The sequence below is a fragment of the Cuculus canorus genome, chromosome 5 (assembly GCF_017976375.1).
Source record: "Cuculus canorus isolate bCucCan1 chromosome 5, bCucCan1.pri, whole genome shotgun sequence".
NCBI classification, from domain to species: Eukaryota; Metazoa; Chordata; class Aves; order Cuculiformes; family Cuculidae; genus Cuculus; species Cuculus canorus.
Genome location: NC_071405.1, coordinates 49,073,425 through 49,144,244, shown reverse-complemented (window position 1 = coordinate 49,144,244; position 70,820 = coordinate 49,073,425). Strand labels below are relative to the sequence as shown.

The window sequence follows — 70,820 nt, the reverse complement described above, 5'->3', positions numbered from 1 at the left end:
GCGTCTTGGGTGGACTAGAGGAAGGAAGTTAGATCATGCAGAGGAAAAATCAGGAGGACTAAAGACCAACTAGAGCTCAGATTGGTCAGGTCGGTGAAAGATAATAAAAAATCTTTCTATAAATACATTAATAGTAAAGGGAGGACAAGAGAGAATATTCATTCCTTATTGGATGCAAAGGGAACAATTATGACAAAGGATGAGGACAAGGCTGAGGTACTTAATGCCTTCTTTGCCTCAGTCTTTAACAGTAAGGGAAGTTGTTCCCTGTGTGTACATACCCAGAAGGAGCAGAATAAAGCTCCCATGATCCAAGGGGAAGTGGTTAGAGACTTGCTTGGCCAATTAGACACTCAAAAATCTATGGGGCTGAATGGGATCCACCCAAGAGTATTGAGGGAGCTGGTGGACGTGCTTGCCAAACCCATCATCTTCCAGCAGTCCTGGCTGACTGGGGAAGTTCCACTTGACCGGAGGCTGGCTGATGTTATACCCATCTACAAGAAGGGTCAGAGGGAGGATCCAGAAAACTACAGGCCTGTCAGTCTGACCTCAGTGCTGGGGAAAGTCATGGAACAGGTGATCTTGAGTGCTATCATAAAGCACATACAAGAGAAACGGGTGATCAGGCCCAGTCAACACGGGTTCATGAAAGGCAGGTCTTGCCAAACTAACCTGATCACCTTCTATGACAAAGTGACCCATGTACTGGATGAGGAACAGGCTGTGGATGTAGTCTTCTTGGACTTCAGTAAAGCCTTTGACACAATTTCTCATAGCATTCTGCTTAGGAAACTGTCTGCTCTGGACTGGACAGGCACACACTCTCCTGAGTGGAAAATTGGTTGGATGGCCAGGCCCAAAGAGTGGCGGTAAATGTAATTAACTCCAGCTGGAGGCCAGTCACAAGTGCTGTCCTCCAGGGCTCAATGCTGGGTCCAGTCCTGTTCAATGTCTTTATCAATGACCTGGATGAGGGGATCAAATGCAAAAGTTTGGGGATGACACTAAGCTGGGAGGAAGGGTCAATCTGCTGGAGTATAGGGAGGCTCTTCAAAGGGATCTGAACAGGCCGGACCACTGGGCTGAGACCAATGGCATGAGGTTTAACAAGACTGAATGCTGGGTCCTGCACTTGGGGCACAACAACCCTGTGCAGTGCTACAGACTGGGGGAAGAGTGGCTAGAAAGCAGCCCAGAGGAGAAGAACTTGGGGGTGTTGATTGGCAGCTGACTGAACATGAGCCAGCAGTGTGCCCAGGTGGCCAAGAAGGCCAATGGCATCTTGGCTTGTATCAGAAATGGTGTGACCAGTAGGTCCAGGAAGGTTATTCTGCCCCTGTACTCGGCACTGGTGAGGCCGCACCTCTCAGTTGTGGGCCCCTCACTACAAGAAGGGTGTTGAGGCTCTGGAGCATGTCCAGAGAAGAGCAACGAAGCTGGTGAATGGGCTGGAGAATAAGTCTTATGAGGAGCAGCTGAGGGAAATGGAGTTGTTTAGCCTTGAGAAGAGGAGGCTGGGGGGAGACCTTATTGTTCTCTAGTACCAATAAGGAACTACCTGAAAGGAACTCCCTCTCTTCCTGAAAGGAGGTTGTGGAGAAGAGGGAGCTGGCCTCTTCTCCCAAATGACAGGGGACAGGACAAGGGGGAATGGTCTCAAACTGTGCCAGGGGAGGTTCAGGCTGGACATCAGAAAAAAATTTTTCACTGACAGGGTCATCAGGCACTGGCAGAGACTGCCCAGGGAGGTGGTTGAGTCACCATCCCTGGAGGTATTTAAAAGACGGGTAGACAAGGTGTCCAGGGACATGGTTCAGTGCTTGATAGGAGTGGTTGATAGTAATGATTAGACTCGATGATCCTAGAGGTCTTTTCCAACCTAGTGATTCTGTGATTCTGTAAAAAAAAAAAAAAAAGTTTTTTTTAAAAAAGTCGTATTTTGTGAGATTTTTCCATCCAGCTTTTTCAGTTGAAATTATTTTGGCCCCTATAGAACTTCCTCTTCTCTATAATCTATCATTTGAAGAGGCAGGCCAGGTTCCGTCCACCAAAAACAATGCGTGCCATTTGTCAGAGACAACAACAGACAATTTCAGTCTGTCAGACGGTTTCTTGCCTGGCAACAGAGACTATCAAAGGCTGGTTTAGAAGATGCCCTTCCACAGAAAGCCATGTCTGACCTGGTATCTCCACGAGATCATTGTGCCAGGAGAGCTTCAAAGCAAGCAGCAGCCTCCTCAGGAGTAAGCAGACGATGAAAAGAAGCCAACCCATTGCATCAGTTTAATTCATCACTGCCTGCAAGGATGGACACAAGGCAACTGGGAAGAGAGGGGGCAAGATAAAGATCATGTTCAAACCACTACTTAGACCCACTGGAAATAATCAGGGTTTTTTCTCTTGTGGATTATACCTGCTATGTGTCTCTGTTTGCCCCAGACTTTTCCAGAGCTGAAGTCGAGGCGTTTTTCCATGTCCCCAAGGAATGTCTTAGAAAAGCAATGTTTATGTTAAGGGACTTCATTAACATTACGAGTCAGGCTGTACTACCCAGAGACAATCGCAGGCTGAGCAGGACAGCATAAACAAGCCCTTGTTCCTTTCCGTCATTGGCCCAAGCAGTCACCAGGTAGAAACCTAACCTTGGCTGCTTGCCTTCAGGGGAAAAAATAAGAAGGGTAAAGTAAACAAGGCCCTTGTTCAGCTTTCCTTAACCTAGGTGGGAATTGCATGCAATTATACATCAAAACTCAGAGCTGATTCTGAGCAATCTCAGCTCTGCTCCACTTCTACTGTGACCATGTGGAGAAAACCCATGCCCATACCTTGCAACCCCTCTGGTTAACCACCTCCATCCTAGCCCACAAATATAGGAAACACTTAAGTACCTGCTTAAATCTACCATTCCTTAGGGCAGCACTGATTTTACACCAGGAAAAAAACCTACCTGGCATGAAGTTACAGGCTTTCCTGATCACGCTTGCTTTACCAAGCACAAGACTTAGCCGTTCATTATTTTATCCTAGTGACAAGCTGAGGTTTCAGGGACTTTGCCTGCAAAGTTCCTTCCTGCCTCACATTCCCAATCCCCCCATGCCCCTCTCCATCACAACAAGCTCAACAGTATTGTTCCCTCTACGTGCTTGCTCCTGCTGATTCAATCAACACAGCAAGCTCCACCACATCTGCTCCTGCAGCCACCCTAACCCCACTCCTGCTGTGCCAGCTGCTCAGCCGCCTTCTCTCCAGTGAGAATGCCAAGGATGCTTAGGGGTGTCAAATGGCCACTCACCTGCAGCTAAAGCCCACCAAGCACCCAGCTGGGGCTGCATCCTTTCCTCCGCATCTCCTGGCCACAGACAGCAATGGGGTGAGGAGCCACAGGCAAGAGCAACGGTTCTTTACGTGTTTGGCCATAATTTGAAGGGTGGTGAACATGTACAGAGTTACATATAGAACTGTTTATACAAGCAGAAGTGTCACGGGGGCTCTCCTGACTGGTGCCTGGATGTGTACTAGGTTTCTAAGAGATTCACAGCCTCCTGCCAATCCTCATTCCTTGCCTGGCCCAGCCTGCCAGGGCATACTGCCCTTCCCCAAGCAGCACACTTCATCCGCACAACCAACCACAGATCAGCTGCAGCCTCCCACCCGTTACAGTGGCACATTCATCAACACCACGAGTCCCCCACAAAGTTGAAGGCCCTGCTGGGGGACAGAGGTAGCAAAAGGCACTGCAGGGTGCATGTGCATTGGGGTTCCCTGCACCACCCTGTCCCCTCTTGTCCTGCAGGCAGAGAATCATGTCTCCTGCTGCCTCGCTGGTCTTCCCCACTTGCCATGTATAGGGCCCCATATGCACATATCTGGGACCCTCAAGCCCTTGCTACCCTAAAGCAGCCTCTTTTCTAGACCGTCCCTCATTCCTGGGGATGGATAACTGATTTCTTCCTGCCCTATGAGTTTTAAAATTTCCCTGCCTCTCAACAAATCAGCTGCATGAAACAAAGGGAAGTGTGACAAGCGAAAGCACTCCTGTCCTTGTCTTGTAGTCTTTGATGTGATTTTATGTGAGTATAAAGACGTTCTTCACACATAGACTTGCAGAATAAGAGATTCTTGCGCTGGCTAGATTTTGTTTAGATAACAGCAAAACTTAAGCTTTCGTTGAAGCAATACAGCCTTATTTCACCAATCATTTTCTCTCCTTCCCAATATCGTGAAAGCCAGCTAGGAAAGCACTTTCGACCAGTAAGGGGTCCACATGTGTTCTCTTCTCTTCTCTTCTCTTCTCTTCTCTTCTCTTCTCTTCTCTTCTCTTCTCTTCTCTTCTCTTCTCTTCTCTTCTCTTCTCTTCTCTTCTTCTCTTCTCTTCTCTTCTCTTCTCTTCTCTCCTCTTCTCTCCTCTTCTCTTCTCTTCTCTTCTCTCTCTTTTCACAATTCATAATGATTATGAAATATAATTAATAATAAATGTGCACAGAAGTTTGCTGGGCAGCCATATGATGGCCACATTAACACCAGATGAGCCCAGAATTGGTAATTGTTATTACACTGAATAGCAAAGTGAATTAAGAATGATTGATTGGACTCTTATTGTGACTTGAACAAATATATATGTATTTAGTATGAGGATGTTTCAACTGAAGAAAGAGAAATGCTGTCAGAAAAGAAATTCAAATATATTTGCCTCTTTTTTTTTTATTATTTAAAAAAAGAACTAACTAGACCAATTACGTGGCCAGAATTCAAAAGAAACAAAAGTACTCGGTATGTTTAATACTGCTGCGCTAACCCAAGGTGACACCTACAGAAATAACTTGGAAGTGTCATTTGAAAATCAATCAATTCCTTATGGTCACAAACTAGTTTAAAAGAACCCATAGCACCAAAGGTATTAATAAAATTAATAGGACATTTAAAATCCTGCTGAAAGACAGAACCCTACAGGGCTGGGAGGGAAGCAGGAGCAGGAATCCCCTGCCCGGTATCCCCCGCATTGCCTGTCACGAAGGACAGGGAGATTCCATGTATCCCCCGACCGGGAGTGCCCCTGTACCGCACTTGCCTGGGAAAACAAAAAACGCAGGAGCCCTTATTGAAAAGATTATCTTTCCCATCAATAATCCCTCTCTAAGAGCTCTTTATTAGTAAACCCCATGGCAAAACCTGACATATTTACAGCTTGCAGTAAACTTTATGTATCTGCAACAATATTAATAATAAAGAGCCGGTGACCACAGCAAATCATTCCAGCCTTCAAAATGATCAAGTGAAAGCTTAATTGTACTGAAAAGAGAGAGACCTGACAAGCTGGAAATCCTTCCCACACACCCTTTCCAGAAAAGAGAACTTTACTGAGATGAAAAAAAGTGTGTTGGGGGATTGGAAACATAAGAATACATATTTTTTTTTTAAAAAAAAAAAAAAAGCCCAAGTCTGATATCACAGGCTGGGCTGAGACAGAAACCTGATCTTTTACATGGAATGGGCAACATTTGGGTCTGTTTTATGTGAATTGCTCCAAGCTGTTTTGGTTAGAAATGTATAGATTTTAAGGTAAGGCGTACCGTATAGGCAGTGCAGGTCATTTCTGCTTTTGGAAGACGTTCCTCATTACTTTTCAGCTGACGAAGGTAGGGTCCGAACTTTTCTTTCTTTGCTGAGTTACTTACTTTCTTTTACACTAAGCTGGATTTGGCAAATGACGAACTTGCATTTTGCTGTCTGTGCTTTTCAACACCCTCTCGTTCCCTTTCTACCTCCTTCTTAAGAATCATCTCACTTTAGTCACCAACCTGCAGAAATTTTTGTTTTCCTTGTTTCTTGTTGTTACAAAAAAAAAATCAAACTCAAAAATTCTACAAACTTGTCTCTGCTGGGGAAAATGGGAAAAATTATGCTGTTCAGAATGGTATTCTGGAGAGGATAAATCTGAAGAGCTCCAAGTGGTTTTATTTGCCTTTCATTTTAACAAGAATAAGAGTCAAGTAGGCTTTGTTTCTTATGAGACAGCATTCACATTTAAGCATTCTTATTATTATTTCTTCTGTAAAAACATATAGAACATACCTTCACATTTTGCCAGTCAAAAAATATTTCATTGTCTTTATTTTACCTGGCGTAATAGTTTGTGAACATCCTTATATTAACTGAAAAAAAGCAAAATATTTGTTCTTGGGAAAAGGCAACTGGAAATGTGAAACACAGTATAAATTTTTTTGTTAGAATTGTAACATCTTCCATTTTCTAAAGAGGCTGTTTCTGCTATGAAAAATATAAAACTTAACTCCACTTTTCTTGTTTTTATTATTAATAACTATATTTAGACAGCATCATATTTCTTATACACGCATGTTAAAACAAGAGGGACAAATATTGCAATTTATTTTTGAGTGGCTGATATGCCCCTTTTGTTGATTCAAAAATTACCACTGAAAAACATAACAAGAAAGCTATAAAATTCTGTTTAATAGGTTATGTATTTATGCTGTGCTTGCTTGTCCCATTTTGGCTAGTAATTATGTAGCTTTTTGCAATGAAAACAAATTGTCTTGACCATGATGTTGTAATTACACACAAAGCATTCGTTCCCATTCCAGAATGACTCCTTGCTTTATTCTGCTCCGATAATCGCATAACGATGCCTTTGCTGTGTAGTAATTTATTTTTTGTTTTCAGAGTACTTCTGTTCTAACAAGAGTTTCTGTTTGTAAGAAAGCATGTGCAGAGACAAAGAGATACAAATGCAGGTCGCTCTTTATATATAGAAAGATCAATGGGCAGCAGGTATAGCTCAGTTTTACAACAAGAAAATCCTTCAGGAACACATTCCAGTAAACCCCTGCCTTCGCGCTGTACAGTTTTATCATCAGGGCTTGTGCATTCGGCACATGAGTTCCTCTAAGTTTGTCCCTATAGGTTTTCATCTATCTGGTTTAAATGTGAGGCTTTTTTTTTCTCCAAGGACAGGGTCAGATCTTATTTGTTTGCTTGTTTTGTGTCAGCATTTGTCACAAGCCAAATTTTCACTAAACCCATCCTTCTGATCTATAGCATAGTTTTAAATGGGGTGGGGCTGACAGGTCCCTTCACTGTTTTCAAAAAATAGGCAGATCTCATAAAAAAAAAAAGAGGAGGGAATCTTTTTGTTTTAAACAAAAATAATGCAAGTAGCAGAGATCTGATGCATAGTGCCGCTGAGAAATTACTAGAAGAGACCTGAGAAAATGCATCAGCTATTTTTGCCTTGTGATTCTCTTTTATTTATTTTTAATATCTATTATTATGGAGAGATACATCTGCCCATAAATAGATTGCATTAGTTACTTTCCTAATATAGCTGTGCTAATTGAATCAACCTCAAAAAAAATATTTTCTTATCGCATCTTCAGCTTAATTGCCTCAGACTTAGATTTAAAACCTGTTTTAATTTCAACACACTGGGAAAACCCATAATTTAAAAAGTAAAATAACATCCTCTAAACTTACCATGATTTTCCTTTAGCCCGTTAACCTTTCTAATAATCCTGAATTGCCAATTTGGCAATTTTTATAGATGACACCAGTATAAACACAGCTATTTCTTTATATACATGAGCATATATACATACATTTTTTCTAAAGGGAGGTTATAAACTGCGCTAAGTTGGCAGCAGTCAGGAAGGTTATTTGTGGAGCGAGCGCTTTAGCCTAAGGAGGTAGTGGACCCTTAATAATAAGAGAGTGGGGTGGAAATCAATGTTTTCTTTAAATTAAGACTCAAACAGAATTGTTTTAATGAATATCTAGAACTAGCAGAAGAACTCACAGGCTTCGGTTTGCTCCTACTCTAACAAAATTTCCTTTGTGGTTTTCACTGTAAGATCAAAAGGAGCCAATTAACTTTTCTATAAGGTAAACAAATGGAGAACTAGAAATATCTCCACAAATGATCCAGCCAGCAGGGTCCAGCCTTTTGTTTTTCTCCCTTTTTTTTTTTTTGGTGCCATTTCCCCCACTGCCAGAGAAGGGAGGTGGAGGTGCCCCCCGTGCTGGGGTCTCAGGAACCCAAGCAGAGGCCACCCGGCTGCGTGGCTGGGGAGGGCAGCCCAGCCTTGTCTCGCCAGCAGCAGCCCAGTGGGGTGGGGATGGGTGCCAACTTACCATCCCTTGCTCCTCACAGGCGAGGGACAGGGCAGGCACCTCTGTGAAGGAGCCCAGGGGAGGATCACCTTTGGGTTCCCCAGCTTTTTAGATGCAAGATGCTCCTTAGCCCTCCAAAGAGGATACACCGTATAAGAGGGGTATAGGAATATTTCTTCATCCTCACATCCTCATTTCTCCCCTCCCCGTTGGCTTCAACAGGGCCCACAGAAGTCCGTGAAGCCCCATGCAGGCATAGGAAGACCCCAGGCACATGGGGGTGCTCCAAGGAAACCCCACGGGATGTGGGAAGTGCCAAAGTCATGGGCAGACTTGGGAACACAGGAGAAGGGGCAAGTGAAGGAGGAAAAGCGAGCACAAGAAAAGCTTTCAGTCAAACACTCTTCAGTTTCCTTTACACATCTTTATAAAAAAAAAAACCCACAAAACCACAAAAATACACAGATCTTCACACCACCTTGCAGATGACGAGTAAACCTGCTCTTTTTACTTATTTTCTTGCAGAGTTTTTGCATTGCTCCCTAATGCTGCCTTGTTTGGTCAGTTAGATATGGAACAGCTGCACTGCTCTCCCGAGCAGGGGAACAGAACCGTCGGGAGCGTGCCTCTCCATAGTGAGCACCACAGCAATCCCCACACTATCCCTGGCTCTGGGGAGCAGCCACTGCTCCCTGCCACCCCCTGGGGCAGGAAAGCACAGCCAGTTCCCTGTTCCTCAGCAAGTTCACTCTGATTCTTGGGAGCACCAGCTGCACTAATAAATAAAAATAATGAATAGAATCACCTATCCAAGAAAAAAGAGCAGGCTTTCTTGAGCCCGACAGTTATGTTTAACTGAAATGGCCATTTTATCTGTGAAAGAGCCACTGAAACTGAGTGTCCCACAGGTAGGATAGAAAGCTGCTCATTTTTGACGGGACCACAGAAAAGCAGATACTTCAGGAAGACAGTCAGCTGTGCTGATGCTGACACTTTGCTCTTGAGGTAACTGTGTCAGAGTTAGCAGAGATACCTCTGATCCCCACCACCTCATGATCTTAAGCTCAGGGTGCTGGTTTGAAAAAGATGAGTCTATGCCTCCAGCCCTACCAGTATTCCTGCATGGGAGAGCAGCTCACTGGGCAGTCATGAAAATACCAGAGTGCAGAAGCCCCCAAAAGTTCCAGCAGGCACAATGTGTTGCTTTCAGCCACAGGGTCAGAGAGGTTGGTTTTGCAAGTCCAAGCAGGTCTCGGGCAACCCTGCAACGTGATGTTCATCAGAATTGATTGGCTTGCAGTGTCAGAGCTAGAGGTAGGAACACACTCCATATTAGCAACACAGAACTCCTTAGCTCTTGGATCAGATGCTGCAGTCACCAGCACCACAGAAATACTGCAGATAGACAGGCTGAAAAATGCCAGGATGTAGATGTGAGTCACATATTTTATCGCTGTATAAGTATCTCAAAATACTTCCAAATCTCTGAATAATGCAGAAATGCAGCCAACTCTGGTCCAGAGGGCAGTACACAGCAAACTGGAGCATTACAGAGTAACGGCAGGAAGGAAGGATTTGACAGGCTCCTACTCACACCAAAGGGCATCCGTGGCGTACTTTGTATATGCAAAACTATCTTCTCCCTCCCAGTAGCACCAGGAAACTGCAGAGCCATCCCCATCTGTGTACCCTCCTTCCGTGGTGCCAGCCTTGTGTACTCTTCCCCAAGTGCCACCATCGGAGCAGAGAGGCATGCCTTCCACCCTGGGAGCCACAAGGCTTTAATTCCATGTGCTGCAGCCTCGCTGAACAAAAACAGAGAGGAAGGTGATTTTCTAAAGGGTCTCCTTGTGCTGCCACAGGCTTGCTCCTGTGTGTGTGTGATTCAGGAGCACATAGAAGGCTGAGCCCAGCAAATTGCTTCTGCCCCTGGAGAACACGCAAGGGTGCCCAGAGCATAGTGCTCGGGGTCCACAAGGCAAAGCAACCCACTGTCCTCATGCACCAAGTGCTTTAAGGGAGAAGGGGAAGCAGGGTGTTGACTGCATCTGAGTGAACAGATTGCTATTTCAACCCCCCAGTGGGTTTCATTACTAACTTTTTTTATTCCCCTATTCTAAGAGGCAGCTAATGGTTTCTTTTTTTTTTTAGAACAGGCTTTCCTGATCGTGTCACCAGTAAGTGAAATTAAGAGCCTCTCTCCCCACACTCCCAACCCCCACATCTTCCTGCCAGATCCCTTTGGTAGGAAAGGAGAGTTAGCAATATTCACAGATCGCAGTCATTAGGCCTTTCCTGCATAATTTCTAAAATGCACTAAGAGAAAGAGGTAAGAGGGGGATAAAGAAAAACCCCTTTATTGTGCTGAAGCTCATAAATTCACTGTGGGATGATTTATAACAGCAGAGTGTAGCACCTAACTCAAGTCAATGCAAGAGGTTAATATGAAAGGTTAAGGAACTCGGTTCTAGCTGATTTATGGTTGGTCTGTCGGCTTTTATCCTGACCACAGCCCTGCAACTGTAGCTTGGAACTCTACAAAGCACAAGAGGGGGTGGCGGTGTTAAAAAAATAACGTGTATTTAGGCATTATCCCTGCCTATAAAATAAAGACCCCAAAATGCTTAAATGGCCAAGAAGCTTTCATACCACCATATGCCACTGCAAAAGCAAAGTGCCTCCACTCTTTTATTCCCAGGCTTCCAGACCAGAGGGAACTGCTGTGACTGTCTTGTTTGCTTCCCATATTACACAGACAATAGATCTTTCCCAGAAGCTGAGTTAAAGCATGTCTTCCTGAAAGCTGCCCAAGCTTGAAGCCTCCAAGTGCCAGCAAGCCTCTCTGTCCCCAGAACAGAAATGCTTCTGGCAGCAGTGAAATGATACCTTGCTCCAGAGATTAACTTGTTTGAATCTAGAATCCAGCCATTGCATCTTATGATGCATTTCCACTTGCAGAGTAGAAAAGCCTCATGTACACAGACATTTCTGCTTGCAAATGTACACAGATGGTGATCTCCTAAAGTTTTCTCTCCGATAGGCTGACTGGATCGCGCTCTACAGAGCTTCCTGCTATTTTCCTATGCAGGGACAGGAGTTGGACTACATGATCGCTGTAAATCCCTTCCAGCTCAGATAATTCTATGATTCTATGATATATTTTTGCTTGACTTGCCAAAAATCTTTTCAACTTTCTTCAGTGCTTGTGCAACCAGAGGAGAGCTGAACTGGGTGCAACATTTGAGTAGCAATCTTAGCAAGTATTGTACACTTCTGCTCCCAGAAATGTGCAGCATTACTACTGGTGTCACACTGGTAGTATTTCCATGAAAATCCATGCACAAATTTGCTTTTACTTCAAAAATTTCCATCTTAATTCCACGTACTACAAGTTTTTAATCTGGCAGTATTAAGACAGGCATCATAGAGAAATATGAGTAGACAGATTTAATGCAAGTTGTCTTGACCAAGCAGGCTGAATTCTTGTCTGAGAAAGACAAGCAGTTCCTCTTACAAGACCCTTTCTTGTGAAGCTGTGTATTGGCAAAAGACTTTTGTCCATGCTGTTTATCATAACCATTGCACTATTTAATCCAAGACCAGTAACAGACTACTCCATCTATAGCTCGCTGAATCTTCTCTTTCAGTCCCAGACTTCGTATTGTTTATTCTTGGAGTCTTGTGGATTTGCCCTAGATTTACCTCAGTGTAACTGAGAGCCCAGTCTCGGCAACTGGGAGCAGTTCTGTCTAACTGTACGTGCTGGAGAAGGGACATAGTGAGGATACTTTTGCAGTAATATTTTGCAGCAATGATCCAAACCCACAAGAAATTCCTGTGCCTGTAAGTCTGTGACTTTGTTAGAGAAAATTAGGTTTGTTCTTCAATTTTTTTTTTTTTTATAAGAGCATCTGTCTGTCAATGATTTGGGAAGCTGGGCTGTGTTAAGGCTACAGCCCCATACCAGCCATGAGGTTTTCCTGCTTAGGAGGGAAGAAGGACAGGGAGCCCCCAAGTGCTTAGTTTTCTGTTCTCTGCTGTGCAGGTCAGGAGGTAACTCAGCTGCTCCTGTTGGGGCATGGTGTCCCACAGTGACTGCCAGAGCACCTGCCCACCCTAGTCTTTCAGGAGGACATGCAGGAACCCTGCTCCCATGGCTGCCATTCCCAAACCGGTTTTCCAGCCACTGTCTCACAGTGCAACACAGAAAGGATGTCCATTTACTAGCTGGGCAGCAACACAGAGGAGACAGTGTCACCGTCTGTTTGCAAAAGCTCTCTGCAACAAGGATATGCTCCCGGTCAAAAATGTCCTTTGGGTTTACATGCGTTGACTAAACAAATCATAAAGCTTTTTAACCGTCCTTTTCCTGAGGTTTCCTAATATGAGAGAGAGAAAGGTACACTGATATGTTTGGAAAAGACAAGATGTGTTTCTTAGCTGTGTAACTAAGTTTTTTGTTTTCACTTAATTTTCTTTTTAGTCAGTTACGGTTGAATGAGCTCAAATTCTAATATCTGTGTGTTCATGCTACTAGCCAATGTTCCTGCCACTTCTGGAGAACAGAGAATATTGGCTTATGGTCCATGTGAGGCACAGAGAGAGAGGAAAAAAGTTAGCTTTAACTTTAGACTATTCGTTACCCAGTTTTTGAAGACCAACTCACGGGCATGTTCCTGCTCTTGGCTCTTAAATGATCTGCATAATAGTCAGAGGGCTTAAGATGTACAAATGTCTTCAAGAGCTCTTGTGTGAAGGTGAAGCACAGAGTAACTTTGTCGAGTTATTCTAATCTGGGAAGGTATGCATTTGCGTAAAGAACTTGTACACAACTAGTAAAATGCTTAAATGCTCCATATATAGTATTTCAAGTATAAATAATTGCTTTTCCCTCTCCTCTCCACTTCCCTATCACCAGCTGACATCAATGGTAAAGGGACTTGGCAGAAAATCTAAATCACAGGTTAAAAAAGTAATACAAGCAGAAAACTTAATCCTGCTGCCAAGGACCTGAACAACAAAACTTTTATTGACTTTAGTACAGGCCAAATTAGGCCCAGGCACACAGAAATTAGGACAAGTCACTATCTAGAGTGTATGAGCTAACAAAATGTGGTCTTAGGAGACTATGGAGAAGATTTTCCTTTGGAAACATGTCCACCCAAATGTCTGAAACACTGGAATTCCATATGACTAGGGCACAGTACCCAAAACTCAACTTCCCTCACAGATCTAGACACATGTTTCCTGGACAGCTCCAAAAAATATATATTCTTCTCTTCTTAGCAGGTCAAAAAACAAACTTTAAAGTCTACATGTCTGTAGAGTTGCACATACGTGCATGGAAAGATGGACTGGAGAAATGAGGTTTTTGAAAACTTGTCAGAACTGTTGCATGTTTTTGCACCCTTCGGGTCAGAAGGTCTAGTGCCATGAGCATGCATTGCACTAGGGAGGCCACATTGCTCTGTGGTCCTTTGCACTCTTATCAGCAAAACCTCTCAAGAGTTTTAAAATCAGTAAAAAAACCTTGAATTTGCATCTGGCTCTGTAAAGAAACAACACAAGAGGTTTATCCTCAATAGAACTGAATAGCAACATCACTATATTTAGCTTTATGTGAGGTTTTTTTTCCTTCTGTGGATTAATTTAATTTCCAGATAAATTCAGTTCCCCGTTACCATTTTTGCAACTCAAAGGACAGGGACGCAATTTTGCAGCCGCTGTTGAAATCGCATCTTTTTTTTTACTGCTATAGCTGTTTAGCAATTTCAAAGAAGGACAGCTTAACAAGAAGAGCAGCTTAGCAAACTCAGGCTATCATCTTCTGATAACAAACCAAGAGAGTGCCTGGCAGCCTGTCATATGCAGGTATGAAACAAAGATCAGGGCCAAGCATCCAAGAGGACAGCACCAAATTCTCCTTGCTGCTGCTGGCAGCAGATTTCCTGGGCAGTCCCCAAAGCCAGAGCACAGACTCAGCCTGCCAGACTTGCACTCAGGGTAAGTCAGAAATGGTGTCCCTGGGGAGGGGCAGCTGGACACGAGGCAACAGATAGAGTTTCATTTCATCTTTGACCATGGAAGTAACCAGACTCTTATTTCCACAGTATCTGTGAGGTCTCTGTTCATCCATGCAGTTCAGTGATCTCATCCTCACTGCTCGTCCCAAGGTGAAATAAATTTATGGATTTAATGCAACTGAAGGTTTTTAAAACAAATCTCTTCTTGTCCCTCAAGAAATATTTAAAAAATCATATTTCAGCTTTCTGTTTAGGTTAAATGGCATCACACATCTCCATTGCCTTCCCAGAAATATCACCCAAGAACTGACTCAAACATGAACTGGAAGAGTGCAGTTGAAGTAGATCATGCAGGTCGTCCAGAGTGAACTGTTATTCCCATTCTCCTTATAAAAAGAATATTAACCTAGTAAAAAAATAAATAATAATAATACAGAATAAAATGCTGACTTTCTTGGAACTGATGATCAGTCCACTGGGTCAATTTAAGATTTTTTCTGAATACATTTCCTTCTTGCTGCCTGAGGACTTGAAGAGGAACTACTATACCTCTTCCAACGTTTTGCAGTACTGTGTGTTTTATTAAAAAAAGAAATCAGATGGACACATCTTAGACTATCTCCTTTTGTCCAGCCTGGCTGATGGCCTTGCTGATCCTGACTGTTGAAATGCAATCAAACCAAACCCAGACAGCCCTCCTTCTCAACAGCATTTTAAGCATCACTAGATTTCTCCTTTTCTGAACTAAGAAAAATACTGAGGAGTCAAATGCCTTGTGTAAATCACCATGATGTCAGCAGCGTCTATTTCTATGATATACCAACCTGAGTATTCAAGGCAGTAAGCCTGCTTTAGAGTATTCTGCTGGGAAAGAAGATGGGAAAGTATAGAACAGGTTAAAAGACCTGTCTTAATCCCTGTAGAAACAGCAAGTTCCTATTTCAGATTCATGGGGTCACAGACTGATACATTTCCTAAAATGAGTTCTGAAGCCCCAAATACTATTCACAGAGCAGATATTGTCTTGTTCATAACAAAGATATGTTTAATTAACACTTTTTTAATGGCATATTTAACAGCCCTGCCCTACAGACTTGTAGGCCACTCAACTAAATTTCTATGGAAGAAAAGAGTGAAAAGAAAGCAAAAACTAGCTTCTAGGAGTAAAACTAATATTAGCTTCATTCAAACCACTCATCAGCACTGAAGTCATAGAGCAAACAACTTGAAGTAAGGAAAAATCTAATGTTTTTTATCCCTCCTCTGGCCGCAAATACAGTTTTGATAACTATCGGGAAGGAGGCAAGAGCTGTTTCCACTTCCGCAAGCAGAGAGCTCGCTGGTGGGCAGCTCACCATCATCAGGATCCTATTGCTTCCAGTAAAGTAGGCATAAGTTCACATGCACTTTATGCACGCCTTGTGTGACATGTGTGTGACTAGGATTAATTCAAGTGGAAATAATCAAATAAGCTCGAAAAGGGAGATGAGAAAGAGTTGCTAACCCTTACAGGTAGTGACACCTTCACTCTTACCAGTGTGTTGAAGACCAAATCCTGATGCCTGTTTCACACCACTGAAAAAGACAGAGCGCCATTGGGAGGCAGAACAAGCACGAGTAATATATTTTGGTCCCATGTGATTTGAGAGGAGGGGTTGCCTTTGATTGTTTGATATGAGAAGATGCAATGCAGAATTCCACTCAAATGACATGAAAATTTTAGCAAGTTATAGACAGCACAAAGTCCCTTGTAGCAGAAGCAAGACATTCTTAGTAAAGTGCTGTGAACACTTACTCAAAAATATATTATTTATGTCAAAATATAAAAATTAATATGAGATGATAGATCCCTCCACTTCTGGAATTCATGACTGTAATACTTGATTTATTAGATAACACTCCCCCCATGAGCCTAATGTCATAAGCCATGCATCACTGCAGAGGTTAAATTTGTCCAAAGAGACTTCAGTGTTGGACGTGAACTCAAGAACAAGGTTGGCCTGACCACAAGAAGGGATTGAAATCATTCCTGTGCCACTATAGCAGAACTGGTTGGTGACAATTCAGTGCTTTTGACCAAAGACAGTGAATCTTTCTGATTTCCTTCCTGCAAAGTAGGGAGAAGTGAATATCCTACACAGATTTCAGAGACCAGAAAAACACGTGGAGAGGAGAACGCTGGTAGAAGTGGTAAGCTTTAAGAGACCAGTGGACTCTGACCTAATTGAGAGCATGCAGGCACTGATGGTTCAAGAAAACATCACAGGAGCAATATGGACAGTCTCTCAATCTTATTGGGATCCAGAGTGATCTGGAAAGAGGAGGAAATCTGGAAAATCCAGATCTAGCCACAACTGCAGTAATACACACAAAAGCAGAGACACAACCATACCGGTATGTTCTTGGCCTAGTGAACAGGGAATGGGAGTCAAAGTGTGCCTTGCAGAAAGGGCAATACAAAAACTGCTGCTAAATTTAAATCTGGTGACTTCTTAAACCCATTGGCTTCTTCCAGACTAATGCACAAGATGAGTTTCACACATTCCCCAGATTTATCCCATGCAGACTTCACATACATGTGCTCACTGTGGGCCTGGGACACATCTCTCACTAGTTAGCAACCTGGTTACGCAGCTCTGCTGCTCTCAGCAATTTTTTTAATCACATCTGAATTCAAGGGTGGCTGCTTCTGGGTAAGCAATCAGAAGTTTAAATCACATCTGGGTAAACAGTCACCACTGTACGAGGGTTTAAGCAACGCTCCTAGGCGTTGAGAGTCGTCTCTTGGAGTATGGTTACTCCAAGAGTATGGTTATGGTATGGTTAGGAAAGGCCCATGGCTTGTGTGGGTGCACCACCATCTGTCTGCATGGTTTCATCCTTTTTTAGTGGCAAGTGTGGGGTGACTGCTGGTGCAAGTGAAGGGCTGATGGCTTCACAGAGAAGCAGGTGCTCTGAAAGCTTTAAATAGCTCTGCCACGTACTTCAAACCTGACTGGCAGCACTCCTAGTATTCTGCCCTGCATTATTTGGCCAAGAAGCCTCAGTCTTAAACTTCCAGGCTTTGTTTTTTCAACCTCGGATCTTCATATGTCTCAATTCTTTGGAGCATCCCACTGCTGAGCCTTGCTTAACACAGGTACAGCTCCCTGGAGTGCCGTTCAAACATGCCAAGGAAGAAGGACATAATGAGAACCCATGGCAGGACATCTGTAATTTAAGCCAGGATTTGAACCCAGGGCTTGGCAGATGTCTACGAGAATTTTGCCCAAGTGTGCTTGTTTCCCTCCTTTCTTTTTCCAAGTGTTTGTTTCCCAGTTTGCACTAAATTTTATTGAAAACACCAGGCTAATAGCAATGGGGAAAATGGTTGAGTAGATTTTGCTTCTTTTTCCTTTTTCTTTCTGGAATGCAGCCATCAAAATAAACATTAAATACAAAATGCTGGGGCTTGAGTTATTACTTGTGAGGGTGCTGGGAGGGAAATTTATAGCAACATTACTGTGTTTTGCTAGAAATCTCTTAATGCACCAAAGTGGAGTGGTGTGTGTGTTTTTTATTAAAATGTTACACTCTATAAATCTGAGCAGCAGGGAGGACACAGGTGGCCTTGGGGCTCAGCTGACCGGACTGTCATTTCTAACTTGGGGAAGGTCCATCTGACTGTCCTTCCACTCCATTCCAGCTTCAACACAGCCACAGGCCATCTCTATTGCAAACTGCAATGATTGTGAAGGCTCTGCATTTGTTTCGTTGCTGTTATTGTCGTGGCTGTGTTTACTCCCTCTTCTTTTGTCCTTCTAAACTTTAAGCCACAAAAGATAACACTGAGTCAGTGCTCCTGCCTTGATGGCGAATTTCCTAATGATGTTATTCAGACTCTTCTCCTCTCTGGGCTTTCTTGGCAACTTTCTCACACGTCATGAGAAGGTTTCATGGGCATGGGTAGACAACCCCTAAAAGATGAGGATGGCTGCTGGTCAGAGGTTTCTCACTGTGGCTGAACAAGATTGTTGGCCATGCAATTTGGAGACTGGGTGCACATCGTCATGGTTTCTGACTCAGTAGTCTAAATCGTGGTGGCCTGATTCCTGCCTGAGCTGCTGCAGTTTTCACTGGCTCCAAGGGAAGCTGAAGAAGTTCAGATCCTGGGGAAATCCTAAGACACTGTGTCTTTGCGTCTGCCAGTAGATAAGGTACTTCTACCTGAAATTTGGGAGGCTGGCTGAGCAGCTCCACAGGGAGAACAGCTGGTGCTGCTGAGGAGGTCACTGGAGAGATGGGCAGGGCACAGGACTCCTGGGCACTTTTCTAGTTCCCAGTCAATAGCAGATTTTGTGGCTTACTGTGAGTTCAAGGAATCACTTGGTTGAGACTTCGTTTCTCTGCCTTAAAACAAGGGTGCTGCCCTCAGTGTGAGATTTTACAAGTAAGTGGTACCCTCATGGGATGGATATCCAGGCAAACCTGCCTGCTCCACTGCTTGCAAAATTTTTTGGATGTTTTCAATAAGAAAGAGCAACTCCAGGCCATGGAGAATCCACAAACCCTGTGAATCAGTTCCCCCTTAGTCAGGCATTGCTCTCATACACTCATCCTTGATCAGATTTTCGTGGGAGCTCAAAATAAAAACAAAGAAAAAAGGTAAGAAAAAGCAAGGCTTTCAAAAAAAAAAAAAAAAAAAAAACAAACAAGCAAACGACTAACAGAAAAGAGAAGGTCACAGCTACGGTCCAGGCAACTCCAAGATTAGGCCCATCCTAGGAATCGCATCTGCTCGGAGCTCCGGCCGCACATTGTTTGCAAACCTTCCTTGTCCTGCTTCTCTTCCTTCTTGCAACGTGTCTGGAAGGGGCTTTTTCAAGGCTTGCCTGAGCTCTCTCCCCACAAAAGAAACTCACGTTCCCCTTCCTCTGCCCCTCCCCGACTGAACTTGCTGAAGAAAAGGGGAGCAGGGGGTTGTCCTCCTGCCCTTCTGCCCCGGAAACCCCTCTCCGAGCAGCGGGGCGGTGGCAAAGCGGCTGTCGTGGCCGCGGGCACGGGGCAGCCTTTGCCGTGTGCGCCTTGGCCTTTGCGGGTCGATAGATTTTAGCTTTTAGCGCAAATCACACTGATTAGTACACGGTGCACTGACCACCTAAAATGTTGCTGTGATTTCCGTAATTGGGAAGCGATTATAATCAGAAAAAAAAAAAAAAAATAACGATTATTCTTAGCGGTGGATCGGGTGTTGCTCTGTTTGGGGAGAACTGTTCTTGTTTGGTTTAGGGATAGGTTTGGTGAGCTACTCGGGGATTATAAGAGAAAGGTGGATTTTTTACAAACGACCCAGCGTCAAAATGCCTGTCAGAACATAAAACAAGGAGGGGAACAAACTAAATTCAACGGGGACGGGGCTGAGCCGGGCTCTCCATCGCGGCAGACCCAGTGCTCGTCTCGAGTGCCTCATATTTGTAATTAAAAATATCCACGCTACCCTGGGAACTCTTTTCATCCGATCTCGGCAGCAGGCGCCAGCTGCTCTTCACCGAGGGATGCTGGCGATGGGTCGCCGGGCTGGGGCACAGGCGACCCCGGGGCTGGCTCTCAGCACCAGACGGGCTCCCTCAAAGCCCCCTCTTCGCTCGGCCCCCCTGCCTGACCCAGCCTGTCCTCCCCCCGCCCTGCTGCCGCGGGGCTGTCCCGGCTCTGCCCTGCTCGGAAAGGTCAGGGAGAGCCACTCTCGCCGCGCTGACAGGTGCACCAAATGCCACTGGATGCCTTCGGCTCGGAGCCCCGGCCCCGGCCCCTTTGTTTCGTGCGCAGGGCAACGAGGACATGGCCGGGCCGGCTCCTAAGGGTCACCGGCGCCGGGGGCTGCCCTTGGCCCGGCCGGCGATCTCTGGGTTTGGGTCCCCCTGGTAGCGCAGCACAGCCCCCGGGACAGCGTCCCTGGGGCTCCCCTGCTCTCGGTGCAGCCGCCCCGGCAGAAGCCCCGCCGTGCAGCCCCGAGCGCCGCCCGCAGCTCTGCCCTCCAGCAGCCGCGCCTTCTGACTCAGGAGAGAAATACTCCGTGACTTCAGAGCGAGGTCACATGCAAACGGAAAGTATCGAGGAAATTGATAGCAAGTGGATCTTTTTCCCAGCAGAAAGGAATTTACAGAAAGCGTCTGAAAATATCAGTCCCGGGGTGGCAGGTTGGATACAGACGCTCCCCTAAATGGCGTTTGGGGCACTTGGAAGCGGGACGAATTGCGCTGCAGCGCTTTAACCCAGTCCCGCGCCGCAGACTAAGCGCAGGGCAGGGTCGGGATGCTCCGGACTCGGCCTTTTCCCCCCAAGCCTGGCTCAGCCCGGGCCGGGGCTCCCGATCCGCGGGATGCGCTCCTGCTGGACGCGGGGCAGAGTGCGGGGGGGTGAACCGGGGCACTCCTGCTCAGCCTTCTCATTGGCTCTCACGTAGCTGCGTCACCGGGGGGGGGCGATGCAAAATGCAGTGATTTTTAGTTTCCATGTTTTTCCGAGGGCGGTGGGGGGAGGACGGGACCTGAAGGTTCGGGCTACTACGGGGATCCCCAGCTCCGCTGCCCCGGCCGCGCCTCGACGGAGTGGGACCGGCCGAGCCGCCCCTCTGCGGCCAGGAGCGGGTGGACCTGTGCCCCCCGCAGCCTGGAGCCAGCGCTGCACTCCCTGGAAAATAAAACAAAATTAAAGGAAAAGGAAAGGAAAGGGAAAAAAAAAGTGGAGGGTGAAAAAGTAAAAGAAAATACAATCTTGGCCAGAAAGCCTGAGCGGAGCCACCGCGGCAGGAGAAACCCACCGAGCTCGGGGCGATCCATCGAGACCGGCCGGCGTCAGGAGGGAGGTTCAGCCAGAGCACTGCGGCAGCTCAGGCCCCTTCCAGCCGCGGCGGCTCCCCCCTGCTCGCCCTCTCCATCCCGAGCAGACAAGGAATTCCGGGGAGCCCGGAGTCCCCCGCCCGCGCCGTGCAGCCCGGGCACCGGGCGAGGAGGGCAGCCCGGGCCCGGCGGCTCCCTCAGCGAGGGACCAAGCAGGTGCCCGGGGCTGGTGAAAACATACAGATATACAAACACACCTATGGATCCGCATGGAGCAAAGGGGAGCGAACCGCGGAGCAGCAGGGCGGGCAGGGCTGCGGAGCGGGGCCGGGGAGCAGAAGCGGCTGTCCCGCCGCTTTGGAGGGCACGGGGAGAAGAGCCTTGTCCGCACAAGCCCGGAGGGGCAAGGGCCAGCCCGGCCCGGCTCAGAGCCTCCTCCTTCGCTTTCCCTGGAAGGAGAGGAGCGGGTCAGCTCGATGTCTCAGTAAACACCTTCGCAGCACGAAGAACGTGTTTTACCAACAATCGACATCTCATATATACATATATACGTTTATCCCCGAGGAAAGGCGCCGAGGGCAGGAGAGCAAAAGCAGCCCAGGCCCCGGCGGGCGGCAGGTACCAGCGGCACTGTTGCTAGGCAAGTTCTGCTCCCGAAATAAAGATGCAACCTTCATCCCACTAGAAAGGAAAGAGGCGAGAAAAAAAAAAAAGTTTGGGAGATTAGCACGAATTTTTTTCCCTCTCTTCCCCCCCAGCAGTGGTGTTATAAATAGGTCGCTTTCAGATCTTGGTCCGGCACAAAAGGAGCCCGCAGCTCTGAAGTGACCACACAAAGCAACTCAACGCGTAAACAAACTGGAGGCAGTTTCCAAGACCAGGGCCGTGCCAAAGAGCCGGGAGGGAATGGTGCGAAAGATTCCCTTCTCTCTCCATCATCATCCCCAGTGAAATTAGCCCACTCCCTAACCGAGATATTTACTCCCCCACCCCGCGGATGCAGCGGGGAGGATCTGGGGTGCTGGGCTCGGCATCCCGGAGCCCCGCCATGCCTCGAGAGGCAAAAGCCCCGTGAAGACGGCTGAGGCTTGGGGAGGACGCGGCAGGTTTCTCCCGGCACTGGCTGGGAAAGTGGAAAAGCGTATTCCTGCCGCCTTCCACTGCCTGCACCCCGCAGCCCCGCTTTCAGTGTGCAAGGTCCAGCGGGCACCTCTGCCTTTTCCCTGGGCATGTCCCAAGCCTGAGTTCCTGAGGAGTAAAGATCTATTTTCTTGCAGAGATAGAGATGCAGGATCCAGCCGCTATCTCCTGCCCAAGCACCGGGTCCTCACCCGGGAGCGGTGCCCGCTCCAGCCCCGGTGGAAAGGAAGCGGCTCCTAAAACCAAGCCAAGCGGGGCTGCCCTGAGCTGCTCCCTTCTTCCGGGGCTGTCGCCGGGAAGGGACATCTGGATCGCCCAGGTCTCGAAAGCCGTGAGATTCCCCCCAGCAGCGACTTGCTCTGTGGGAGCCGCCGTCCCTAAACGCAGTACCAGTTGGCTCTCACCTGGGCTCCCCAACACCGCAGCCCTGTGTAGGAAGGGACTCTCGGGACTGACCCCTTCCAAAACCAACAACGGCTGTACCTGAAAACAGCCTCGATATAAAAGCACATATACATACGGAATTGGCAGCTGGTTGCTGCGGAGCGCAGAACTTTCGGCCACTTTTTCGCCCTTTCCCTTTGGACGCATTTGGTGCAGAGACAGGGCAAGGTTTGGGTCACTCGTAGGAAAACAGGTGAGATTGGGTTTCAAGTGGTGCGTGTTAGTTTCTGCCCTGCTCTGCCCTTCCTCGCTCCCGCAGGCGGGGATGCTCCCCTCGCCCCTGAGCCCGGAGCCCTCCCGAAGGAGGTGCGGGGGGACCGGGAGGGCAGAGCCGGACCCTCTGGGCTGGCAGAGCCGTCGCGACACCCAGACCCATCGCTTCGTTTAACCGGCTGTGCGGCTGCAGGCTCCCTGTTGGATTTTAGATTCGCAAGGCTCCTCTCCCAGCTAACGGGGTCTGGACAGTCCCCCGTCAAACTTGCTCAGAGGACTTCAGGCAAAACCCAACCCAGGCAAATGAAAACCATCAAGAAAAAACATTCTCCGGTTATTCCCCACACCCCCCCCCCCCCCCGCCCCGCCAGATCACTAGGTATTTGCGAGCACACTTTCCCTCGGAAACGATTCCTGAATTAACCTCCCGTTTCCAGGGACAAAAACTGGCCAGTGGAGAGAAGAGTTTATTGCGGTCCTTTCCTCGGGGCTGCGGATTAGCTCTGATTGGGAACTAATGGACTTTTCGTTACAGTTTAATGCAAAGAGGGGCTGGAGAGGCTCTCCGGCTGATGCAGACCTCGGGCAGCCCTCCTTGGACTCGGCCAAGCCGGAATGCCTCTGTGAGCCCTCACACCGCAGCGCTTCTGGAATAACAGTGGAAAAAAACACACACACACACAAAAAAACCCAAAAAACAAACAAAAAAAAAAACAACAAAAAAACCCAACAAAATTAAAAAAAAAAAAATCTGCCCGATAACGGAATTTCTCCCTTCAGTTGTTGTTGTTTCTGTTATTTAACTTTGCCGAAGAGAAATGCCGAGGCCGAATATAACGACGCAAGATTCAGGACTGCCCTCACATCGTCTTTCAGGCTACTTCTTCGTTCGCTCGGGAAGTAACTGGCTGGAAAACCCGTATTTAACGCGCTCGCACACCCAAATATGATATTCCACGAGCGCAGCCGCAGCGGAGCCGGGGATGCTGGAGCCAGGGTGCTGCCGGGACCGGCACCCTGAGTGGGGCTCAGCCCCTGCGAGCTGCCCTGCCACGGAGCCCCGCGCAGGCTGTGGGGACCGCCGGCCCCCCGGCTCCTCTGGCCGCCCAGAAGCGGTTTTCAGAGAGACTCTCGTACATTGAGTTGGTTTGCTTTTTATTAAGTCGTGGAGAAGGGAGAGAGAGGGGGCTGTGGTGGGGAAGATTGTGAAGGGAGACAGAAACGGAGAGGAAAGAATTAAGAAAGGTAATAAAGAGAATAAGAAACGCAAATCCGCTGAAAGCTTTCTTGGACCAGAAAGATGAGCGAGCCCAGCGCGGCTCGGAGAGAGACTCTCAAAATGGTTTGAAATCCAGTAAATGGATGCATCTCTGGCTGTTTTAACGATGACCTCGCTAGAAAGCCCTTCTGCGTCTGTGGAGCGAGGGACGAGGGGCTGTTCTTGTCAGAACACAGCTAATGAAAACGGTGGTGCTGGTCTTGCTCCTCGAGCAAGGCCCTGGGGGGCGGCGGCGGCCACAGCCCCCCCGAACCCTCGCCCCGGAACCGCCGCGCTTTTCCCCGAGCAGCATCGCGCTCCCCTCAGAGAACCCAGATACACACAGCTACGAGTCTTCCCCTTCTCTACACGGGGGAAGGAAGCCGAGGGGAGAAGGGAAAACACACTGCCTGGACCCTGGGGGGAGCCCAGAGCCGCCACCAGTGTCCCGCTCCCCGCCAGCAGCCCTCCGCAGCGGCCCGCTCTCGAAGGGGTTAAGAGCTTTCCTTCCTCTCTTCCTCTCTTTCTCTCTTTCTCTCTTTCTTCTCTCGTTGCTTTTCTTTTATTTTTTCCCCTTCTTTCTTTTGACTGAAGAACTGTGGATGTAGTTTGCATAATATCTTTATTACTGAAAACTTCAAGGTAAGCGATCAATAGAAACCAGATGTGGGGATGGGAGGAAGGCAGGGTAAGAATAAGTATAAGAGGTAGCAGGAGTTAACCGGGGGAGGAGGGGAATCAGGTTGAATGGAGGGGTGGGGGGACACGGATGAGATGACGGAAGGTGAGTATTGATTTATTTTTAAGCCCTTTTTTTTTAGCTGCAATTGACCCTTCAAACCAAAAAGGGCTCCTGCCAGCCTCTGCGCCGTTGCAAGTTCACCTCTGGCAGTCCCAGAAGCCGAGGCCAATTTTGTGTGCTTGGCGACCCTGTTAAAATCCCTCCCTGCTGCTCTCCCGCTTTTGATCCAGTTGTTTAACACCTGGAGAGAGCACGTTTTTAGAGGCAAATAAATAATGACGATCATAAACGTGCGGCGAGACTCCCTGGCGACCTTGCCTGGCTGTGTGCTGGGCGAGAGCGGCACCGCCGTGCCAGGGGAGGCAAATGGCTCAGGGCAGCGCTGCGAGAGGTGCTGGACCCGAAGGGGTTAAGCGGGGGGGACACTGGGACGGGACACACACAACATAGCTGCGAGGAAAATTCATATTGCCTTTAATGTAGAGGAGGGGGCTGCGGAGGCTGGGGTCTCCGCTGCTGGGGTCAGTGAGCGATGGAGAGGGCCGGAGCGAACCGAGCGTGTCATGAGCATTAAATTGCCCCCGGTGCTCTGGCCGGAACAGACCCCACGTCCATCTCTTCGTGGCATTCATGTCATCTGTTTGATTTTCTATTTTTTAATCATACAAATTTGGGGGCTTGTTTTATTTTAATACAAAAGATACGACATCCACCCCCCTCTGCTTCCACACACCCCCATACACACACCCCTTCCTGGGCCCCCTCCCCTACATCATCTAAATATTAATTGGGGGAGAGGTCTCTCTCTTTCTTTTTTTTTTTTTCTTTTTTTTTTTTCCCCCTGTGTATGTGGGGGGGCGAGTGCGGAGAAGAGCTTCCTTGGAGTGTAGATAGTTTGGAGGGAGAGACAGAGGGCAAGCGCGCCTGTGTGTGAGAGAGAGGGAGGGAGGGAAAGAAAAAGCCCCCTTTTACAGTGCGAGATCTTAAGGGGGTTTGGAGATCTGGTCAGCTTTCAAGAACATCTGAATCCTCTTAAAGCTCCCTGGCCCAGCTGTGAGTGTGTGTGTATGCGAGAGAGGGAGAGAGAAAGAGAGGTTCCTGGTGCCCCTCCAAGCGCATTAAGGACACTCGGGCCTTTTAATTTTAGGAATGAATGCTGATACTTGTGTTTCTTATTGTGATCCGGCTGCCATGGATTCCTACTACAACGCAGCCTCCCAGGGCACAGAAGGCTCCTCGCCTTTTAGGGCATTTCAAGCAAGTGACAAGTTCAGCCCTACTTTCCTGGCCAGCAAAGGACAAGGCTTTGGTGACAGCAGCACTAAGTGCCGGAGCCGCTACAGCCAGCAGGAATGTCAGTCCCTGGATGGCAGCGTGCAAGCTCCCGGCTCTGCCAGGGCTCCGGCCGCCTTTAGCAAATACCCTCCGCAGCAGCAGCCACCGCCGCACCTCTACATGCAGCGAGGTCCCTGCAAAACCCCCCCGGAGAGCAACCTCAAGCTGCAAGAGAGCAGCGGCCACAACGGAGCTCTGCCAGTCCCCTGTTACGGTGAGTCCTTGGCGTGCGGCGGGGGAAGCACGGGGAGCGAAGCCGGAGACAGAAGCCAGGGGCTGGAAAGGGCCTCCTGGGGGGAGGGGATGCTGCCTTGCAGGACAAGTCCTCCTGGAGTCAAGGAGAACCTTGCCCGACTCCGGCGCCCCGAGCAGCGTGGCCGCTGGCAGCCCCATCCCGCGGTGCGGGGCCGGGGGCCGCCCCCCCCCCGCCCAGGATCTGGATTCCCTGCCGGGTCTGGGGCCCGCGGTGCCGCCGGGAAGCCGCGTTCCCTCCTCGGCCCGCTTTGCGGTGGCTTCAGCAGTCGTTTCTGAGCGGAGCCGATGCGCTCCCAGAAAGTGTTAGCTCTTCGGCGATGCAGTGAATCCCGTAGTAATCGGGGGGAGAAACAGAAAGAGAAAGGGAGAGCAGCCCGCCGGGCTGCGCAAAATATTCTCCACGGGGACCATCTTCCAGAGGGAGAATTTCTGGAAAGTTTCACCGAAATCCTCACTTTCCATCGTAACGGGCTCTCCCACTTGCCTGTCTCTCGCTTTCTCTTCTAATTGCCACTCCCCTAATTGATTTCTGCCCTGCTGCGGGCTGATAACCCGCTCGCGTCCCCTCCGCGGGTCATTAGCGGCAATTAAGACACTCCCTTGAGCCGGCGCTCGGCAGGGCAGCCTTGAACGAGGTCGCTTCTCTTGTCGTTTCCAAACGTGAGTTTAGAGATCTAACCGCCTCTTCGGGAGGTTTCTGCTGTATCGAGGCAACTGGGGCGCGGGAGAAAGGAAAAAAAGAAAAAAAACCCCAAACAACCCTCCCCCAAAAAACACAAACCAACAAACGTAGAACACAACAAACAAACAAAACCTCAGATTTTTTATTTTTTTTTTTTTTTTTTTTTAACTGGGGAAGATAAAGTGGAAGTGAAATCTCCTCCCTTCCCTCCCGGTGCTCCCCTGCAGGCATAGAGAGGCTGCCCCGGCCCGGTTTCCGCGAGTGGCAGTACCCCATCCTCGATGCACCGGTCCACTGCGACCCAGCCGGGCAAGGACAAGGACAGAGCCGGGCCGGGGTCACCGTGCCCCTGAGATGAGCTGTGATCGCAGGGGGGAGGAGCAGGGAAGCCGTGAGAGTCAGGCCGGTGATCCCACCTCCCCGCGAGCCCAGGCTCTCGCCGTCCTTTTGGGTACTCCTCGTCCTCTTTATTTTCTCTCCAGACAACTTCCCTTTCCCCAGTTTCTGGGCTTAAAAAGAGGCAGAGGCGCCTTCCCCCTGCCCATCTCCCAAATCTCGGCATACCAGGCCGTGTTCAGGCTCCATCCCTCACACCCTGAGTGCAGCCCAGGGGTGTCCGCGCCCCTCCCTGGATCCAAAGTGCCCCCAGCACCGCCGACTGCTCTTCTGGGCAAAGGGGCATCGAGTCCTCGCCCGGGAGCCGCAGGCATAGCGGTTCCCCCACCGGGCAGGCTGAGGAGCCCCGGCCGGGAAGGTCCCTCTCTCCGCTCCCGCTGGGCGACGTGGAAGCGGCAGGGGAGTCCCTGGTGCCTCCCCGGCTGCCCTGCCAGCCTCTCTCTGCTAACGGGCTCCCTTGTTTTTGTAGATGGCAAAGCCCAGGGGGCCGGCTTAGCCTGTGATGACACATTACAGTCCTCGGTAGAGCCACACCAGTTTATCACTATCCTTAACACCGACGGAGTCCCCCCTCGATGTGTTTTCAAGCGGGGCTCCGAGCTTGACTTCAGCCGAAGCCCCGCGGCGGCGGCGGGCGGCCCAGAGCCCCGCTTCTTGCGAGCCCCTTGTTATGTGGCCGGGGACGATGGGCTGTAATAAGAGACACATGGATCCGCGAGCATAATTAATAGCAATAATAATAATAATGATTAATGACCGAAGAGGGGAAGACTCGCTAATAATAGGCAGATTGGGCTTCGCAAAGCGACTGCGGCACTCGTGGGAACCTCTCCGCTTTCTCCCAGATGGCTTAAACCCACCGCACCGGGCACGGGCGCTGTGCCCCGGGAACACCGAGCCCAGATAATACTGGGAAATACATCGGGAAACACCTTCGGCGTGGGTGAGAGCGGGAAAAGAGAGAGCCATCCTTTTTCTCCCCAGCGGGCGCGGCCAGCGAAAGCGCAGGCGGGATGCAAGGCGGCTGGGGAGAACCACGGGAGGGCTTCACCGGAGAACCCGGGGAGCGGGCGGCTGCCCCGCTGCCTCCTGCCGAGCCCCCGCAACCGCTCCGGTGCTGTCGTGTGCGTTGTGCAGACCGGGAAGGGGCTTGCGGGCGGCGGCGGGGACTGCTGGCTCTCCGCGTTACTGGTTGCTCGGGGCTGAGCAGGATGCTGCGGTAGTGGGACACTGTGGCCGTAAGACCCTCAATTTAATTTTTTTTTTTTTTAAAAAAAAAAGCTGATAAAGTACCCTAAATTTAAAAAACACGTCCCTAAAAAAGAGGGGAGGATGCCAGCCGGCTGTCGGGTCTCCGCTCCTCCGCCCTGCCCGCAGAGGCACCCCGTGAGCCGGCGGAAGTGGGATTCCCCCCTTTTTAAAATTTTATTTTAATTCTTTAATAAACAGGTCGTTTTGAGTTATAAACAGCCCGTGCCTGCCATCTATTGCCCTCGGCTTCTGCTTCTAGATCTAAGCCCTTCCATCGCATTGTACGGGTAAATACAGGCCTGGGAGAGTTGCGGCAGTCAATAACACCGAGGACACTAGCGGCAGTCACTGAAGCGCTTTCATCCCGGCCGCTGGCTGAGCCGGTGACACAGGGCAGCCCTGACTCCCGGCCGAGTTCCCCACGTCCCTCAGAGCCCGGCCCTGGGTGTCCCTGCCTGCCTCACACTGCTTTTCCCGCTTTCCCTGCCGTAAAAAGCGGGATATGGATTATCCCGCAGACCGGTACCGGCAATTAAAGCCGAAATCTTAAATGCAAGCCCTCCGAACAGGATATGTATCTTGGCTTAGGAGAGAAAAAAGCTTTCGAATGATTTATGCGCTGTAGTAATTTGACTTGCTATTTCTACTGCGTGGAGCTGAAGTTAGTTATATGTCTTGAAACACATGTGTGCATATACCACATACACATAAATATATTCGTATATTGCTGTCTAGAAATATGGGCTGGAAAAAGAATTCTTTGGGGAGTGAAGGAGAATGTGATGGGGATGTTTGCTCATAGGAGACAGGAGAAAGGAAACGGGCTTTCTCTAAGAGAGGAAATTCTTTAAGTGCCGGCTTATGCAAATAACGACCATTTCTTTTATTTAGTAATCAAATTGAAAGTGCAGCCTACAGTGCGTTGTTAATAGAAGTGCAGAAAGCAAGAATCAGAGGCTCGCTGCGTGTTTGCTTGAATTGACACTTTTAATGCATTTCTCCTCCTCCTTCCCCTAATGTAATGTTAACTGCAAGCACGGTAGGAACGAACTCGCTGGCGGTCCCCCCTCCACCTCCCGTGGGAGGCCGCTCGCTGCCAGGCGCTAGGGGCTCACCGCCGATGTTCAAGGGCTTTGCGGAGCCCTCCGTGCGCCGCCGAGAATCGGCGGCATCTACCTCCCTCCCACGGCTCCAGCCGCAGCCTCGGGGCCGTGTCCTATCGCCGGGAGCTCCTGCAGGGCTTCTTCCCCTCGGGCCTCCGCCCTCCTCGGTGCGTGTCTCTACCGGAGTCGCTCCGCCGCCGGCCCGGGGAGGCGGCCGCTGCCCCTCGCCCGGTCGTGGAGCGCAGACGGCTTCGGAGGTGGCGGTGGTGGCAGTGCCCCAGGCTGCGGTGGCTGCACCGATCCTGCCTCTTTTTCCCTCTCCCTGGACCTTTGATCTTGGCTTTTGCACGGGTTCCTTCCCCGCGGATAAACGACTGCATGGAGGCAGGCGGAATGTGAGCGGGGGCACCCCGGAGGTGAGGGGGTTTGCGGGTGGGGAGATGCTGCTGCCCTGATCCCCGCGGGGGGCAACAGGAGACCGTAATGGGAAAGGAAGGCGCGAGAAGGGGGGTCGGCTTCGTGGCAGGCATCGGGAAGAAGAAGCAGGCGAGCGGAGACAGCGAGGGCATCGAAGTGAGCTGGAGGGCAGCTGGGCTGACTGGCCTCTTCCCACGTGCCGCAGGGCTGTTCAACGGTGCAGCGGGGCTGGCCCCTTCCCGGGAGCAGCGGGGCTGGCCCTTTCCCCGGTGCAGCGGGGCTGGCGCCTTCCCGGGAGCAGCGGGGCTGGCCCTTTCTCCGGTGCAGCGGGACTGGCCCTTTTCCCGGTGCAGCGGGACTGTCCCTTTCCCGGGAGCAGTGGGGCTGTCCCTTTCCCCGGTGCAGCGGGGCTGTCTCTTTCCCGGGAGCAGCGGGGCTGGCCGCTTGGCAAGGCTCGGCCGCGGGCTCCCGGTGCGCTGTTGACGCCGCCCTGGCAATCGCCCTCTCTTTTCCACAATAGGGCCACCAGATCTGCCATTCAAGGGCTCCAACACCCTCCCAGGGAGGGGAGGGAGCTCTCGCCATGAGTTTGGCTAAGCCTCTGTTTGAACACACACTTGGAGGTGCGGGATCTCCGAGGAAACCTGCGGGATTCCCTCGGGACGCGAAGGTAGGGCTCACGCTCCTCGCCCCGGCTGCGCAGCAGGATTTATTCGTTGCTCTTTCCGATGATGTTTTGCTCTTCTCTTGTCTTGGACGGTAGATCTGGCTGGAGACTTTTATAGGATTCCTGATCCGAGCTGTTTATAAAACTCATGTGTCAAAGGACCGGGAACCTCCCTCCCTCTGTATTCCTGCCGCTCCCGCCTCGCAGGAAGATTTCTTTTCGCACTAGAGCTGTTTATTTTCGACTTGTTCGCTGCTGATTGGCATTAACTCCTGTTAGCCCTACACTTCTGCAGCGCACGCAGGACGTTACCAGCGAGAAGAAGGGTGCGTAAAGAGACATAAAGAACCTTAAAACTTTTACTAGTCTTAACTGTTTTGAAAGCAACACGGTGCGAAGCAAATAAGAAAAATACTGATGGGGAGAGAGATTTGGAGATTCTTACTGAGCGCATCTTGTCCTAAGGGTTTGGTGTAGGAGTCGTATTAACAATATATGCTGATGCCAGATAGCACAAGTGAGTTGTGTGTGTGTTATCTGGAGCTGCAGGCTGTTTATTCTGTGCTGCCTTTGAGTGTACATGCGGTGTGGTTGCATGACTAACTGGCTGGAGTGATTCACTGACTGCTTTATGGGTGAGTGCTCAAAACAAGTTGTGAATAAAGAGATCTCTTTGGCTGTGGTTTCTAACCTCCCAAGTTAAATGCACTTAGGGTTTAAGGGGAGCTAATGTGCAGACTTCGGTCCCTCAGATCTTTAAGATTTATTCTTTCTCCAAGCCCTGCGTTCAAAGCCGTGAAGAGTTTCCCTTGTAATAGGGAGGTAGTCTCTGGGAGGCTCAGAGCCAAGGTCTGCTGCGAAAGAACATCTCCAGCCACAGCCCTGTCCATTCAGTTGCTCTAGTTCGCGGCTTTTTAGTCACTTTCACTTCCTCGAGTCCTTAAGCTGCTTTACTATCTTGTTCAGGGCATTTGGGTAGTAGTAGCGATTCTCAGGTAAATAGCGTGATGCGTCCTGTGGCAGTAAGAGACTTTTCTCCCCATTTTGCAGTCGGAAAAAATTGAGAGTCAGAATCAATGAGTGGCTTGTGCAAGGTCAAGCAGTCGCCACTCAGTGGCATCAATACGATCCTCCCTGGGCTGCGGGTCCCCAGGAGGAGGCTCTCAGCAAGCTGGAGAAGGAACCCGTTGCCGGAGGTGGAAAACTCACCGAGTAGAGGTCCTCTGTTTGATTTTAAAGGGAGATTATCTTAGATTTCCTGACAGCCAGGTCCTCGTTAGGTGCAAGAAGCTGTAGCAGCTGGTGTGCTCTCGTATGCTCAGGTATCTCAGTATATAAAATAGGCTCAACCTGTCAATCCACATGAATGGTCTTCTCTTTAAAAAGCAACAAATCAGTAGGGGCAACCTGTGTTGGCCAGAACAAGATATGGGTTGGTTGTTCCTTTTCAGAAAAAAGGTGAGAAATCCCTGGCATGAGAGTCATGTGTCTCTGAGGTATTACTCCTACGCATATGGAAAAAAAAAATCCCATCTCAATTGTTAATCCTCTTGGAAAGTATATATGTATTATCTTCACGTAGACACATTTTCAAAAGGAAAAGAGAAATAGTTCTGGATTAGGAGAAGCCCGAGCAGTAACACAGGGCCCTTGTGACTTGAGAATAATTTACAAAGAGATGGATGGGAACATTTGATATGAATAAAGTTTTAGTGTAATTTATCATAGTTACATTTATCCCAGCCACCTCAATTTGTAAATGAAATTTCACAAGGAAGAAAACTGCTTACATATATTAAATAAATGGCCTTCACTTTTTTTTTTTTCTGTGTAATTTCAGGTGAATCCATGCTATTATACATACCGGTGATTCTACTTGGTCATGTTTTCATTTATACTTGCACATAATTTCCGTATTTTGACTGTCACATAAGTAGGCATGATGTGAAAGAGCAATTGTGATTACCAGGATACTTCTATGGCCATTTTCATCAAAGAGAGATGGGTCAATGAGCAACAGGGAATAAGGATGGATGGAGGAAGGAATAGAGATGAATGAGAAGAAGCTAGGGAAGAAGAGGAGATATCTTTGGGGGGTGATGAGTAGTGGCAAACTCACCATTATGGAAGCTGGTCTGCAACTCATTTTATGGACTATATAAGTATGAATTCACCAGCATGAAATTCTTTATCTCTCTGTTGAGAATAGCTGTGATTCAACATTTAGTAGCTGCTATCTTCAGGTCTTAGCAGGATTTAGCCATGACACACTGGTATATCATGAGCTGTGGTCTGTCCTGAACTGATTGAACACCATTACACCACCTAACTCAGCAGTTAAACGTCAATTTAAATCTGATAATTTTTTTTTTTTTTGGTCAAGATTCTATTTTAAGGTTTTATCCTGCTCCTGTTAATCTGCTTGCTGGAAGCAGATGGTCGAATCAGTATTATTTCTAAATATATTCTTTATTAGCAAGAACTGTGCTTATTAGCTGAGACGTGTTTTTTTAGCTGAGATGTGTTTTTTTAGCTGATGATGGATCCTGAAAAGTACGCTGATTTAGTCACTCATAGTCATGCTGTATGCGGAGGCTGGGTGAAGTCTGCCTTTATTCAGAAAAAGCCTGAAAACAGGATAAAACCAAAGAGGGAGAGTTAACAGAAAGTCAAGGCCCATCACAGAAGTGTTATCAACAGGAAATATGGAACCTGAGGAAGAGAGAACAAACATTTGCATAGGCTTCTGTCTTGGGGGAATAGAAGAAACTTGCAGTGTCTCAAAATAACTCCTATCTGATTGCTACTGTGTTTAGGGAGATAGTGCTTTGTGTGCAAACACTCCTGCTCAAAACTAATACCTTGGGTCTCATCAGTTCCTCCCTGTAGTAGAAACTGCCTCCTCAGGACCTGGGATATTGGTTGACTGCTTCAGCTGGAGCAGTAACACCGGTGTCAGGGCAGGATGCAGTTTCTGAAGAGGGAAACGGGGAACTGCATTAATTGTTTTTGGTGCAAGTGGGATGAGACGATAAAAGTTCCTGTAGACATCTAACCTGTTCAGGAGCAGTGGAAAGTGAAAGGAATTCACGCTAGAATAAAATCAAAACATGACAAAGTTGTAAGCCATGCAGGGAGCGAGGGAAGTATTGGGAATTTTTCCAGAAAGGGCCAAAACCAATCAGAGAATGACTCTGTGCTGGGACAGGCTGTTGGGTCTGCCAGACAGGGCTTTGGCTCACCCGTAGGACGGGCCATTTCCAGTGGTGCCACTCAGGAGAAGATCCCATGGGTGGCTGATGTGTGTCTGTTCCCACCACATGGTTGGCTGGAAAGAGGAGCCAGACAGGGGCAGACCTGCAGCACTTGTTCACAGAGAAGAGTCTGAGGTCAAATACTGGGCAGGAGTATGTTCCATAGCCTGGACTGCAGTGCTGCTCTCTGGTTCGGGAGGCTGCAAGGCCTTCTGGAGCACTGTGTGGTTCTTTTCCAGCCTTCCCTGCTATGGTGCATGCCTAGACCTCATCCTGGAGTGGAGTCAGGAGCACAGCTGTGGCAAAGACCCATACCTGAGAGCTGAGAAACACTGCGTAATAGACATAACTTGGCTTATCAAGATTTGGTCTGAACCTTTGTAAGTAGATTGGAGCCAGATATCAGCCTGAGCTAGACAGGACACAGCCAAGTGCTAGAAGGCAAAAGGAAGAAGAGACCCACCTAAATTGGCAGAGGACCTGAAGACATTTTGTGTTCCTCACATCTCCAGATGCCAGTCAGGACTTCCAAGATAAATAGCCGATGGACCAATTGCTAGACACTTAGGCAGATTTTGCAGGAGGCCAGAAACATTCTATGAAGCTGTGGGATTTATGGCAGAGCTTAAATACTGCATTTCAGGCCCCGAACAAAAGTTGGAAATCTCCTACTGGAACAGAAGGGGCCTGATTGCTTTATACAAGTATAAGGTTCTGTGCTAGAGAGAGGAGTATTTCCACCCAGTTCATAATACTTCAAGCTGTTAGAAAGAGGAACTTATGCAGGATAAAAAGCAACTGGGGATTGGCTACATCAAACATGAGTGCTGTGGCTCAATTGAGTGCAGCTCTGATGGCGAGGGGGAGTATCCACAGAGAGGTTTGTTGTATATACATGGCTAGTCAAGACAGAGCTTCATAAAAAACTATTGAAAAGCCCAAATTAAAATCAGGAAACAGAGAGACCTGAACCTGCACATGTAAATCTGGGTAATATTAGTTTTAAGTTAGAACTGAGGATGTAGCAAAGCTTTGTGGTGCCCAGGGCTGGATATTAAGTTGGTCTTCAGAGAACCCATCTCTTCACTTGTAACCTTTGATTACTTTGCTTTTTGGAAGGTACTTTTGTGGCTGGTTGTACTGGAAATCTCTTTTTCCATGGCCTTGGTGGCAAAGAATTGAATTCTTGATTGAACAACCTATTTGCCTTCATCTGGCAGCAGTCCACTTCAGAAGGAGGGCTACAGGGGAAGCCAAGCAGCAAGAGAGGGGTTATCACATATGTAATTTATAAGCATCACAGATGCTTGTTCAAGTACTGCCGTTGTCAATTTAAACTAGACAGAGAGGGAGATGATGGGATAGTCCAAAATGGAGCCACCCCATGAGCACGAAGGGAGGCAGGGACTGGGGAAAGTGTTCTTACTGGGGAGAAATGCCTGTGGGAAACTGGATCACCTTGATCCAGGAAAATACTCAGCATAGCCAAAGTGGGAGACAAACACTCAGCACCTACATCACTGTTGTTGGTACCTGGTTGGTGTGCACTAGGGCTTTTGACCTGCAATGTTTTCATTTAGAGACGTGACTCATGTGAAAGAAAGAGGTTTGGGCAATCTGTTTGCTGCACCTGCTTCTGTGGGCAGGCCCCTGAGCTGTCTCTTTGAGCTTGGAGGCAGCTCTTGGACCTCATCTGTTGTCCTGATCAGAAAAAAAGGCCAGCAAGAGCTTTTCTGGGTAATCATAGAATCATAGAATCACCAGGTTGGAAAAGACTCACTGGATCATCGAGTCCAACCATTCCTAACACTCCCTAAATCATGCCCCTAAGCACTTCATCAACCCGTTCCTTAAACACCTCCAGGAAGGTGACTCGACCACCTCCCTGGGCAGTCTGTTCCAGTGCCCAATGACTCTTTCCATGAAAAATTTTTTTCTGATATCCAGCCTGAACCTCCCCTGGTGGAGCTTGAGGCCGTTCCCCCCTTGTCCTGTCCCCTGTCACTTGGGAGAAGAGGCCAGCTCCCTCCTCTCCACAACCTCCTTTCAGGTAGTTGTAGAGAGTAATAAGGCCTTCCCTCAGCCTCCTCCTCTCCAGGCTAAACAACCCCACCTCTCTCAGCCGCTCCTCGTAAGACTTGTTCTCCAGCCCCCTCACCAGCTTCATTGCTCTTCTCTGGACACACTCCAGAGCCTCAACATCCTTCTTGTGGTGAGGGGTCCAGAACTGAACACAGTATTCAAGGTGCGGTCTCACCAGTGCCGAGTACAGAGGGAGAATAATGTCCCTGGACCTGCTGGTTCATCAAAAGGTGCTTGTGCCTTACTATTGATAGATAATATCTGGAATGTGCCTTACTAGATGCATTTTGATTTCAGTTGTGGATATCTGGTAGTGAAAATGCCTTTTGCGTTAGCACAACTCCACAGCAAACCGTAGTGTGGGTCTCCCACCACCTGTGTAAGATAGTCTTCCCTCAAGAAACCAATAGATTAGGCAATGCATGGCCATCCGTCCAATCTCTCTATTATAGCTAAGGATATCCTGGCATATGGTAAACACTTTAACAGGAACTGATAATGTTTTATAAGCAGGCTGTCATGAGCTCAAGGCTACCAATCTGAAATTGAACTCAGAGTGAGGAGACCTGTTGAAAAGAGGTATAACATGCACCCTAGGCAAACATCACAGGTGATGGGGCAGTGCTTCACCGATGCAAGGGAAAGGAGCATGGCACTATCAGCTGCCTGGCCTTGCAGAGCACTGATCCTGCTGCTGGAGGCTCAGCTGTGGTCTTGACAGGATTACAAAATCTCTACTTGCTCCTTGTGAGAAGGGAATGCTACCTCAGTGGCCAGAGGATAGCAGCTGAGAATTTTCAGAGCAGAAGCATTTTTCTTTGAACATAGCTGGGGGTTGCCTGTGAGGTGGGGACAGCACTGACATGAGACCAAAGTCACCAAAGTTTACTTCTGCCAACACTTTGTTCAAATGCCTTTTTGGGGGGCAGAAACCTCCCTCTGCAGGACAGGAGGAAAAGACTGAGACTACATCCTTTTTTCTACTCCTTTATTTCACTGTCTGCAGAAATGAAAACACTTCTGCCTCATCCAGTAAATGTAGGTTTGCAAGAGCAGAGTTCAAGGATCAAAAAATGTAGCTCAAACAGGCTCCTGGTATCAAACCAAGGTGTGATTTAGAAAACAAACAAACAAACAAATAAACAACAAGCTCATTTGGCAACCATATCTGTTTTGGAGTATAGAATTCTTTCAAAGTTGCAGGGCAAAAGCTTTCTGGTCATGGTGGGGAAGCGTGGAATTTAAAGATGAAATGTTGTATAGGAGATGAGGAAATAAAACAATGGGTGATGAGTATTCATGAGAGCTCGTTATATCCAAAACACTCAAAAAGGAGGTTCTGAGGTTTCTTTACAATGTCAAAACCATTGGACATCTTGAGGTTGCAAAATCCTTAGTCAAGCCAAAAAAGAACAGTTTTTGAGGAAAATACAGACAGATGATGGAAAATTACTACAGGAAATGGGATGAATTTATTGCATGTGTTGTATTTCAAAAGTGAGTCCCCACAGATGGGAAGAAACCTTACTGAGCAATGTCTCCTGGGGACCTTACTGCTATTCATTGCTGTGGATGTTGTTGGGCCTTTGCCTGAGATGGAATCTGCCAGACAATATTTGTTGGTAGCCATGGCTTTCTTTAGAAAATGACCTGAAGCTTACCCAAAAAGGAACCAAGAGGCTGGAACTGCAACCAGGCTTCTAAGGGATGAATTTTTCACCATATTTGGGGACCTAGATATGGAGACCGTGCAACAAAGCAAAGGCTTTGAGACCAAAGTGTTTCAGCAGGTTTGTCAGATGCTAATAAGTGCGATAGGAGGTGCCCAGTATGCTATAGATGGTGGAGATGGGAAACTTGGTTGGTGCTGGGAGGAGGTATTGAGGCAACTCATGATACTTGGCCTAGATGTCCCCATTTACACTGCTTGGTCTCCTCATGCTGCTCCTCAAGGCCTTGCTATCTCCGTTCTCTATGTTGGCATCTGAGAGACCTTACTATGACTTGCACAGCACCAGAAATCTATGAGTGGGCAACTGAATCACCTCTGAATAGTTTACAAGAGAATAAAAAAAAGGAACAGAATGAATCCAGCTCTTTGTCTACTCTGTTGGTCTTGACTTTCAGAGAAGGAGAAAGGGAAAGAGCAGTTTGACCCTTTTTCTCGTTTTCAGACATTTGTCAGGAAACATGGCACAAGCCTTGCAAGAAGTTCCTAGATTTGAGCCATTCTGTAGCTGGGCCACTTGGAAGTCTGTAGATCTGGCCTGTCTGGACTTTGCAAAAATCAAGTGAAACAACTTGAGTTTTCCTAGAGAAAAGCAAGTGTGAGTATTGCCTCAGGCAACACCTGCATTCTCTGATGTAGGCTGATGTGTAGAAACCAAGCTGATTTCACATCCCATGGAGATGGAGAGATAAGGAGCACAAAGCAGATAAACCATGGTGTGCAGCAGTGACCACATATATGCATAAACATGCAAGAGGCCAGTGGGTCCTGGCCCAGAAGGAGTTATGAGGGGAACTGAGCAGGTCCCAAAAGCTAAGAATATAACTATGGATGTTGAAAGTGACAAAAATTAGTTCTTTACCGGTGAAAAATAAGGAATGGTCTGCTTTAGCCCACATATTTATTAAATCAAAAAACGTTGCTGAGAACTCCTTCTCAGGGAGTCAAAAATAAAGGGAGCAGCAACTGAAAGCCTGCAGTGGTGTCCCAGTAAGAGCAGAGTCAGCCCTAGATGGCTCTGTGAAAATGGACCCATGGGAAAAGATAATATGAGTATGTAAATAGCTAAACTGGTTACTCTGATGCTCTTCCTCCCTGCATGTCTGAGATTAAGTAGGTCCGTGGGTCTGGCTTCTGCTGGCAAGAGACTGACTAAGGGGTGGTATTGCAGGAGTGCCTGGAAGAGGTAAATGGACGAGTTCACTTTTGCTTAGACTGATGCCAGAAGTACTGACCCAGTGTTGTGAACATGGGCAAGCTGATGAAAACAGCAGATGAAGGCACTGGGGACCAATCAAAGCACAGCCCAGCCCAGGCTAAACACACCCGGAGCAGTGGTGAGCCGGGTACCCAGCAGTGTGGTGACGAGAGCAGCCTAGCACCACGTTAAGCACAGCGGTGCTGCTCCTGCCCACTCCTTGCCCTGTCATGTCCTTCAAAAAGCTACGCTGCATTAGGCCACCCCTTCCCCAGGCAGGCAGCTGTGATCCACAGGCATCAGCTCTCCTGGCAGAGCTCTCTCCTGAGGGCAAGACTCATTAAATAAAGAGATGACACACTGACTTCCAGACTGTTCCCAGCTGGTAGTAAATCTATAGAGCTTCTTACTGTAGCATCTGAACATCACAGTCCATCTACTGACAGGAGCTGTAGCACCAAAGTTTTCTTTTCTTTTTATATTAGATCACATTCTTGACAAAGTTACATACACACCCATCCCCCTTCACTCTCAACTGGGAGTTATTCTACAAAGGAGTTACTTACAGGAGAAGGTTATTTAGTCCAATATCTACCCCACTTTGAAGAAACTTGAACTGTATAGCAGTTGTGCTATCCCTGTTTATAAGCCTCAGCTTCATCAGCTGTAGGAGGTGTCAGTAGAGAAGAATGATGTGATTTAAGCCAATTCCAGAACCTGCATCTTTGCTTTGGAAAACAGAGGACATGAAATGCAAATACTCAGAGTCCCTGATTACAGGCAAGGCTCTTGGTACTGGCAGAAACAGTACGAGGTGCTCTCTGACCCCTTCTTTGGGATTGAGACCTTCCATAGTTTCCTCTAACACTAAAACCTTGGCTCTAAACCCCTGGCTTGTTGGAAGCTACAGCCTTGTAACTGTATTCCCCGAAGGAGTTTTGTAGTTTGGAACTCAATTATTTATGTCCAACTGTATATCTTTTCCTGAGACCCTTATGAGCAAGATGAATTGCAGCAGAATTCACACATTCCTGTACAGGCATGTTTTGCCTTTCATGAAGTCTGCAAATTCATGACCCAAATGTACAATGAGATAGTAAATCCCAGAAGACAGTGTGCGGGAGGCCTAGTCTGAGATGAGAAGGAAGGAGAAAGCCACCCAGTGCAGCCCTCTCCTTGTGGACGCTCTGAGCCCAAGAGCTGGGGGTGGCTTGGGAAGCAGAGGTCAGCCAGTGCCTAGTTGCCCCACTAGTGCCAGTAGTCCTCAGACACTAGAAACTGAAGAGTTTCTCTGTTCTTATCAAATTTCATTCTTTCCAGATCCTTGCAGATAGGCTTTCAGACTGGTACTTTCAACATGTGTTGGTTCCAGCCCATGATCTAGGGTCGTGTATTTTTTTCTCCCCTCTAGGCCATCATGCTTGCAGTTGCTCTCTCTATATGCTGTTGAGGCCTCCCATTGCTTCTCACCCTGCTAGAAAAGATAGCTTTTAAATACTGAAGCTCTGGTTGTGGCACAGGCATAGGTGCCACACATAGATGGTGTCCTCTTTATGCCCTTCTGAGCAGAGAACTGTGTCAATACACGGACACCTACATGTAGTTTAGAAACCTCCACAATCAAGGACTCCCCTAGGGGAGTATTTTGGGAGACAGAGAGGCAGAAGGAATGAATGCCCCTCACATTAAGTTTGCAAATTTTCTGTGGGCTGGGTATGATTCGTCCAAGTCTGTCTGGGACTCTAGATTGTTGTCAGAATTATATGAGTAATCTTTGGCCAGTAGACTGTGTGTAAGTGTGTGCCAACTATTGCAAGAAGCAGGCAGCTGAAAGGTGATCTGTACTGGTGAGTGGAAGGAAAGTAAATGGTGGACACATAAGAGTTTTCTGTTCCCTGGCTGGATGAGCATCACTGGCAGAAGTAGGTTCTGGGGCAAATACTCCTTTTCACGAGTTTCTAAAGATGATTTCTGTAAATGTTTGCTAATGCTTATTTGACATTTGCAGTCACTCATATCAGTATGATCCCATCCTGGACTGTTAATTAGAAACAAACACAAAAGTGGGCAGCAGCTCAGCTGATGTGGATACAGTTTTTAATTTACATCAGTTTTTGTGTCCATCACCTTTCACCTAATAATCCAGTTCTGTTGTGAATTAATAGTGCTCCAGAAGCTTCACTGTTTCCAAGATTCATGATTGTTTTGTTCTCTGTTACGAAGTGTGTTACCAGAGTCACTGTTGTTTGTGTCTACTGTTTGAAACTTCCTACCAAAATCCTGCCTCCAGTTGCTTCTAGCTCAATCATAACTTAGTGAATTGGCCTAAAAGTTTTTTTTGCCTCTGACTGTTTCTATAGTACTATTTTTTAAAGCCCATCTGAATCAATTAAGCTGTTTCCAAGAACGTAGCTAAAACTAAACACATTTTTGTTTTATCTATGTCAGAAAAAAATGACATTGCCTTTTTTTTCAGAAGTTCTTGTGCACTGTGCTGTGGAGCAAGAATGTCAGACTCACAGGGAAGGTGGGATACGAAATGAGCTTTGTGCCTTTCTTCTGAAAAAGTGTCCAAGAACAAGCCTTAAGGAGCTGTGGTTCTCACTCATTCAGTAGCAACAGTTTTGATGTGCACACCTAAATACACTGCAGATTTCCCATGTTCTGGGCATATTTCCAGCCAAGTCTGAACTTTCTCTTCTTGCAATGGCCATTTACCCCAGGAGATGGTCCAGACTTTCTTGGACCCGTGCAAAGTAGGGGAGTACATTGTTTGATGTAACTACAGACACAAGAAAATAACATATCTGGGGACGCAGCAGAAGGCTGGGATAAGAAATCGAGATGTGGCAGAATTATCTGAAGACTGGGGAGTGCATCATGGGTTGGACTGAATGGGACCTTGTGGGAGGCAAAGATACAAAGGTGTTGTGTTAATCAGTACATCTGAGAAGCATGCTGAGGCCAACAGGACCTTCATCTGCAGGGTGCAAAAATATTAGACAATGCTAAGTACCTTTAAACAACTCAGGCTTAGGTAACTTATAACAGTTGTTCTGTGGCTTGGTGACTCTCCATCTCTGCCACCTGTACAACATGAGCAGTACTGGTGCTTTGTCTCACTGGGCTCATTGTGGCTTAAGCATCTCTGTGTGATGCCCTGATACAGCTTGGTGAATGATGCTGGAAAACCCGAGGACGTTGCTGAAAAGGGTGGGGATGCCATGCAGTATGTAAGGATTGCCTTCCCACGCTGGAGAATGAGAATAGCATGGAGAACTGTTCACTGTCAGTAGGGATGCAGTAAATATGTCCTGAAGAACCAGGAAAAACCAAATACTTTAGAGAAGATGTAAGAGAAAAGGCATAAAAGCCATTTGCACAGTACACTCACTGTTCATCCTCCTGTGTCTCGTAGAGGTGTTTGGTCCCTGCATCGGGTGTAATCATACTGCCAAGAAGCCAGGGACCACCCTCAGCTTTCAGAGGGGCTGCAGTCCAGTGCTGCACCAGTCTGGGCACCATCTGTACCTGCAACAGCATGAGGGCCAGATGTCCCCTCCAGTCCTGTCTGTCCTCAGAAAAAATTTGGCCTGGTGTGGCTTTATAACAGGATTTGGTACTGCAGGTGACTGTGAGAGATCCACATCTTGGTGTGGTTCTGTCACTGCCAAATGCAGTGGCCAAACTCTGAGAACTTCAGTGGTCAATGTCGAGTGGCTGGAGAGTGCAAGCAGAATGGGCGGATGCTTTGGGAGTGCGGCTCACTGGGCACAGGCAGCCAAGGGGGAGAGGTGAACCAGAAGGAGAGAATAAAGTAAAGGTCAAATTCTTTTGACTCATGCGAACCTACTTCTGTCTTTTTTTCCCCTGGTGACAATTAAACATGTTGCAAGTTGAAGTAGTCTTCAAGTGAAATGAAATCCCCCTTCTCAGGCCTCAGAACACCTAGTGCTTTGAATTACTTGACAAGAACAGTTTACCCTTTAAGCAATTCATGACTCCCCTTTTGCAAATAAGAGCACACTTCTGTGGATGTTTTCTTTGTTTAGTACTACCTAATAGATTTTTTTTTTCTTAATAGCTGTCATTTGCCCTCCATCTTTCTATTCTCAACTCAAAATGACAAACATTATGTTGCTGGCTGTGAATGCTATTCATTGTTCATTTACCAGAGGAGTCTTAGGCATACTCATTCCATTTTCTCTTAGTGCCTCACTATCAATAAACCTTTACCTCACTGCTTCTGTAAATCATTTTCATCCCTTTCCTTTGTGAACCATGGGCTTGGGCTTTTGAACAGATGTCTCATGATTATAATTGGCCAAGTCATGTAGTATCATTTTTACTCCTTGATAAGCCGGCAAAATTTCATTAAGATGAGATTATTGAACTGTAGAAATTTAAATTTTTTTTTATGAAGAAAACATTGCACTTAAACCATGAAACAACTAGGGTTTCACAGTATTTTCTTGAGCACAGCAGCTTGCATCAGCAGTTGGTATAATTCAAAAGACTTCAATTATCCTGGCTCCCATGGGGAATGCGTAGCTTCTCTCTACTGCGGTATGAAGGACATGGAGCTAACCCTCCAGAGGTAAAAGTGGACTCAGCTGGTAGTTAGATTTTGGGGCCAAGGAGAAAGGTCCTTTCCGTCCTCTACATGTCCCCAACAGAAAGAAATGCAAGGTGTGAGAACATAGCACGAACAATTGGTGGTGGACTCCCATTGGACACTGGAGCAATGTTGACCATTCACCACTTTGGTGGTTGTTCTTCATGACAGATGCCAGCACTGGACATAGACACAGCTCCAGGCTGGGGCAAGGGACAACCAGCTGCCACAGGGGCTGGAGGGATCTGTAGAGGCCAAGAGACTACTAAACTTCAGTTTAACTGGAGCTGAAATACGTTCCTCCAGTGCAAGGCAGCAGAGGTTAATCGAGAGACTCCAGGCTTCCCCGTGTCCTGGGAGAGCAGCATCTCCTTGGCAAGAAAACTCCATAGGCTGCAGCACCGTTCCCACCTCCTGACCCCATGGCAGGGAGAATTTTGCAGCGGGTGACCTGAGCAGTGGAGTGAGGAGGTGTAGAGGTTGGAAGAAACAACTCGCCTTTGTCAGGTTTGCTGACAAAATTATTTTGTCTTTGTTCTTGGTTGGCAAGTTCCTGGTTTGGTTGTGCTGCTGCTTTCTTCAGTGATTTTGCTGCTTGCTTTCCCTCTGATACCAGACTGTTGCTCAGCCCCAGTGACTGAATTGGTGGGTCTGGTAGCCAGAAACCTAACTTCTTTCTGGAATACATATAAAAGCCTAATGCTTGTAGGAACATTAGCAATTCCTAGACCCTGGCTCATCTTGAGTTTTGCAGTGTGCATTCAGAATGGAAGTAAGTTTTAGCTGTGTTTCCAAAACCAGGCAGCTTTGGGAAAGGCCGAGTGTTTTTCTTTCCTTGCCTGGGAGTTTCCTTTCTAATCAGTTGTATAAAATTGAAGAACAGCAGAACTATTTAGTTAAAGAACCTGGCCCAAACTTTGGCCCATTTAAACTCAAACCTTTCTGTGGTTCAGTGAGGTTCAGCCAGCTTTGGGTTTTTTCTGTTTTCAGCTTTCTCATGACTCTTGGTTTCCAATTTCCAAACAAAGAATGGTAGCACCTGAATACCCCTGAGACGCACTGCACTTGACTAGCAATGGGGCTGCTGCAGCACCTCATCCAGACTAAGAGTCCCCAGCTCTTCTCTACAAGGGCACCCGAGGGTCCAAATTGAGAAGCAAGAGGAGCAGCACAGGTGCTGTACTCAGAGGATTTGTTGGGGCTTGTCTGGCTGCCTGTCTGAAGTAAGTAACGATTCACTTTAAGGGTAGTCCAGGGACACAAGTATGCTGTAGTGCTTTGCTGGATTAGGGCCACAGGCTGGCTGCTCCATCTAGGCAGAACCCGCTCAGATGCCTCTCTGGCCGATGTCTGCAAGCCTTTTGAAGTTCGTCTGTCACTAATTTGGAATAGGACTCTGTAATGCAGAGGCAGCTGAGCTCTTGCTCAGCTCGTGATAAAATGGCTCTAATCTTCCCGGTACCTCTCTGCTCTGCTGGTTATTTTAGGTTGCAGCTTCAGCCCTGTTAACAGCACACAAAACAGGCAACTGGAAGTCACCTCTGGGAGGCAGCTGAACTTCAGCAATGCGTTGCTGCCTCCGCTGCAATGAGGTTGCTTTTGCAAAGCAGACAGACAGAAGAATGCAGAGAGAGAGACAGACTGATGGACCAACCAACCGACCGATGGTGTAAGCACTGTTCAGGCAGGCACAGACACATAGGATGGGGTGAATCACTCTCCAAGCTGGCAGCAGGGAATCAAACTGTGCCATAGCCAGACATCAGAGCAAGCCTCAACTCCCTTCAGGCAGTTGTGCCTCACCAGCTTTCCCCACCAGCTGGAAGGTATGTTCCTCCACTCTCCTCTAACTAAACGGCTGATGTATATCCTCTGTCATAAGCAACTGCTGGTGGTGCTTCACTTGACACATGGTTCACTTGGAAGGGAACATGCACAGAGACCATGGAAGGCTGCTCCGATGCTTCCATCTAGCCCTGAATGAATGGATGTCCTTCTTGCCCAGTGGCCAGCCATGAACAGAAATAGTAAGGGAAATGACCAGGGCGTGTTGTGGGGAAGAGGAAGGCACTGACTAGTTGTGGGGGAAAGCTCTGGAGGAGATGACAAGTTGCGGTTGAAAGACCCATCTTGTCTTGAAGTGCTTAGACAAGGGATCTTTTCAGATCCTTGCGGTGGCCAAAGGGAATGGGTGAAGTTAAGATGAACACATAAATCTGTATCCAATGGAGAGGCTTATGCTCTTCCTTTCTGAGTGAGAGCCGAGCCCTAAGCCCTGCACATCCTCATCTGTCACTCACATCTGAACAACCTTCAGCGTTTCCACAGGCACTGAATGGCACTGCCTGCCATCAACCCCATCTCTCCAGCACTTACCTTTCCCTGCTGCAGATGCAGGGCCTGACTTTACTAAACCTCAGAGCAAGGAGGGTGTTGAATCCTGGGTACCTGAGACACTATCCTTATCTAACTCTGCTGCACATAACTTGTAAAGAGGGAAGGGGCAACCTTGCCATATCCAGATTTTCTAAAGGAAACACAGCTCTGCGAGAATTGGATGATCCTAAAGTAAGGTAGACAGACAGATAAGGCAGATGCTGCCCCAGATGCTGACTGCCAGTTAGTGATGGTCAGCTCAGAGGGGAGCGGGACAGAAGGCCCCGTCTTGGATCAGTGTATCAGAGTGTGCAAAGCCCCAGGGTGCCGTTAGTGCCTGCCTGTGGAGAATGAAGGTCTTCAGCAAACAGCACAGGGACCTGCCTGTTCTGGCTTTCATTTACCCAAGGCCCTGTGGACCCTTTTGGACTTAACTCCCAAAACTTAGCTACTGGCCTATGTGTAGGTATGAGTATGACTGAGATGATAACATTCAATGCTTTATCCTATATTAGTGATGCTGATTTTTTTTTTGTTATTTGTGTGGGCCCATATTTTGTCTTATTCAGCATTGAGCCAGGTCTTCAGAGCAGTTAGGTGCTCACATCTGTCTCTAAGGCTCTTGAGAAAAGCCAGGATTGTTAGGTGACCATGGCCATGACAAGGCCATGCAGGATTGCTTTGGAAGGAGAAGATTACTTATCAAAAATGTAACCAATTCGGAGCCAAAGGAAATCTGAAAGCCCTATCAAGCCCCCTCCTGGTCCTTGCTTGCCTCGTCCATCTTCCTTGGCAGACAAGCACTAGTGATATACCCGTTCAGAGGTACTAGGTGGCTTTTGGTTCACATGCACTGTGTTTGGTGAAGACACAGTAGGACATAGCAGAAACCCACAATTGTTTCCCATCTGCTTGTGACATGCCAGCAGTGGGAAATGAAAAATAGGAAGGTATTTTAAAATGCAGTAACTGACCCATCTCAACTGCCACGTTTTCATGCAGGACTTTGCATGCAGCCTAGCGTATTGAAAACCTGTAGCTGAAGCTCTATGCCTGGGGCTGCCTGTGTGGGACCTACTGAGGGTCTGGATGCCGCTGAGCTGCACCGAAGTGACTGTCACCTCCTTCCACTGTCACTTAGAAAGCCATCTTGTGGCTGATCCTGGCATGGCAGAGCAGATCTGCAAGGAACTGTGTCATCCTCTGCAGCCACTGAAGACCTTCAGGTGTCAGAGAGAGACAGGTCACTCAGAGAGAGCCAAGATGTCCAGCTCCAGAATATTTGACATAAGCAATAGTCTCCTTTGATGGCCAGTAGTGAGGAAGCAGTGGTACAAAACTGAGCAGTTTCATTTTCTCCCTGTGAAGACGATGTCAGTACAATTTCTTGCTCTTTCTCTTCTCCTGTATCAGGATCTGGGAGCCAGAGAGCTGCAATTGCAATAGGTTGTTAGAAGCATTTTTCAAAATTTGCTAGTCAGCTCTTTCCTGCTGTTCAAACGAACATGCCACATGAAGAAGGATTTGGGGCATAAACTGTGTTTTTTTTGCTCTAGCCACAGATTCTGTACAGAGTTTTCAGGATTTATTTGTTTATATAAAAGCCAGTTTTGCTAGTGTCCTTTAAATACAATGCAAAAGGTGCAAGCAGAGCATCTTGCGTTTATATAGAAGATGCTGAGGTCTCTGCAAGAATCAATGGGGTGTGTGAATTCTGCTAATCAGAAGTTAAGGCAATATGCACCCTCAAAAGCAGTTGTTTGTATGGGGGAAAAAGCCAGTTCAGAAAAAAAAACAAGCAGAAAAACAACTTCCATAAACAAAAAACACATGCAGACACAGACGCACACATATTCCCCATATGTGTGATATGCTTGCTGTGATACAAACTTCTCAACAGCACTAGAGTTAATTATTAAAAAACTGTTGATGTTTATTAAAGCTATATCTCCTCAAACCCACACAATGGTTTACTTCAGGAGAACATAACCTGCCAGGCACAAAAGGGTGTAAGCACAGGGCTGAAGTGGTACTGACTACCAAGGAAGCATCTCCATGGCACACAGAGTGGAGACACAGCTAGTGACTTAAGTTATATGCTGACTGCAGGGCCACAGGTAGCCTGTGGACCCACTGGTGCCATATGGCACCTTTGGCACTATTCCCAGATTGCCTTTCAGGAACAGAATCTTTTTGAGATGCTTTTGCTTCAGGCCTTGGTGTTACTTCTGCTGTATCTTCTCCTCAGGAAAAGAAGTCTCTTCTTGAGGAGAGAGGCCTTAGGTGCAGTCAGGAGAAGTGCAATAGAAAGAAACACCTCTGTTCCCTTTTATTCCTTCTACAGGAAGACTTTTCTGTAGGGATTAGCTTTAACTGTAATCACCTCCCTCAACCTGTTGGTTACACTTCTATTGATGCATGCTGGACGTGGTTAGCTTTCTGGGCTGAAAACACACATTGCCAGCTCATGTTGAGCTTCTCATCCACCAACACTCCAAAGTTCTTCTCTTCAGGGTTACTCGCAATGGATTCTCCACCCAGCCTGTATTTTTGGTTTGGATTGCCCTGACTCAGATGCAGGACCACGTATCTGGCCTTGTTGAACTTCATAAGGTTCGCACAGGCCCACCTCTCAAGCCCGTCCAGGTCCCTCTGGATGGCATTCCTTCCCTCCAGTGTGTGTTATCACAGATGTACCTATAAAAGCTTTTCTTGTTGTTCTCGGTGTCCTTAGACAGATTTAATTCTGTCAGGGCTTTAGCTTTCCTAACCTGATTCCTGGCTGCTCGGACAAGTTCTTCGTATTCCTCCCAGGCTACCTGCCCTTGCTTCCACCCTCTGCAGGCTTCCTTTTTGTGTTTAAGTTTGTCCAGGAGTTTGTTGTTCATCCATGCAGGTCTCTTGGCATTTTTGCCTGATTTCCTCTTCATTGGGATGCGTCACTGCTGAGCTTGGAGGAGGTGGTCCTTGAATATTAACCAGCACTCTTGGGCCCCACTCACAAGGACTGGATAAGGTTACCACGGCCATCCAAGTCCTGGAAGTGTGCTGACTGGGCTGGTGGTGCAAATCTTCGTTGGTAAAAGCGTAGAATACACTGCCCAAACCCTGTCTAGGCAAGATCTTAGCACTGGTGTTTAAGCAAGAGTTAAGAGAATTGCTTTAAGAGCCAGGACTGGATTTAAAACGCCTTCTTAAATATCTGCACTAGACGGTTTGGGTTGTTTGTTCTTGCTTTGCTGTTTTTTGGGTTTTTTTTTAAAAAAAGAGCATCACTGCTATGGAAAATAAAGCCAAACCATGACTGTGTAAGCAGAGACAGGCACCATGAAGCGGCCAGTGTAGGATGCCATAGGCATCTGGTCATGGGCAGGGGCGAAAACCCCTGCGCCTGAGCTGGAAGTCAGAAGGCCTCTGCATCATATAGTGGGGGAGCAGAGAGGCCACCTGGTGCAGCTACAGGCTGCCTGTGCCACATACTTGGATGTGGGTCAGCCGCTGGTGGGCATGTTGGTAGGCGTCCAGGTGTCCCAGGCTATGACCAGAGCTCCTCAGAGCTGGGATAGCATGGGGTTCTAAGACTGTATTAGCCTGGATGAGATGCTGCCAGAACAGTACATTAGCAATACCATGATCCTGCAGACTTCTGTGCATGAAGCCAGGGGAAAACAATGTTGTGCTGGCTGTGTTCCTGGGTTTTGCTGGCCAGGTAGCTGTCTCACACTCTCGTGGGGGTTACAATCTCAGGCTTTGTGGCTTGTCTTGCTTATGCTGTGCAAAGTATCCCTATCATTTCAAGTTGGGCCCAAAGCTGTGTATTTGAAATGTCCCTCTCTCCGTTGCCACCTAGATGCACCAAGCTATCTTTGCTCTAAATGAAATTTCATGGATAAGACTGTACATAGCAAATATTTTACTTCATTACCCTTTCCAAACAGCGCAGTTTAGGAACAAAATAGATATAAGTTTTGAATTTAAATATTTTGATGTCCTGGTTAAAATGGCCATTTCCTCCAGGAGGGCAACAGCAGAGCAGTGTGGTGCCTGGCTGTCTTGGGGACTCACTGCATGGCCATGTCTGCAGTACAGCCTTTCTCTCACACCCCTTTCCTCTTCCATGGAGTTCACAGGACATACATGGTGAGATTGGAAAGACATATTCCATGCTGGTGAACAGGGGAAGCAGGCAGGTCTCCTGCTCAAAAATCAGCAGTGTGACACTTGGGGCCCACGTGTTCCACTGTCCTGGGCTGTCCCCGCCTGTTGGCAACTGACGTAGGGTCATTCAAGAAAGCTCTTGGAAGTGTCAACAGTCTTACAGGCAGCCAAGGCACTGGGAGAGTGGGGTATAAGCATGGGAAGCCAGAAAAAATATACTCCTTCTAATGCTATGAGGGCAAGGATGGAGTCATAAGCACTGAAGGAGACACCAAGCAGTCCTATCAGGCCTGTAAGTGTGCAATAATGCTCACATCACCTCTTTGTCATGGAGACCTCCAAAATACGTAGCTCAAGGTCTCTCTAGATTTGATTAGAAACAGATATCCCAAACTTTGCACTGAAACTTTGAGGCCATCTCCAGTTACAGGAAGTCTGGGCATATCCATATGCAGATGTACGCGATTTGTTTCACTTCAGTAGTTAGCATGTCTGGTTGAGGTCAGGGAGACTGTTCCTAGGGAATCAGAGTTATTTCTTGCGATGTTGAGCCAAGGGCATGCCATTCCATCCCTACAGACTGTCCATGCTCCGTGCCTCATGCTCCTCATCCTACCGTTGCTGCCCCTCCAGCAGAGACAGCTTATCACTGACAGTGCCTGCAGGGGCAGGAGGTAGAGAAACCTGTGTGTGCTGCAGCACAGGAGCATGACAGCAGCATGGCTGAGCCAGCAAGGAGGGCTCTGGGCTGGCAGCAGGCAGGCATGGGGCTGCCTGTGCAGCCAGGATGGTCGCTTGCTCCTCAGGGCTGATGGCTTGCAGTAGACATAACTATTGTTGCTAAAGGCCCGGGGCCCAGCTCCCAGCTGCAGTTTGAGCTAAACAGTCAATTAAATTAGATCAGACACAGAGCTTTTCTGTGTGTGTGAGCGTTTGTGCAGACCTTTCCCCAGCAATCTGAGCTGCTTGAGCAGATAAGAAATGGTAGAGCACTTCCCAAGGAAAGGCATCAGGTCTTGTGTTTGTTGCTGCTGGAGTCATGGGGCACCTGGGAGATAGGGAGACAGCAAGCACAAAGGCACAGGGGAAAATGTACTAAGGTTCCTGACATCCTAAATAACAAAAGAAAGGAGGAAAAAAATCCTGAAATACTTTATTTATTACCCAGTCTCTGCTGATTCTCATAAGTGGTAGTCCATGGCTGCAGACTTTCTGGAATGGAACTGTTTTATTATCATTAGTTTTGAAAATAACTATCGTGGCCATAGCACACAATTTATCCAGGTTGTGCATGAGGGCACTGTCCCAGACCATTTTGGATGGGACTGTCCACCTGTATCCCCCAGGAGAGCCAGAGGAGCTCAGCTGCTTGGAGAGTGCAGGTGCAAAGAGGAGGCAGTGTGGCAGTCACAGGCCGGGGTGCCAGTCCTGATGTCCAGGGAGCATAAATCTTGGCAAAAATCTTCCTCAGTTTCAAATCACGGACAGCTGAGATAGACAATATCAGATTTTGCTGAACTTTACAATGAGCTCCTCAAAAGCCTGAGGGAACAGTACTAGAGAAAGCAATAAATCTGAAAAGACAGTAGTGGTAGTGGCAGATAGGTCCTGAATCTCCGGTGCATCCCAGGTATGCCATCCACTCCTCTGTACTAACTGGGCAATTTTTTTTTCCTCAAGTCCCTTTCATAGCTCATCCTCCCAAGCTTAAACCTGGATCTTTCTTGCTCTTGTACTCAAGGGTGTCAGCTACATTTCATCCTCCTGTTTTCAGCCCAGTCACTTCAATGCAGTCTTTCAGCTGCAAGAGTGAGAAAAGGGTGAGAATACGTACACCTTCTCACAAGCTCACACATGGGCTTCTGGCTGTGAAGCCATGACAGAGACAGTCACGTGAGGTCTAAGCTGTAAATATAATGTGAATTAGGTGGAACGATGTTGTAACAGGGAACAAAAAATAAGAATTTCCAAAGACATGGGCTTGGATGCCTGAGCTGGCATGACCCTGGATATGACACTGCTAGGGGAAAGCTCCTAGAGGAGACATCACTAGATGGTGGAGCTGTTCACTAGAAAGGCTGATCCTGCAGTAAGAACATTTAAAAATAAGTTAATGTGAAATTAGAGAAGGATTAGACAGTTAGCATGATCTTGGCTTGGCAAGGAGAGCGTGGATATGATGTACCACTGCACTCTTTCTTTCCTAGACCTTTAGGAGCTGAGCATAGTGCCAGGGATATACCACTGTCACTGGAGGCAGGAGGTAGGCAGAAGAGGATGCTCTATCACAGCACTTTTGCCTGTGTCTGAAGCTCAAATCTTTGCCTGTTACAGAAGATCAAAGGTGGCTTTACTCGTAGTTGCTAAGCTCACTGCAGTGGTTGAAACATCCACCTTCTGCTTTGTCATATTGCTTCTGTATGTCATGGCCCATTAATTATTAATTGCTCAGGGCAGTCAGGCAGGAACACTCTCCCTTGCTGCTTTCTAAATCCTCTCATTTCTTTCTGTCCTGCATGAAGGCTGGGGTGTTTCCATAAGTGTCTCATACCAGACTTTTCTGTGGCACTAAGTGCTGTTTATCACCTCTTTGGGGAAAGCAGTGAAACGGCTCATAGAAAGCTGTGGGGATGTCTATGTGGTGTCAGTTAGGAACACCTCTGATGACACACCACTGCAGCCTGGGCATGCATGAGCAGGGAACAAATCCCATCGAGTGTCGCTCTTTGCTGGTGTGAGCCCCTGGTTTTCTACCTTGTGTTATTCAGTAGGGGAACATGGATGGGCTGGTGATTGCAGACCATTTTCTGAAGCCTAGGTTTTGGTCCCTCTGTCCTCAGAGACCTCCCTTGTGCCCAGGGCCAAGGAATATGGTGCTCTGTGGAGTTCAATTCCACTATGGACAGTGGGCGAGTGAAGAAGTTCTTATCGGGGTGTGTGTGTGTGAGCATGCTGGGCTTGTCCTTCTGCCTGGCTCCCAGAGGTGTATTAGGAGGAGCTGGCAGAGCTCCAGTCTCCCCTTCCCAGGCTGTGCTGGCATCTGTGGGCTGTGATCAGCACCCCCTGCATAACAGTCTCTCTTAGATACAGCCTAGCCAGGTGCCTGGGCCATCTCCAAGCTGAGCTCCACACCCTCCAAGGCTGATGCCAGCAGCTCTACTGCACTCAGGGCAGCCCTTTGCCTCCCTCCTCTGCCTCTGCCCAGGGTGCTGTCAGCCTCTCTGCCTGCGTTGGGGACTGCTGTCCAGCTGCCATGGTTGGCTTTAATTGAGTGGACCGATTAAGTGGTCAAAAGATTTATACTTCTTTTCTTCTCTCTTTCCCCTCCTTCCCACTCTGCTCAAACCTGTCCTCCTTTTCCACTCTCCCATCCAAATAGGTAAGGAGAGCAGTCTGGGAGAGGCCGATTTGCAGGCAAGCTCTGACACTTCAGGAATGGACAGCAGCTACCTCAGCGTGAAGGAGGCAGGGGTGAAAGTGCCCCAGGACAGAGCCAGCACCGACCTCCCCAGCCCCATGGACAAGGCCGACTCAGAAAGCAACAAGGGCAAAAAGCGGAGGAACCGCACGACCTTCACTAGCTACCAGCTAGAGGAGCTGGAGAAGGTCTTCCAGAAGACCCACTACCCAGATGTCTATGCCAGGGAGCAGCTAGCCATGAGGACAGACCTCACTGAGGCTCGTGTACAGGTAACAGGGGATGGCCTGGGACCGGACAAGGGGTGGGAGAGCTACAAACAAGCCCCTGCTCTGTGGGGAATGAAACCGTGAGCCCTGCAACTTTGTTATCCCTTGCTGTGCCTGAGGTCCCCTGCAGCCCCTACCCAGTGCCAGTGAGTGGCACAAGCTGGCACACCTCTCTAGCAGGGACAGGACCGGGAAGCACGTCCATGTCTGACAGTAGTGTCAGCATCTTTATTTGAGCTGGTGTCCTGAGGTCCAGTGTTCACAGAAACGCCTCTTGTTTAATGGGCCAGCAGGCAGGTAAGCCTCGCTGTCACCCTAAACAAGGCTGTCACAAAACTTCTTTCTTCAGGAGACTCAGCAGCGGGCACAGGTGCACTAGTTTGAGTGGGAGCAAGTTTCCCCACAGTGTGGGCTGTTTCTGGAAAGAGGGGGATGCAGAGGTGACCAGGACCTTCAGTACCAGAGAGAACGTGGTGATAGAGGAGAGAGAGCTCTTGCTGACCACTTGGTTAAGCATGTGCTGAGACTACGTGAAGCCTGGAGATCTGGAGCAAAAAGGAGATCCAACGACCTTGAGAGGAGCAGGAGAGTTGAACAACCACACCGTGGTCTTGCTGCCTCCATCAGACAGGTGCCACCTCCCAGGAACTATCTCCCCTGAATCAAACTAGGAGGTCCAGCAGAGCCAAATTCCACATTAAAGGAATGAATGATTCTCTGAGTGCTGCTTTCCTCTGAGTCAAGGTTAAACCAAAGGCCTAGCAGAATTCAGAAGCATCTGTGAAAAGGAGTACCACTACTTGCAGCAGACATCCACAGCTTACATGTTGATGGCCATCAAAGACTCTGCTGAAGCTTAGGCTCTTGTTCTCTAGTCTAGCTAATCCTATGACTTCTGTCTGCAGTCATTTATCAGCTAACAACCTCTAAAACCTGCACTGGCTTTGAGAATAACTGGCGTGTGGAGGCATCTGATTGTATTTCTTAACTAGGAGGACTCCTAGGTCCCAGGCAGCCTGACTTGCCCTCTGTTCTAACCTTTACAAGCAGTTATTGCAATTGGTCAAAGCAGTTAGGCCAGCATCCTTGCATAAATCCCTGTTAGTATGTACATTTACTTCTAGTTTCAACTGTCTGCAGGATTTTTCTTGTCTGCTTGCCTAAATTGGCTTGCAGGGCTGGTATGCCCTTCTTCCCCACAGCTGTTTCTCTTCAGGCCAGACACGGCTGCATTTCAATTGAAAGCGGTGTGATACCCGTTGGTCCAGCACGTAGCATGCTGAGCACTGCGGGGTGGGCAGAGGAAGGCAGCACTACAAACGTCAGCTCTTTGCTTCTGCTGTTGGATGCAGCCCTTGATTTCCCAGGGACACATCACAAGTGCTGATGGATTCTCCTGGGAGGCCAGGCGCAGCATCAGATTACCGACTGCACAGTGCATGAAATTCCTTTTGCTCAGGAATGAGAATGAGGTGCTGGAGGGTGGCAAGCTCCTCCTGCTCACCTCTAAGACGGGGTGTGTGGCTAGCACACCCCAGCTAGTGTGCATGGCTGGCTAGAAGAGCCAGGGCATCCAAGGCAGATGCAATTCAGAAGTTCTTTACATATGACCCATGATCTCAGTTTTTCCCCCCCCTCCACTTTACCTCTGGATAACACTGTGGCTGAGGGCAGAAGTTCCCCCTCTTGGGCAGCCACAAGGAAATCTGACAGAGGGAGAGTGCCGGCTGGGAGTTTCACCCTCCGCTGAGATAAGTGCTCCAGCAGCACACTGCCATGGGCATCAGAACTGCCCCTCTCCTCTCATGACTGCCAGATCATGCCTCTTGCTTGGGATGGCGATGACAGGGCTTGTGTAAAGGAGCAGCTGAAGGGCTTGTCTAAGCTGCTGGGCTGATAGAGCACTTACTCCAGGGTGAAAGGAGTAAGCACTTGTATTTCAATCCTTTCCCTAACCCTGCCAGGAAGGACCTCATCCCTCAGGCCGTGGGCTGGCACCCTACTGCCGTTGCCCTTGTGATGAATAGCTGCCATGCTGTCACTAGAAACATAGACTGTCACAGGACAACAAGAACCAGCAGGCCTGTGCTGAGAGCTGCGGGTGCTGGCTGGACAGGCTGAGTCACCCCAGGTGTCGAGTATTTCATGTGCATTCCCAGGGGCCAGGGCTGCCAGCTAGTGAGCTGCTTAGCCTTGGCATGGTGGTGGCAGTCCCCAGGCGGCACAAGAACACAGTCTGGGTGTCACAGGGCTCTTCTGCTGATGGCAGAGAGCTGCACTTCCCACGAGGGAGGCTTTCAGGGCCAGGGTCTTAGTGAATCACGCTAGTGCCTGTCTCCAGCTCTGGATTGTGTTACAGCTTGTTTAGGCTTGGCTTTGGCCTCCCACCCCTCTGGGCAGCTCTGTTCTGCAGGGCCCTCCCCATGCTCCTCCTGCAGCATGGAGGGCCATTAGCTCACAGCCAAAGAAACCCGCACAGGCATGGGACAACATCCCAGGAGACCAGTGGTGAAGCACATGCCTACTGCTAGGACCAAGGGCACAAGAACGGCTAAGGCATAGGGCAGAAATCACAAACAAACCATGAGCACCTTATTGCTGTTCTGCAAGTCAAAAAGCCATTGTGTACTCACACACCCTCCACCAAGCTGGCAGGAGTTCTGGATGCTATGGGATGTCTGAGTACACACCTACTGCAGCTCCATGGACTCAGCAGTCCCTCTCCCAAGGAAGGCACCATCCTCTAATGGATAGTAAGTGCCCTGGGATAATTCCATGTTGGCCAGGTTCACTGCCTGCAAGACTGAATTAAGCAAATGAGTGGCAGGAAGACGAGGCACCCAGCAGGTTTGAGGTGTGATGGTTTCTCTCATGGCTGAACTAGCTTTTGGCTGGAGGTAATCCCTTCTGGCTAGCACAACCAGCCTCCCTGCTCTGCAGGCAGGAGCAGATGCAGAGCCCAGACAGGCAAGTGGTGGCTCTAGTTTTCTCCATCTCTTTCCCAAACTCGTGCTTCTTTAATGAAATAGCTGCCAGAGATCTTAGTGCCTGGGGAAGAGCTCATGCCAGCAGCAGGCACAGGCAGGCTATGCTATCTGTGGAGAGATGGCATCTAGCAGCCTGACCCCTCTGCTGCACTTCTGTACCTACCTTACTTTCCAGGTGTCAGTGCTACCGTATGACAACATTGAAGCTAATTCCCCCTCCGACGCAATGCATTGTGTTCCCTGCTTGCCCCCACAACCTTTCTCTTTGTTGCCAAATACCATCACTTTATTGCATGAAAGCTGTATGTAAGCCCTGTGCGGAGGCAGAGCCACCGAGCCAGGGCCATGCTGTTGGAACTCAGAAACAAACCTGCAAGTGTCTGCAGCACATGCTGTTTTCATGTAGAATCGTGGAATAGTTTGGGCTGGAAGAGACCTTAAAGATCATTCAGTACCAACCCCCCCGCCATGGGAAGGGCCACCTCCCACTAGATCACGCTGCCCAAGGCTCCATCCAGCTTGGCCTTGAACACCTCCAGTGATGAGGCAACCACAACTTCCCTAGGCAACCTGAGCCAGTGCCTCACCACTTTCAGAGAAATAAGGAAGAAATTCTTCTTTATGTCTAGTCTAAATCTGCCCCTCTCCAGTTTATACCCATTGCCCCTAGTCCTATCACTACAAGCTTTTGTAAATAGTAGATCCTACAGAATGTGCATATCTCCTCTTCTTCCATGTCTGGGGCTACAGAGTACCAGCCCCAGAGTACCAGCAACTGCCTGAGCTTCTTCCAGCCTGTCCAGGGCTGCACCAGCTGTCTGAGGCAATGTTGCTGGAGAAACATGGTAGACATATATTCACATACAGGTCCTTTCCCTTGCATTCACCTGCCCACCCCTTCATGCCCCCCCCCAAGCCCATGCCAGCCCGCCCCAGCATCTCATCTCTTTAGGACTGTGAGCACCTCTGCTTCCTGGCCAGCCCTGTGGCAGAGGACAGAGGGAAGGGGCTGGAAAGAGGCTTCACAGCAAGGGATTATAACCCTTCAGGCAGCCCGCCTCAGAGCCAGCTTTACGATACCTAGGTCTATTAAAGAAATGTTTTCAGTGGTGCCCTTGTGATGCAGCAGGGGCTTGAAAGTGAGAAGAAAATGGCCAACTCCACTGCAGCAAAATCACTAGTGTGGAAAAAAAAAAAAAAAAAGAAAAGTAAAAAAGCAAAGCAAAGCAAGAAGTAATATATCTTGATCCCTTTTCCCCCATAAAACCCTGGGAGGCTGGTGGAAGGAGCGGAAAGACTGAGCTAAGCCTGCAGGAAATTAAACATGAAATGAAAACAAGCTCAAGTTATTCAATTCTCTCATCCCAGGCTCCAATTTCCCATTCCAGGCCACTGATAAAATGGTGTCCAGTTTCAACGCTCAAGGATGAATTCTGGCTCTGTTCCTGCAAGCTGGAAAGCACAGGGCTGGTGGCCACCTCTGGGAAGAGGGGAGACAGCCTAGCCTCTCACAGCAGGGTAGGGTCCTGCAAACAGACAGACAGACAGATAGAGGTTGAGAAGACAGGGAAAGGGCAGCAGGGCCAGAGGACAAGGACTGGGAGAACGGATACTGTGAGGCTGTAAGAGGACAGTAGGAGCACAAGAGACTCAAATGCAGCAGGCAGTCTGCTGCAGGACAGGAATGTCATGAGGGCATCTTGAGTACAGGGCATGGGGCTCCAGGCTGGATCCCGCCCGGTGGCTGCCACCAGCCCATCATCACTTGTGGCCAGAGCTCAGCCCATCCACCCGCACCCTGGGCTTGGTGTCAGGGGCAGACAGACTGGCAGGGCTGGCTGGATGCTGGGGTAGAGGCAGCCAAACAGCAAGCAGGAGCCTCCAGTTTTCTTTGTCTCAGGCCATTCCCGGCCTCTCTACCCCCACAGCCTGTCAGCTGTGTATGCATATGGATTTAGGTACCAGCATATGTCTGAATGTTTATGGAGACATGAAACATTTTCTGTTCTGCAGATTTTTATAGGGCTGATTTGGTACATCAGGGCTTATCAAAGCATTGTCTGCAGGAGTCAGATAAATTACATTACCCTACACTCCCACCCTAACTGTTAACACTGAGATACAGCCCGCAATGACTGCTTGTCCCTGCACAAAGTACCCTATCCTGACTCCCAGATGAGAGGCCGCATTGACTGCAGCAATGTCCACTGTCCTGTTACCATCCCATAGCAGCCTCTTTTGATGAAAGGTGACAAGCAATGAAAGGAAAATGGACTTTTGTAGGGTTTTAGGTTTGCTTTTCAAAAGCAGGTGGCTTCCGAGATTGAGGAAGCCAGAGAATACTTAGAATTAGTTGGTTTTTTTGCTGACATCTTCACATTATACATTACCCTGCCTGCCCTTTATTCCCTGGAGCATTGTGAAGGCCTGGAGAAAATCGACTGCAAGATACTGAGCAACCTAAAAGAGTTTGGACTGGAGGAGAAAGGAGAACTTTAAAAAGCAGTCAAAAACTTGTTGCAAGCATTTTGGAGCAGTGGCTCACTGCCAGCCCTCGGAGCATCTGCAGTGCCCCCGGCACCAACACTTGGACTGCAGACACTCTTCCTTTCAGACTAACGCGATGGTTTGCCACAGCTTCCCAGCCCACCATCTGCGTGGGAATTGCAATTCAGAAACTGCCTGTTTAAATAATTTTAGTCTGCCAGTGCCAATTAAATCCAATGCATAAATGCAGAGCAACAGAGGAAAAGCCTGTGCTGGAGACATTTTTCTGCCTGGGTCAGTCTCAGGAAACCTCCCTGCACCTCCTTTGGGGCAGCTACCTTGCTTTCTCAGGGAAGCCGAATGCACAAACCTCACACTGATGACTTTGGAGGTTGCACTACAGTACTGGGCACTGCCATAGGAGCCTATGCTCAGCAGCCCCGCTCCCAGGTGGGTGCCCTGGGCAGGATGCTCAGGCAGGCTCCTCTGCACAGCAGCATAGATGTGCGCCCAGACTGGCGGGCGAGTCAGCCAGTGCCTTCGCCAGGCAGAAAAACTGCCGCATATGCCTGGCATATGTTCACCTTTTGTGCAGCCAGTGCTCTGCTCCCTACCTGCTCTCCACCCCTCTGTGCACAGCAGGGCCTCCTCTGCCCAAGGAGAAACCGGGTCACCACAGCTAACTTTGAATCTGCAGATCAAAGCGGCATCATCTGGGCCAGCCCTGGAACTGGCCTGCAGCTGGGCTGGAATGGCCGTGCCAAGAAGAGGTAGAAGAAAAGCAGACAGATGCCTGGGGCATCAAACCTGCTCCAGTAGGACGCTCTTCATGTGCAACGTGTGCTCAGCTGGGATTAACATTAGGACCTTTCTGCTGGTGCTTTTTGTACCCACTGAAAATTCTCATAAGGTTTTTCATTCAGCATGGGGGTTAACATCAGGTTATCACTTTGGGTAAGGCTAGTTTTGCCAGCTTGGGGATGGTTGTTGACATTGCCAAGTCTACAGGGCAGAACACAAACTCTTCACCATCCACAAACCACATGGAGAAGACATGCCTGGGTGCTGCACCATCTGCTCCCTGCACAGAGCAGACCACAGTGCATGGCCAGACTCTCAGCTGCCCACTCATAGTACGGGGCTGGCTGCAGCGGGTAACTGCGAGAGACCAGCTTGTCTGCATGGTAGGGAGGGGAAACAGAAGCAGGAGAACCTGAAACAACTCATCCAACACAAGCAAGAAGGTCAGCTCAGACGAGAAACCACAGACCCTCAGATCTGTCTTTCTCTGTAGCAGCTTCTAGCTGCACTGGCACAGGTTGCAAATGGCACCACTCTCCCACCCCTCAAAAGCCTGCCTGCCACCCCATCCTGTGACAAGCACACAGTTCACCCTGCTATCACCCAAAGAAGTGAGTTTCCCACCTGGTGTCTGGTTTCCCCAGCTGCCTGCCAAGCAGCAGAGCTACCCCACGGCCAGGCACAGGCAGGGGCGAGCTGTTCCTTAGTGGTGCACCCTCTTTGAATCACCGTGTAAAACCTGAAGCAGAACTGAGTAGCTCTAGGACTGCTCTTTTCATGCACTGGCGTGACCTGCACACCCCAGCCCCTGGTGATTGCCTGCATCTCTCAGTGCCTTCAAAGAGCCTCTTGATTGATGTGTTTTTCTGACTCACAAGCTTCCAGAGGCTTTGAAGACACTGGGCCAGGCTCTGATGCAAATCAGGAGCAATGGTGCTGACAACAGTGCAATAATACACACTGATGTCAAGCCAGTAAAAATAAGAGCAGAAAGAGAGTTTTGGTCTTTCCTCTGCCTTGAAGGGATCTGAGCAGCACTGTGAAGCAGAGAGCTGCAAACCCTGCAAAGAAAACTCAGTTCAAAGCAAAGGACATGTAACTCTGTAAAGAGCACTTGTCCTTTCCTGCAGCAAAGGAGGGAAGGGCTTCTTAGTTTTGTTTAACAGTTAAGGAAAATAAGGCTGAGAAATGCAAGTGAAATTCAAGGTCTCAGCTAAGGGCACCATCATAGCCAGGCTTAGGTCTGGGGAAAGCCCCAGTGCCTGGGGGCCACCTGGGCAGCATCCAGATAACACTAGTTCAGGGGCACGAGGGAGATGGGTTATCCCAGGACAAGCCAAGCTGTGGGAGGCTGGGCTGTGAATGTCCCTAGACAGGCAGGACACCAAAAGCTGGGCATTGCTTTTTGGCCAAGGTGCTCCCAGTCTGACACCACAGCTTGGTCCCAGGTTCCTGCCCCTCCCCGGGATGGGGTGCAGGATGACTGCTCCCCTGTGGGGCTTGTGTGCAGAGCAGTGTCCTTTTGCTGCACGATGCACACCTACCCACTCATTCAGTGGGTAGGTGTGCCAATGGGCTCCCCAGGGCTGCTGTACTTCCTGTCACTGCTGGAACCCCTCTTCACAGCCCCCCTGTCACCCTCTCCACAGGTGTGGTTTCAGAACCGACGAGCTAAATGGCGCAAGCGGGAGCGGTTTGGCCAGATGCAGCAGGTCCGGACCCACTTCTCCACCGCCTACGAGCTGCCCCTGCTCACCCGTGCTGAGAACTATGCCCAGGTGAGCACATCCCCTTCCCCTGCTCTATCTGTCCCAACTCCTGCTGGACTGCCTCTGCTTCCAGTCCCCTCCAAGTGATGGTTCACTTCTCGGGTTCATCCACTTGCCCTTAGGCAAGGCTGCAAGCGTACTGGGGCCAGGGCTATATTGCCAAGCATTGAAGGGACAGGAGTTATTTAGCTGGGTGTTCTGCTCAGCTCTCTCATGCCCTGGCCCAGAGCAACCATCTCTAAAGCGGGCACCAAGCCCAGCCCTGTGTGACACAGTGCAGCCACCCTTTGTGCACAGGTCGCCCGGCTCAGCACACCCTATTAAGCTGTTCTTCTCCCATCATGTGTGCCTCTGCCCATTAACCTCCCACTGGTTTGGGAAAAGGCTGTTTTGTGTATAAAACTCAGCAGTTCCCATGAAGGGTTCCTGCTGCCATGCTTAGGTTTCTATGCATTTCTTTAGGCAGCTGGATAAAAGCACTTTTCCCTCTGATAAATTCCCACAGTTGTCTTCCAGCAGTGGGCTGCAATACCCGCAATACACTCAGTGATGTCTGAAGATGCTTCCCAAGGCGCTTGTGGATTTGTGCTCCAAAGGCAGGGTAGCAGGCAGCAGCCTCATTGGGGTATCTGGGCTGCTCCTGAGGTCTGTTGAGACCATTCCTGCCCTGGCCCAAGAGGCAGGTGACACAGCTGCCTCTCTGCCTTAGCTTCCTGTCCTGGGAAACCACAGCAGCCTCCTAAGCATCGGATTTCCACAACACTGCTTTCAGATGCTGCCAGGGCTGATGGGCATTCCTTAGCTCAAGGGCTAGGCTGTGCCCCCTGCAAAGAACTCCAGCCTGCTGACTTCTCTTCCCACCACCCAGAATTTGCTCAAGGGCACAGTTTTGCAGGCGTGATGCTCTGAACCCAACTTATTCTCAAAGATCTGCTGGGGGTCCTCCCCCTGTGACACCCTGGCTGCCAGCTACCTCCCAAGCCAGCGCTGTACTAAATCTCCCCTGCAGCCAAGCCAAGAGCGTACGACCTCTCTCCTGCTTGGCGTGTCCCCCAAACTGAACAAGAAGCCCTTATTAAATAGCTGAGGGATGCCAAAGCAGCTTTTCAAGCAGAGGACACTGTCAGCAGCCTTTTCAGCACTCCATTCTCTTGCCTTTGTAACTTATACTGCTCTCTCCCTCCATATTGCCCTCCTCTCCCAGCCCTAGAGATCATAGAAATGAAAAGCAATTTGCAGGAGGTAAGAGATCAGAGAGGGCCCAAGGGTGAGCAGTGCAGCAGGGCAGTGGAATGAAGAGCCCTTTGCTTTCTTGCTTCAGCCAGCTACTCACCTCCTCTCTGCTTTCATCCTACATACCCATGTTCCACCCTGGCCCGCAGCTCACCTGCTCCTGCTTGCCCTCTTCTGCAATATAATTTTATGAGTGACCCCACGGGAGACCAGATGGTTGCATGAGGCAGTCTGCAGTGATGCTTCCACAATGGACAACGAGCACTGCTGGGGAGAGGGGCAGGAAAACCACCTGTACAGAGGCTGCAGGTAGCTCAGCTCTGATGGGCGTGTCTTGTGTGGTACAAAAAAGCTTTTGCTTAGGCAAAGCTGCCTCGAGGTGAGCGAGAAGGGCAGATGGGTGTCTCACAGCACCCCTTTCTACCTGTTCTGTAGTGGGCAGGCCCATAGAAACATCATACATGACACCAGATTTTCTGTGCCAAGAGCATCTCTGCTCCAAAAAGTGCTTGTGGTGAAAAAAAAATAAAAGAGAAATGGCTGGGAGGGTGAACAGATGAACAGAGAGACACTATGGCAGAGGAAGGGAACAGTCTTGCTCCCTGTGAGTTAGTCTCTGGCACTCTCTGCCCCATCCAGGCTGGCACATGGATTTTGGAGGGGACGCATTGGCTGTGAATGCCACTACTGGCAGGGGCCAGTGTACTGCACCCCACAGCACTGGCTGCCCCTCGCATGCAGGGCTACCCAGGGGCCAGGATCAGACGCTCCATCACCACAGCCCACACAGGGCAGCCTTGACCCTTCTTTTCCCACTCCCAGATCCAGAACCCCTCCTGGATTGGCAACAATGGAGCTGCCTCCCCTGTGCCTGCCTGTGTCGTCCCCTGCGAGACGGTGCCCTCCTGCATGTCTCCCCATGCTCACCCCCACGCAGCCAGTGGAGTCTCCGAGTTCCTTGGCGTCTCTGGCCCTGGCAGCCACGTGGGACAGACTCACATGGGCAGCCTTTTTGGCACGGCCGGGATGAGCCCCAGCCTCAATGGCTACGAGCTGAACAGCGAGCCAGACCGCAAGACCTCCAGCATTGCTGCCCTGAGGATGAAAGCAAAGGAGCACAGCGCTGCTATCTCCTGGGCAACATGACAAGGTTGCAGCCCAGCACCCATGAGACATGGAGAGAGCACACGGGACAGCCGAATAAATCCATCCGCTTGGACTCCAGACATCTGTTGCCTCCTCGGGGATCTGAATGCAGCACTTTTAGCTACCCTAGGCATATAAAGTCCATATTTTAATCTAAGTGGAGTGTTTCCAGCAGGAATGCAGAAGCTCCCAGCTTCTTAGGATCAGGCAAGGTGAGGGAGGCTGAGGAGCAGCACCTCTTCCAGCGAGATCTGGGTTGGGATGCATCCCCTTGCACCGACACCTCCTCAATAACCTAGGCATATTTTTCTCTCCTCTCTTTTTTTCCACCAGATCTGCCTTTCCAAAGAGCAGGAGTCTGCTGGCATTTCAGCGGCTTCCCCCTATCCCATCAACACCATCCCCATGCCCTCCCCCCCACCAAAAAAGAACCCTTCCCCTCCTAATTGGTTGACAGTGTTGCTTAGATCTGTTCTGCCCTGGGCAGGGGACTGGATGGGGAATCTGGCATCAGCAAAGAGGCACCTCTCATGCTGCCCCCGCCCTCTTAGCAGGAGCCATGACTTCCCACAGCTGAATAGGGAACAGGGTTGGAAAGATAAACCAGGCTAGAAAAAAGGCAACAGTACCATCTCTCCTTCTACCCTGCTTCCTCTCCATCTGGCGGTCTGAGTTAAAGAACAGAGCCATAGAGACCTGTGAAAGGGATGCATCTCTTCCCAAAACAGCACAGTGTCACCATGCTCAGAGTATTTGCCAGCTCTCTGGTCATCTGGCTGGTGGTGCAGCCCAGCAAATGATAGCTTCTCAGCCCAGCTTGCTGTCCCAAGAAGTACTTGAGGCTTGCTTTGCCATGGTCATGGTCAATGTTGAGGCTTATGTGTGTGGTGGGGCGGCAAAATGTTTCCTCTGGCTTTTACTGGGTTGGGAATTACTATACTCAATTTTGAGACAACAGCAATGGAAGATGAATACAGTTGCTCTGAGATTCAGTGAGCTCAAGCGCTAGCACACAGACACAGTCGCATGAGGTCATCAGATTCCTCATACATCTTGTCCTGGGATCATGTAGCTGCAATCACAGCCCCTCACTGCCACTCTCCACCCTAGGGCCCTGCTGCGTACAGCTGCTGTGTGCAGGGGAGAGCACAGGTAGCTGGGAAGGGACCAAGGCTGGACAAGATGCTGCTGCTCCATCTCCAGCCACCTCGGATCCTCTTCACCTTGCAGAGGAAGCAGGAGACACTTGTATTTGCCTGATTCATCTGAACTAATGTGTCTCCCTGCTTTTCTGTCCCAGTGCTCTTACCTGCACAGTGCTAATTGTTAAGATCTCCTTTGCAAGGCTAAATCCTTTACAAGCTTTTCAATGATTTCATAGTGCTAGAAATAATTTTGGAACATCCTTTCACCCCACTGAATTCTCGCTAAGGAGAAGCTGAAGGTCAGCTGAGCACTATCACCCGAGCAGAGTGGCTATGCAGGCTCAGTTTGGGCTGGGCAGCCATCTCCAAGGTTTGTGAGGGAACAACAGGATTTTACTCCCATAAAAATTTGTGTGTCATCCTGCCCTCCCTCTTCATGCTCAGTGTTAGGGAATCTTGTAGTTTAAGATCCAGGAATATTTAGTGGTGTTGGAAAAGGCTCCAAATAAGCTACAACCAAATGTAAGGTTTCGGGTTAACAAGGTATACAAGTACTTCTATAGTGCCTGAACTGCCAAACACTACATAAATGATACACCGTCAAACATAATATATTTATTGGAACAAGAAAATACCAGTAGCACTGTCTCTTTTATGTCCTCAGAAATGCTAAGAAATGCTTTGCTTTGTACACACAGGGAACCAGCACACGTTTAACCAGACCATGTGTATGATCAGGGCGTCTCCCATCATGAGCAGCCTTCTGTCTCAGCCTAAACATTCAGCTGACCAATTGGGTATGGTGCTCATCACTGAACCAGATAGGATCACGCTGATCAGTTGGATGTGTATATCATCGCCACTGGGCACCCCCGACTCCACTGAGGGTCCTGGGCCACCCAGGGACTGGTGGCCGGAGGCAATTCCTCCAGCAGCTTTTCTGCAGGAAGCTGAGTTCAGTACTGAGAGCATTTTCCCAGGTACACCAGGGAAGAAGATGCTTCCCATGGTCAGCTGTCAATCTTGTGAAGGGCCATTGCCTGCACAGCCCAGTAACATTAGTGATGAGGCAAATTAACACCAGGCAGAGCTGAGGAGTGGGCAGTGGGGCTGGTAGGCACACAGGGATCGGTCCCACGTCACCTGCAGGTACCAAAGCTATGTGTGGTGGGGGGCTGTAGCCACTCAAGAGCTTGACTGCATTCCCTACTGAAGTTCAAGTGTAGCTTTTCCTCTTGGACTTCCATGGGGCCAGGACTTCACCCAAGCTGTTTAACAGCCCAAAGGATTAAGTGCTGTCTTCCTTGTCTTGTTAGAAAGAGAGGAGTATCTCCTGGCAGCAGACGTGGCATTTACAGAGGCTTGGCTCCCACCTTCTCTCATCTTAAAATCCATGTGCAAAGCACATGTTAGACTCACTCAATCTATTTTAAACGCCACCACACGTGCCCAGCCCTGAGCCTGCCTGGAAACATCACGAGGTGAGGGGTGATGCTGTTCCCTGGAGTCCCCTGCTGCAAGGCTTCCTTCCCGCCACCTGCCATGGGTGGCCAACTGCTTGCTGGCTCTGCCTCTCCTCTTCTGGTGCTGCTGGCATACCAGCATGGCCCCTCAAGACACCTGTGGGTCATGTTGGAAGGTGTCCTTCTCAAGTGTCTCTGAATGCAGCTATTCAGGCAGTTTTTAAGCTATATGCATCTGTATTTACACACATTTTTAAATTAATTTAAAAGGCTTTTTTAAAAACTAGCTGTTAAATTAACAAGAAAAACTGTATAAATATATATATACTTATATGTATCTTAATCTAGCCAGCCTGCAGCTACTGCGTTTCTTAAGGGTCACAGGGTCAGTGCTGTTCTTGCAATCTAAAGTTACCACAATTATGTCTTTTTTAATTATTATTACTACTATTATTTTACTACCTTTCAACTCTATTTATGACTTTCTTCTCTATTTATTTTTTTTTTTTTAGTATTTTACTCTTGTCCGTACGTTGGGTTGCAATTCCCTGGCTGGGACTTCCCTTCAAAGCTGCAGGCCTTGTCCCTAGCCACTGTTAAAATGTCTCACGAGCTCCAGCTGCTCTGACACCCATCGTGCTACTGCCTTCGGTGGCATCTCTGCAGGTGCAGCACTTGCAGCACCCAGCTAGCTGGCCTGTCTCGGCTGCCCTCTGTAGTCTCACGGAAGTAGCTTTCTCTCAAGCTGTCCTTGCCCTGCAGCAGGTATCCTACAAGGGGGCTGCCTTACATTGCCCATGGTTAGAAACATCAGAGATGTCCCGGAGCTTCGAGACCAGGAGGCAAATGGCGAGAGAAGCACGGGTTCCCGGCATTGGCTTACAGGTGGTCAGATGACACTTCCTGCTGAGTACTCGGAGGCACCTCTTGCCTACAAGCAGTAGTTAGTGCTTCGGTAGCAACTATAAACCAGTAGTGAAGCACAGTTGGGGTTTGCTGGTCCTGTGGTGCCCAAGTTCTAAGGGTTGCTGTGCCTCAACAAGCCCATGAGGAGAGGGGCGAGACAGGGGCCAAGTCAGCCTCCAAATGCATCGCCCACTGCCAGCACTGTCACCTGCCCATGCTCCTAGCAGGCTCTCCAGCCAGATTCCTTTTGCCTCCTCTTGAACATACTGCTTGGTTCAGGTCTCACTGCCCCAGCACCTCTCTGGGTAGAGCCCACTGGAAGAGGACCAAGACAGCAAGGTGAAGGAGAACCTGCTTCCCTTTCCTCTAAAGCTCACGGTAGTGCGTGGGCCACTGCTGGAGTGCACATCTCTGCCAGAACACACCTGGCCTGAGCTGTGAGCATGGGCACAGCATTATGGGAAAGCCTCATGCAGTGGCACATGAGGTCACAGAGCTCCAGTACACACGGTTTTACCTGCTCCATCAGCCATGAGGATGCAGCACCAACCTGGGCCAGGCATAGCTGGTGTGCTGACCAAGCAGGGCTGCCGGCTGGGTTCCTCCAGCAGAGGAGGTGTTTCGGGGCAGGGAGGCGCGCTTCCCCATTTCCCAGAGGACACCCAGACTCGTCAGCACATTGTAAAACACTCTCCAAACAAACAAAAGCAAAAAGGTAGTTTCCTGGAAAAGGTTTGAAAAATAATCAAGCAGAGGCAGCCCCTTGTGTTTATTTTGCTGCTCTGACTGACACAGCAAAAAGCAAACAGACTGACGGAGAAATTAAACCCAAATGGAAAGAGGGGGCAAAATCAGATGGAAAATCATTCAGCCCTTTGCAGATTCCTGAAGGGAGCGGTCTTGCACCCCCCTTAATTCTTTGCTGGTAGCACGGTTCCCCACTTCCCCCACATAGCTAGGTAGGTAGGTAGAGTTAGGACATTTGTACTACTGATTTTGAAGGACAGTTTTCAGTGTATAATAATATATCAGTTTAGGTGTGCAGTGTTTGAAAGAGATACTGGGAGAAAGAAAGAAAACAAACCTCAATCAATATTACTGGGTTTTTGTTGTAAAATATTGTAACCTTGTATAAACACAAACTGGTTTATTTTTTTCTTTCGCTTAATGGCCTGGGGTAGAACACTAAAAAAAAAAGTTTTAAAAAGTTCAAGGAAAAAAAAATAAAAAAAAATTAAAAATGTTGCCATGTGAGGTTTGTGTGCCATGCAATGTTATTGCCTACGCAGCCATGTATTATCAGTTAATTACAGCGGAATATTAAAAAAGAACAAACAGTCTTGCAGCTTGGTTCTTTCCCCCCCCTTTTTTTTTTTGAAGTAAGTTATTGCACTTGCAGCATTTTTGTTCTTTTCTTTTTTATTTTGGGGGGACACGACTGGAATTTCTGGGCACCAGTTTTTATTTTTCCAGCCTCTGAAAGGAGAGGCATCACTGGGAAGGATCCCACTTCCCCAGCACCCCGGCCAAGGGGGCATGAACACTGTTGTTGCTGTTTTGATTTGCAATAAACTCCTTCTCTTCTCTCCTCTCGACTGCAATCTGGCTGGTTTGTTCCTGACTCATGACAGATGAAATGTGATCAGAGGGGCCTCCAAAATCTCACGTTAATTGAAGTTGGCAAAAAATACTAACAGTGCCCTTTTGAACTGCTGACACAGTGCAGAATGGATTAGCCGGGCGTAGATTAACAACAGGTGGCAGCTCACGGGCCGCTGCCTCTCCCCGTACAAAGAGATGGTTAACAGCCAGCAGCCAGGCGCAGGAACATCCTGCCAGCCAGCTCCTGGCCAAGGAGGGCCTCCTCTCCACCTCCACCAGCACCCTTTGGCACTGTCACTAGCCAGCACAGAAGGCACAGAGGAGAATGGTCTCCCGTGCTCACTGCTCAGGAGGTTAAGCCTCACAGGGCTCTTGTGGGTCTCCCAGCCCTTCCCAAGCAGTCCAGAATGAGGCAGCGGGCGGACACAGGTAGAAGTGACTTGGCAAGGAGATGCTGCAGAGCCTCAGCCACCCAGCTCCTCATGCCGTGGCAGCACTGCTTTTACACAGCACAGCCACACTTGAGACATTGTGGCGTGAGGTCTGAAGCCCAGAGAAGACACTCAGGGCTGGCAGCGAGGGGACCACCCCCCTGAAAGCACTTCTTTGTCTCATGTTCCTGTTGGTTCAGGCACACTCCCTCCCCTCTCAGCTGCACTTTGGCAGAAGAAGCTTTACCCACCGTCTCCTGTGCTGCAGCTCTGCTGGGCTCCCCAGAGCTGCCTGTCAGCAGCCAGACATGGCTTGCTGTGTTGCAGGGCAGATCAAATCCTCTGGGCTTCACTTCTCCCTGCACTGACCCCTCAGGGCTTGTTTCAGCCCCACAGGTTCCCAGGGCACATCTCTTGACCCATCTCAGCATGAGGAAAACTGAGTTCTGGGAAGGCCCTTTCTGCTGCTTTCTCTCCATGAATAAAATTACCTGAGACTGCCTTTCCCTCCAACTCCACAGAACCAATGGCACCAGCAGGAGCTCAAGACCCTGCACCCAGACACTAGGTGAACCAGAAATTGCCCTGTGTGTTCAGGCAGAGCTGAGAAGATGTCCAGCAGCTGTCAGCAACACACCAAGACCCACGGAGCCCTTCTAGCTTTTCCATCAGTTGCCTGGGAACATCAGCTTGGTTCAGATGGAGCATGGCTGTTTTCCATCTTGCAAAGTAACGGATAATGCAGGTGCTGTTGCAAGCTTATCCATTCCTCTCACTTGTAGAAGAAAGATTCCTTCCCTCCCCAGACACTCAAAGCCAGATTCTCCAGATGCTGGCAGAGCTCAGGCTGTTGAGAGCCTAAAGTCAGTTTCAGTAACAT

At 48.8% G+C, this 70,820-nt stretch overlaps 1 protein-coding gene across 7 annotated transcripts; it reads left to right on the top strand.

The window, feature by feature from the left end:
• The first annotated feature begins 24,569 nt into the window (after positions 1–24,569).
• On the top strand, positions 24,570–69,467 carry ALX4 (ALX homeobox 4). Of its 7 annotated transcripts, XM_054068908.1 has the most exons (6): positions 29,961–30,203; positions 30,725–30,874; positions 30,968–31,197; positions 53,663–53,973; positions 61,895–62,023; positions 64,070–69,467. In XM_054068908.1, the coding sequence occupies exons 4-6, from the start codon at positions 53,719–53,721 to the stop codon at positions 64,391–64,393; spliced, it is 708 nt and encodes a 235-aa protein (XP_053924883.1). In that variant the 5' UTR covers positions 29,961–30,203; positions 30,725–30,874; positions 30,968–31,197; positions 53,663–53,718; the 3' UTR covers positions 64,394–69,467. The 7 variants fall into 7 exon arrangements, with proteins under 7 accessions (XP_009568276.2, XP_053924886.1, XP_053924883.1 ...); XM_009569981.2 differs by lacking the exons at positions 29,961–30,203; positions 30,725–30,874; positions 30,968–31,197 and adding exons at positions 24,570–24,665; positions 25,913–26,314; XM_054068906.1 differs by lacking the exon at positions 30,968–31,197.
• The last annotated feature ends 1,353 nt before the right edge of the window (positions 69,468–70,820 follow it).

Coding starts and splice junctions, on each gene's coding strand:
- ALX4 (XM_009569981.2), top strand. CDS start 25,915: ATGAATGCTGATACTTGTGTTTCTTATTGTGATCCGGCTGCCATGGAT. Junction 26,315..53,662: donor TCTGCCAGTCCCCTGTTACG/GTGAGTCCTTGG, acceptor CCATCCAAATAG/GTAAGGAGAGCAGTCTGGGA. Junction 53,974..61,894: donor TCACTGAGGCTCGTGTACAG/GTAACAGGGGAT, acceptor CCCTCTCCACAG/GTGTGGTTTCAGAACCGACG.